Source organism: Sarcophilus harrisii, chromosome X (assembly GCF_902635505.1).
Source record: "Sarcophilus harrisii chromosome X, mSarHar1.11, whole genome shotgun sequence".
Lineage (NCBI taxonomy): Eukaryota > Metazoa > Chordata > Mammalia > Dasyuromorphia > Dasyuridae > Sarcophilus > Sarcophilus harrisii.
Window position 1 is genome coordinate 13,639,495 of NC_045432.1, and position 72,089 is coordinate 13,711,583.

Genomic DNA, 72,089 nt, shown 5'->3' on the forward strand with positions numbered 1-72,089 from the left:
GTTCAAGGTTGGAGGAATATTCCTCTGGCTCTATTGGACTGGGTGGAGTGGGGTGACTTTCTTCCAGAGCACACAAGGTCTAGTCTCTTCCTGGAAAGTCGATCTCAGCAGTGGAGGATTGGGGCGGGAGAGGCAGGAGAGGAGGGAGGTGTGAGGCCGTCCTGTCTTGGTGGCTTCTCTCACCAAATTCCCCGACCCTTGGAAAGATCCACAGAGAGAAACCCACAAGAACTTGGAAGCCTCAGAAGGCTTGTGCTTGAAATAAAAATTTCCTTACAGAAAAACAACGACCCAAAGCCCTTGGCAGCCTTCAGTTTCCATCAGGAACTGAGCTAGAGGCGCCGTCCAAACCCCAATGGAAGGAAGTTTTTAGGAAAGAAATCATTATTGGCTTTAAAGTCAGGAAGACTATGGAGAATCTGAGGAGACCAGAACATGTCTAGAACTCTCCTTCTGGGCCTGTGCATCCCTAGCTGGGGCTCAGGAGAGAGGACAGAGCACATTGAGATTGGGGGGGGCACCCCACACCAATTGCCTCACAAATGACCAAAGTCCTGGGCTCCAGAGCGCCTTCAAACACTAACAGACTGTGGCCAGTCACTGAATCTCCCCAGGCTTCAACTGTTTTGTCTCCAGGAGGATTTTGCCTACTCAGGGGCTGGGAGTCAGACCTCATGACCTGAAGACCCCTTCGGTGTCCAAGACCTGGAGGGCATGAACTCGGAGGTGAGAAGAAGAGCGCCTCCTTGAGGGCAGGGACCGTTTTTGTCCTTTTGGTCCTTGCATCCCCAGCTCAGAGCAGAGTGCCCAGTTCTTCCTAAGTACTCAAAAGGAATGCAAATGCTTGTTGAACTGGCCCAGGTACCTGCAGAGGCCAGCCTTGGAGGAAGCTGTGAAGGATTTTAAACGCCAAACTTTGGGGAAGTGGGGCACTATGGGGATTTCCACTTGATTCTGGAGTAAGGACCTCCTGAAGCTGTTTGGGTGGGGAAGGCCCAGAGACAGGTCTGCTTTGCAGGATTGTCACCTTGACCACTTTGGGGGAAAATAAGCTGGAGAGAGGAGAGAGCTCAGGCCTGGACAACCCTGATGGGGGCTTAATGGAATGGTCCAGCTAAGAGGGGATGGGGGCCAGAACCTGGCTGTGGGGAGAGACAAGGGGATAAAAGGGAGGCATGTGATCTCTCTCTATATATTTCTAAAAGAAACAAGCCTTAGTGATTGAGTGGGTGGTATGTGGGCTAAGAGAGTGCATAGCCAGTGATGATAATAAAGTTCAGGCAAACCTGATACAAAGAGCTGCCCCAGCCTCAGGCTCCCTACGAGCAGGAAGTCCACAACTCACAGCTGGGCACACTTAACAAAACTGAGAAACTTCCTTCTAGCTGGGTCAGGCCTTCTTATGGTCACCTTCATCCATCCGTTTCATGGGGAAGTCACTACTCAGAATTTGCATCTATTCATTCTGGAGTCACTATGATTCCTCATACTTCATGAAGCCCATGAAGCATCATCTTCCATCTGTGGAACACTGTACCCATTGTTTCTTCCTCAAAGGGACCAAAGCCATGCTCTGCTTCTCTCCCTCTTCCCCCCTCCCCCCTCCCTCACCTTCTCTCCTCTCGCTCTCTGTCTCTCTCTGTCTCTCTGTCTCTCTGTCTCTCTCTTTCTCTCTTCTCTCTCTCTCTCTCTCTCTCTCTCTCTCTCTCTCTCTCTCTCTCTCTCTTCTCTCTCTCTCTCTCTCTCTCTCTCTCTCTCTCTCTCTCTCTCTCTCTCTCTCTCTCTCTCTCTCTGTCTCTAAAAGGCTGCAACGAATAGTACAGGGAGAGCAATGCCCTAAGAATGGGATAGACCAATAGTATCATCTGTTAGGGCAAGTCTGCAGTAGGCTGGGAGGAAAGGGCCTCACCTTTTTTTCTGGCTGGATCAAGGGGTTCCTAACAAAATGAGAAATACGAGCAGAAAGCCAAGAAGGAAAATTCCCAGAAATTATGGTAGCAATTTGAAATAAGGGACAAGGGACTGGGAATGGAAAAATGTCACTTAGAAGAAAGAAAGAAGAGAGAGAAGAAGAGAGGAAGGGAGTTGGGAACAAAAGATGGAAAAGAAAAGGAGAGGAGAAGAGAGGAGAGAAGAGACGGGAGGAGAGGAGGGGTAGGGGATAGAGGAAAGGAGAAAAAAAGGACGGGAGAGAAGGAAGGAGTTGAAAGTAAAGGAATTTCATCCAGGATGTGACAGAGAACCTGTTGAAACTATCAAACTCATAATGTACCTCTCATTTTTTAAAAATAATATTTTGTTGATTTTTTCTAACATTTTACTTTTCAGATAGTTTTCTTCTATCTGTCCCAGAGAGCCAGCTCTTGAACCACAGAATACAGAAGAAAGGCAAACAAAGAGTATTTCGGTAAATCTAACCAATCTCCAAGTTATGTTCTGTTTATTACTCCATGTAGTAGAGTAATTCCTCTACATTCCTCTACAAAGAGGAGATGCATTTTCTTTCTTCATGAAATGGTTCTTATATCATATGATATATATATATATATATATATACATATATAGTGAATGAATAAATACTTTAATGAGTACTTAATATGGGCTAAGTAGTGGGGAAACAGAGAAATGTCAGACAGTTCCTGATTTCCAGGAGCTCACAGTCTTTATAAATGGGGAGATGACACATATGGAAGGTTTCAGCTGCAATGAATAGATTCAGATGGAGCGATTCTCTGGTCTTCAGGGTTGTTGTTGTTCATTTTTCACAGAGGCAAAGCAGATGGGGATGTCTCTTGTTTAATGCCATTTCCATGGATAAAAACACATCAATTCCTGATGTGGAGCCACTGAAACTGCCAATAACTGATATCTAGTACTTTCTTTTCTGGGTATTTACTAGATGTGGCCACTGGCCTTGCAGTTTCATTTGCTTGACTGCATCTCTATAGGAACTGCTTCCTGGAATGATGGATGAACACACTGGGACAGAAGCATTGTCATTTCAAAGGCCCTCGGGTTTGTAATCCTGGGCTGTTTTTTTCAGAGTCCAAGGGGAGATGGCCAAGATGGTTGTGGTGTTCTGACTTATCTGGCACATACTACTTCCTCAGGGTTTGCCATTGCTTTAACAAGGCTGGTCTACCTGTCCTGCAGATGGCAATTGATAGGGATAGCTGGCTCCTTCCCACAGGATTTGCTTTCCTGGATGATGGCTATGAGGTTTGAGCTGGGAAAAAGGAATGGTGGTCTGGAGTAGGAGTGGGGAAACTGGTGCTCCTGGCTCTTTGCTTATCTTTCTGTAAGAAGAAGTTGGTCAACAGCTGTTGCTAGTGATAATGAAGACGGTAGGTCCCTGCCACCACAATGATGATGAAACTAATTTCCTTCACTCCTTAATTTGTCTGTCCGAGAACCTGTGAACAATGTTACCATTTAGCTGAAACTTCTTTAAGTCCTTTACATTCATTTGTGATGAGAGAACCAACTTATACATTATTCAACTTTTCTGGTAGTATATCAACTTGGTCATTAGACAAAGCTTGTCTATCAAGAATTTCATGGTTTGCCATGGCGAAATAATTCATCAGCAAGTTATCAGCCTACTTGTTTTTAATCTTTGGATGTATACATTTCCATTAATACTCATTTATTTCATCTTTCATGACCCCCTCCAATTAAAAAAAATAAAACCCTTGCAACAAATATTTGTAGTTAAGCAAAACTAACTCCCCAGTTGGCCATATTCAAATATGCTTGTCTAATTCTGTACCTTCAGTCCTTCATCTATGTCAGAAGATGAGTAGCATGTTTTGTTACTGGTCCCCTAAAATCATAGTTTATCACTTTATTGATAAGAGCTCTTAAGTATTTCAAAGTTATTTGTCTTTATGATGTTTGTATCATGGTATATAAATTGTTCTCCTGGTTCTGTTTGCTTCACTCTGCATCAGTTCATGTAAGTCTTCCCAGCTTTCTCTGAAATGATTTCACAGTCTTTTATGATACAATAACATTCCATTAAATTCATATGCTATAACTTGTTCAACTATTCCCCAATAGAATGGGCACTATTTTAATTTCCATTTCTTGGCCTCTACACAAAGAGCCTGCTATACTTTTGTACTTTTTTGGGGGGGTCTTTTTGGGCTGTAGTAATTTTATCGTTAGGTCAAAGGGGATGTGCAGTTTACGGACTTTTTGGAGATAATTCCAAATGAACCTCCAGAATGGTCAAGCCAATTCACAACTCCACCAATGATGAATTAATGTACCTGTTTTCCTAAAACTCCTCCAACATATTATTTCCATTTTTCATCATCTTTCCCAATCTGATAGGTATGAGATGGAAACACAGTTGTATTAATTTGCACTGATTTGATTAATAATGATTTGGGGAATTAATCCAAATTATCCATTTTTCCTCCTATAATCCTCTATGTCCCTTATATTTGTCATGAACTCTTACACTTCCATAGATATCAAAGGTAATTTGTTCTTTACTCTTCTAACTTCTTTATGATGTAACTGTTTATGAACAAATCTTATATACATTTGGAATTTATCTTGGTATATGGAGTGTGGTGTAAGTCTAAAATTAATTTCTACTATATTACTAGTTTTCTTGGCAGCATTTGTAGGACATTGAGTCCCTAACTCAGTATCTGGAGTTATGTTTATCAAAAGCTAACCTGCTGAGTTCTTTAGTTTCTGTATGTTGTGTTCTGTATGCTGTCCCATTGATCAGCTTTTTACTCTTTAATCAATATTAAATAGTTTGAGTGATTACTGCTTTGTAGTATAGTTTGAGACAGAGGAATTCCAGGTCCTTTTACACCGACTCTTTTTCATTATTTTTGTAGAGATTCTTGACTTTTTTCTGGATAGTCCAATGATCCCCAAATATCTTTTTCCTTGTTTTCTTATCAGATCAGCTTTTTTATATGAAATATTTTATATTTTCTTTTTTCTAGACTTTTGACTTGGTTTTAAATATTTTTTGTTGTCTCATGGAGACATTAACTTCGTTCAGTTCAATTTAATTCTCAGGAGGTCTGTTATTTAGGAAAAGTTTTGTATTTCTTGTAGTAAGCTGTTAATTCTCTTTCCAAGTCTTTCCTCTAGTATTCTAGTATCCCCTGCCTCCTGAGAGAGCTAAACTGTCAGTGGAAAGGCACTAGATCTGGATAATCAAAGTTCCCCAGCACTCCTGTGACCTGTCCCATTCCTAGCTTTGTCATCTATATTAGGTAAGCATTATGCATTTCTTCCATTTGTCCCCAACTGAAGCTGCCCCTCTTTTCTTCACCCCAGTGCTCTTCACCATGATTTCCCCTCATGGGTTCTGAGATCTGCATGTTTCCTCTTGGCACACACTTCTTTGTCTATATTCCCATCAGACTACATATTTTTATTTCTGTTAAGCAAAGACTAGTGTTCGATTAGAGTTCCCTCTCAGTGATACCTATGAGGTGAAAGTATATTTTTCTGTTCAAAATGCTGAGGTCTATTTGTGGTCTATTTTTCAGTTCTTTGAAACCCTAATCCTATTACAGATATGATTTTTAAATTCTTGCTTCATTTTTCCCCAGGAGTTCTAGTTGATATTGTTTTAATTTGGGAGATTTGCTTGCAAATATTGTGTGCAGTTATTCTCTTACTTTTTCTTTTATGTCTCATGTGTCAATAATAGTTCTTCATCTTGAATGTCTTTTAAAATTTACTCATTTTCCCAATCTTACTTTCTGAACTGAACTTTTGTATTTGGGCCAGGTTCTATACATTTTTAGAGGACTGTAAATCAATTGTTTGGTCCTCATTTCTATTCTGGAGCTCTGCTACTTTCTCTGAGTATTAAGTACTGTGTTCTTCAAGAATTTCTCAAGAGAAGTAACTGCAAATTTTAGCTCATCCTAAGCAGTGTAATCCAGGATGAAATCTGATCACTAGTCTTTTGCCTGTCCTTGAAGCTTGTGAGCTTCTGACCATAGTTTGAATCTGGCAATACATGACTGCAAGCTTACCTCTGGTTGAAGCTATAACACTTTTAAGGTGTAGAAATGACAGAGCTGCAGGTTTAATAACTGTTCATTTGCAGGCTCCAGGTCAGTACTGGAGCTGGGAAGTATTGTATAAGTCTTCCTGGCTGAACCACTTCCTCCTTACCCTACGGTCCCTAGAAGTCTCCCTATGCTGACATGGGCTAGAAAAATAATGATTACTTCTTGGATAATTTGATCACAACAAATTCTAGTTCTCTTTCTTGGTCTCTGTTAATGTAGTTTAGAGAAAGAGCTGAGCTATATTGCTTCCTCTTTTTCTGTATTTTCTGTCAGTCTTCTCTACCTCTTACCCTTACTTTTCATGAGTGATGTGGAGATGAATGACAGCATTAGAGGAAACCTGGAAAGGATTTCTAAGAACTATGGAATCCTTATCAGGAAACTAAAATAATTTGGAGGCATATATGTTGCTTATCTCTTCTAAATGATGGTTGGAACTTTAGAGAGAAAGGAAGATATGAGAAGTAAATAGCTGGATATCCAGATGGTATCAAGAGGACATACCATCAGAAGAAATTGGGAATGTTATCCTTAATAATAATAGCTGGTATGAATGTTTGTGGCAGCCCTCTTTGTAGTGGCCAGAAACTGGAAACTGAGTGGATGCCCATCAGTTGGAGAATGGCTGAATAAATTGTGGCATATGAATATTATGGAATATTATTGTTCTGTAAGAAATGACCAACAGGATGATTTCAGACAGTCCTGGAGAGACTTACACGAACTGGTGCTGAGTGAAACGAGCAGGGCCAGGAGATCATCATATACTTCAACAACAATACTATATGATGACCAGTTCTGATGGATCTGGCCATCCTCAGCAATGACATCAACCAAATCATTTCCAATGGAGCAGTAATGAACTGAACCAGCTACGCCCAGAGAAAGAACTCTGGGTGATGACTAAAAACCATTACATTGAATTCCCAATCCCTATATTTATGCCCACCTGCATTTTTGATTTCTTTCACAAGCTAATTGTACAATATTTCAGGTGAAAAATTGGAACAAGAGGTTTGGCAATTGTTAATGCTGTAAAGTTACCCATGCATATAACCTGTAAATAAAAGGCTATTAAAATTAAAAAAAAAGAAATATTACACATTATATTCAAAAAATAATAATAACAGCTAGTGCTTCTCTAGCATTTTAAGGTTTGCAAAGCACTTGACAAACATTATCTCATTTGAGGTAAATACTATGATTACCTTTATTTTCTAGATGAGAATACTGAAGATTAAAGAGGCAAACTGACAACTTCATGGTCTTGTAAGTAGCAAGTATAAGAGCCAGAGGGTCAACCCAGCTCTCCCTCATGCCAGGAGTACAGTTTCCATTTGACCGGGCTTCCTGTGGAGAGTCTTTGAAGTACTGGATAGGAAATTGAAAGACTGGGGATACATGTGGTACTTGCATTTTCTCCTGTAGTTGAAGGTAATAGCTTTGGGAGAGAAAGTTTTTGGACTATGGCTTTAGATATGGGAAAAATAGACTCTTGGAAAGGGCCTGGCAAGTCACATCTCATGAGGACTAAGTGGAACATGTTTGGCAGGAGGCTCACTGACTTCACTAGAAAAGGTTTAAACTGAAATTTGAGGAGCAAAGAGGCAGATGCCCAGATAGGGCTGGAAAACCCAATGTTAGGGAGAACTAGAAAAAAAGTAATATTGTGGAGGAGGAGCTAAGTAATGCTGAGGAGAAAATAACATACTTCTAAAACAGTGCATAGAATTTGGGCAACACACACAAATAGACCTCAGCATTTTGAACAGAAAAATATACTTTCACCTCATAGGTATCACTGAGAGGGAACTCTAATCGAACACTAGTCTTTGCTTAACAGAAATAAAAATATGTAGTCTGATGGGAATATAGACAAAGAAGTGTGTGCCAAGAGGAAACATGCAGATGTCAGAACCCATGGGGGGAAATCATGGTGAAGAGCACTGGGGTGAAGAAAAGAGGGGCAGCTGCAGTTGCGGACAAATGGAAGAAATGCATAATGCTTACCTAATATAGATGACAAAGCTAGGAATGGGACAGGTCACAGGAGTGCTGGGGAACTTTGATTATCCAGATCTAGTGCCTTTCCACTGACAGTTTAGCTCTCTCAAGAGGCAGGGAATCAGGAGGTGAACAATTACTCCAGATCTGACTTTGACCAACAATGAGGGACCAGATGATGAGGGGGGAATGACTGGAGACTTGGGAATGGTGGGGGAAAATATAATGTCATTTTAGAGATTGAAATAGCCAAGAAGAAGGATATGTGAGATACATATCCTGGATTCTGGGAAAGCAGATTTCAATATTCTCATTGGCCCAATAAATAAAATCTTGGTTGCAGGAGATTCTGACGAGCAAGCCAACGGAGATTCCTCTCTTGTCTAAAGGGAGACCATGGTATCTGTCTTTAAATATTTGAAGAAAGATTCAATTTGTTCCTCACTCCAGAGGGCTGAGCCAGAAGCAGATGGCTCAGAATAATGGATTCCATTCTATGGAGGAAAACTTTCTAACAATTAGAGTTCTGTAACAATGGAGTGGATGTTGTGAGTTACTGGTTAGTTAAGCAGAAGTGGAATGGATGACTCCTATGAGAAGCTGCAGATGGAGACAGGAAGGTAAAGACTTTGGTCCAGGACATGTGGATTCAAATCCCAGCTCTGTTTCTTACTCTCTAGAGGTCACAGGGGTCCTCAAACTAAGACCCGTGGACTAGATGCAGCAGGTGAGGACATTTATCCCCCTCACCCAGAGCTATGAAGTTTCTTTATTTAAAGGCCCACAAAACAAAGTTTTTGTTTTTGTTATAGTGCTGTCCTCCAACAGTCTGAGGGACAGTGAACTGGCCTCCTATTTATGTTTTTTTTTTAATAATTATAACTTTTTATTGCCAGAACCCATGCCTGGGTAATTTTTTACAACATTATCCCTTGCACTCACTTCTGTTCTGACTTTTCCCTCTCTCCCTCCACCCCCTCCCCCAGATGGCAAGCAGTCCTATACGTGTTAAATAGGTTACAGTAGATCTTGGATACAATCTATGTGTGCAGAACCAGTTTTCTTGTTGCACAGGGAGAATTGGATTCAGAAGGTAAAAATAACCCGTGGCCCCCTATTTAAAAAGTTTGAGGACCCAGTCTGGAGATACTGAGCTACCTTTTTTTTTTCCTGGCGGGGATGGGACTAAAGAGCTCTCAAGGTCCCTTCCAGCCTTAAACTTGTGATTTGGGGAATGCCAATTCTAGGACTGAAGTCTAGTCTCAGCAACTATTGTTGTGACCTTCCACAAATCCCTTGTCCGGGCCTCGAGTTTTTTTTCTCTCCCTGCCTCTCCTCCCCCAAATGCAAGGTCTGAACAGAAGCTTTTGGAAGGGTCCTGGTAGCTTTAAAGTCTGTCTAAACCTGCAAACTTTTGGCATTTGTGGGCCTCAGTTTCTCTGTCTGTAAAAGGGTGTGAGAGGGGCTCATTTCCAGGGACCTTTTCAGGGCAGCCCATAATTCTAAGAGGGTGTTAAGTCCCTTCTCTTCTCAGAAGGAGGGAGGCTGAGGGGGAGATCGGCCCCAGACAGCCGCCCCAGCTTGGGCACTAGGAGCTGTGTGTAGCCTGAAAAGAGTAGTTTTATCCAAACTTCCGGGGGTGCTGCTTGCCTGTGGTGGTTTGGGAAGGAGAGACGGAGCAGGGGGTGTGGGAGGGAGGCTCTTCCTAGAGATAATGAGGAAGGGGGGGGGCTGGGATGATGCCCACCATAGCCCCCACAAGTTCATTATTTGGGCAAGACACCCTTTCTCTGAGCCTCTTGGTTTCACAAATGGTGGTGGTGGTGGTGGTGAGGGGGCGCTGCACGTGGTGCAGACTTTCCCTTCTTGCTCTTCCCGGGCTCCAGTCTCCCTCTGACTAAAATGCTTTGCACGACTGTGCACGGTGGGAGGGGGGAAGTTGTCGTTGAGGACGCTTCTCTCCTACGGAGAGGCTCCTGGGTCACTCGTCCCGCCCCTCCCCCCGAAGGTTTCTCCTTCGCTTCCAGAGACCCGTTTAAGCGGCTCCAATTGTCCCCATCTCCACTGCTCTAGAAAAAAGAAGACGGAAATGGGTAGGGCCCTCTTCCTGAGTCCCAGCCAATGGGAAGACGAGAGCGGGTTGGGGGCGGAGTTAAGGTCAGGGAGGACGGGAACGGACGTCGTGGGGCCATGGGAACGGCGGGGGCGCGAGTCCGCGTTACGTCATTGGCTCTGCCCAATGACAAGGCGCGTTCTACGAGCGCGCGGATATTGGGCAGTGTCAGTTCTGATTCTCGAGAGGCGGAGGGACAATGGCTGAACGTTGGGAAGGGCTCGAGGACCGCGACAACAATCAGGAAGCGGCGCAGGCCACGAAGAAAAAATGGGAAGAGGAGTGGGAGGAGGACGACGAGGACGAGGAGAACGACGAGGACGAGGAGGACGAAGAGGACGCCCAGCTCTCTCTGGAGGCTCTGAGAGTGCTGGACAGACTAAAGGTGCGGACGGAAGGGGCGGGGCCCAACTTGGGTCAGGGGTCACGGGTCACGCGGGGAAAGGGAGGGGTCGTTGGAGGCTTTCCTGCCGGAGACACGATAGAAGGCTGAGGACCGGCCCAGGGTGGGGTGGCAGTTAGTGCGCGAGTAAGCTTGGAATCTCGCGCTCTCCTGGACCTCCCGACTCTGGGTCTGCCCCTCCCCAGTCCTTCTCCTTCGAAGTTACCCGCCAGTCCCAGGCCACGGCCACGGTACCTTCTCTGAGGCTGACCCCAGGACTGGGCCCCCCAGCAGAGGCGTCCAGTCTCACTCGCCCCTCCCCGATCCATCCCTCCATCACAGCGTATAGTTGGAACGATTGCTTTGTACCTTATATCTGCCATATAGCCCAGAACCTTAAGTCAGTGCCCTCCTCAATAGTGCCTCAGTGCAGATAGAGCGACTCCTAACCCAGCTTTGCAGACACTACATTAATCCCGCCTCATCTCCCCCTGGGTTCCCTTCACATACCCTGTACTTCATTGAAACTGGACCATTTGGCCTCGGGGAATACTTCCACATCCTTCTGAAGTTCTTTTCCAGGAAGCCTTTTCTGCGCACTGTAGCCAGAAATGATTCTCACTCCCCTAAGCCTTTTTTGTTTTTAATCGTATATCGTATATGATGTTTGACCTTATGTTCGTCACATTCACACTTAATTGTCTTGTGCTGAACTGCTTCTAATTTTTTTTGTTTTTGTCCCCTATCTAGAGTGATACCTCTCAAGTAATAGCAAATAAATGTGAAAAGTAGATTTCAGTTAAACGTAAACCTTTTAAACAGCATCATTGCACCTTGCATAGTCCATCACTGAAAGACTTGGTCATACAGAACCTGAATAACCAAATTTTAGAGATGCTGTAGATGGACTCCTGAAGGGTAGGAAACTGGCCTGTGTAGCCTCTTTTAAGATCTCTGGCACTCTGTAATATTTTAAATGTATCTGATTTTTTTCCCTCTCAGGATATAGACTGCCCCTTCCTTGAAGGTCTGTATATTACTGGACTGAGGACAATAAAACAGTTCCTGTGTAGGCCCTCAATTTACCGTTTGGTTATTCTGGAATGGTTGTTTTCAAGGTAATGCCCCTGCCTCCTTCTCTTCTTTGTCTTGAGGAATTTTCTTCTTCTTCATACAGAGATGATGCCAAACGCATTTTAAAACAGCTTTCAGCAATGAGGGCTCCATCCTTTGGTCTCCAGATCATCTTAAAAGAAATCAGTTAAAAACACTAATTAGTCCAGAGTCAGGCACAGAAGGAATCATTAAATCAACAAGTATTTGTTAAGTGCCAAGCACCCTATTAAGCACTGGAGCCAGAAAAACAAAAATGAAGCAGTGAGGAGCTACTGAAGTTTGTCAGAAAGGGGCTTGATCATTTTGGAACCTGGATTGGAGATGAGAGAGACTTGAGGGAGACCAGTGTGGAGGCCATTGTAGTACTCCGGGCACAAGGTGATGAGGGCCTGCATCTCTGGGAGTAATGAAAAAAGGGCTAAAATTACACTGGAGGAGAAAATGTGTGTGTACACATGTATGTGCATAATGCGTATGCATGTATGTATATACATACAGACAGACACACACTTTCTCAGAAGAAGGTAGGTAGGAGAGCACTAAGAGTTGGGGGTATCAGGAAATGAAAGGTATCATACTGTAGAATGTGATTTAAGTTGAGTCTTGAGCAAAGTAAAAAGAGATGAAAGTACATTCTGGCATGAGGTATGTATGGAGTGCAAAGGTATGGAAATAGAGATTGTGTGTGTGAAATGGGAAAAGGAGCAGTTGGACTACACCATAGAGCAGAGTCCTCAAACTACGGCCAGTGGGCCAGATGCGGCAGCTGAGGACGTTTATCCCTCTCACCCAGGGCTATGAATTTTATTTAAAGGCCCACAAAACAAAGGTTTTGTTTTTACTATGCTCCGGCCCTCCAACAGTCTGAGGGACAGTGAACTGGGTCCCAGTTAAAAAGTTTGAGGACCCCTGCCTGTGGGAAGGGGAATAATAAATATATGATGAGACTAGTGAGATAGGGTGTGGTCAAGTTGTAGTACTAAACCGGAGTTTAGATTTGATCTTAGAAATAGTAGGGGTGGGGCAGCTAGGTGGTGCTGTGGATAGAGCACCAGCCCTGAATTGGGGAGGACTTGAGTTCAAATCTGATCCCAGATACTTAACACTACCTAGTTGTGTGACCCTGGGCAAGTCACTTAACCCCAATTACCTCAGGGGGGGAAAAAGAAAAATAGTAGAAAGCACTAGAGTTTGTCACAAAGAGGCCTGATTGTTTTGGAATCTGTGGACTTGAGGAAGGCTAATGTGGAGGCCATTGTAGTACTCCAGGCACAAGGTGATGAAGGCCTGCACCTGTAGGGAGTAATGAGAAAAGGATGGCTGCAACAGTTCAAAGGCCACAGTATTCATTATTATATAGACTGTGGTTTAAGATTTTTAAAGTGGTTTTCTTACAGCCACTCTGGAGGATAGATAATAGAAGTATCATTCCCATTTTACAGATGAGGAATCACAGGCGCTGAGAAGAATCCATGAACACTCAGCTAGCAGGTGTTTTGAGTTAGGATCAAACCTGGGTCTTTTGAATCTAATTACATCACTCTTTTTGCTGAACCTTGTTATCTCCCTGTGAACCCCACTGGCTAAGAAGAAACAAACAGATTTTCCACTCCCCTCTATTCAAATAAAGCTGGGCAAAGTCTTTGGGTGTTCACTTTGGTTTGTGGTTGTGTTTATGAGTAATTTGGGAGAATCCTTAGAATTCTACAATGGCTGAACTGGAAGTGGAAAGGTCTTTTGAGATAAGGTTAGGCCAGGCTCCTTCATTTCACAGCTAGCGACACTAAGGCTTAGAAGGGAGAAGTGATGTCCAGCCTCACACACAGATGCTGCTGGAACTTGGCTCTCAGTTCAGTGTCCTTTGAGGAGTCTAAGCACATCAGGTACCAAAAGACTGCATTCAAGCCATTCTCCTTGAGACAAGAACTGGAGTTAGTATTGTCCTGGCTCGGCGACATCATTACTTTTTGTACTAAAATGGAGCAGTTACTCTACAGGGTAGAGGGAGGGGTAGGAGGCTCCCCAAAGCAAAACCAGTATGCACTGAAGTCTTTGGCCAAATAGCCTCCTTAAAGAGGCATGGAAGCCTTTCTGATATAGCAAGTCCCATGCTTATCTCTTTAGGACCAATTTGCCCAGATGTTCTCTTCCTTGCATATTGAATCCTAGAGATAAGTAGTTTAGAAGCTTGAGACTTGTCAGGTCCATGTGACCGTGTGCAGTCAGCTCTGTAGAACCAGACTTCCATGTGAGGGGGAACAGAGTTCTGAGACTTAGTAGCTTACTTTTATAGGGGGCTAATGATGCCAGAATTCTGGGTTCTGCCTAGTAGGACAGTTAAAAGTCATTATTTTTACCAATGTCTGCCTGGCTTTCTTATGAATTCATGCTGTTGCTTCCATGTGAACCTGGGCAGAATGTAGAGATCCCTCCCTACTCATAACAACCCAAAGTAAGTGGCACCCCCTTTCCCCATGATGCATCTGTCTACATGCCACTGTCTTGCCTGCTTGAAGCATGGGGAGGCCACTTGGTGCATTTCCACTGGTCAGGTTCCTTAGTACCTTAGTTCCTTAGTAGCAGAAAGGCCTGGGAGAATTGGCAACTTACTGAAGAAATGGGGTAAATTCTGGGAATTACCTGTCAGCATAAAGTGCTGGCATGTGAAAACAGCCCTACCCCAGTGGATCTCTGAGGAAATGGAGGTGGATGCTCATTAGGGAGCTGGGAAGGTTGAGGTTTTAGGGAAGAAACTAATGCAAGAGAGGAGAGCCTTGAAGTCTTTCTGCAGGAAGGAAGTGAGAAATTAGGGTGGAGACTTGGAGTTTGGTTTCGTTTGGCTTGTTTTCTTTAGAGAGGAGCTTCCAGGTAAAAAGGAGTGGTAGATTTGCCCAGCCCAGGCTGGAAATACTTTGTATAGCAGGAAAAGATGTCTGCTGACCAAAACTCTGAAGCCTTGGCAACATTTCAAAAACCCCCAAAACACTTTCCAATTCTGATTTAAAAACAAATCAACAAACATAAAACACCTTTTTGCCAGCTTTTCCTGTTCTAGGTTGTGCTGGTCTCTAGAATGCACACCAAAGGAAACTAAGGGAGGCCTTTGCTCTGTTGGGTTGATGCTCTCAGAAGTTACCTGATGGATGACCACTTGTCAGGATATTTTAGCAAGGATTCTTTTGGGCTTGGTTGAACTAAGTGGTCACAGATTCCTCTGCCAGCTCTCAGCTTCTGGGTCGCGGGGCAAGAAATGCCTAGCATGAGGAGATGGCTGGATGGCAGAGTTGCCCACAGCAGAGATGGTGTGGCTCTGACAGGCTTTCACCCCCCCCAAATGTAGGAAATGGAATGTTTTTATAGCAAAATTATATATATTTTCGCAGAGTCCAGGAAATCTAACTGCATTTCTTAATATTAATCAAACTTTCCAAAATTTCAGGGTTTTAAAAGCTTTTCTCCCCTCGACTTCAAAATTCCCTGAGATTTTTTACCATCTGCTGTGCAGTACGTCATTGTGCAGCCCCAGGATGGGAACCCTTCCTCAGTTAGGCAGGTAGCTAAGGGGACCTTCTGGAAGGGTAATAAACCTTGCCACAGGAAGCAGAAGCTTTTGGTCAGGGGTCCCTGTTTTGTACAGGTAGGGGCCATATGGATTCCCTTCACCCCTTGAGAGCCCTGTTCTCTTTTGGAAGACCTTAGCTATTGTTGATCGATTCTTTTCCTGGTGCCTTGCCCATCCAATAAAGTAAACTTTGATTAACCAGTTTTCCAAATAAGGTTATTTGGGTTTTTTGTTTGGGGGTGTTGGAATGAATTGTTGTTTTTAAAGAACTTTCAAGATAGCAAGGCTATGTGTATTCTCCATTATGTTTGTGCCTGCTAATTGAGAATGTTTCCTTAGCAACCAAGACTAGGCATAAGTGTGCACAGCTGTTGAACAAAGCAGTGTTCATAACATTGTAAATGACACAGGCTTCTTCTTCCCTTCCAATTTGTGGATAATGATTGGATTAATAAATACCAAGTTGTACAGTTGAGGTGCAAAAAATGTGCATTAAATTTCGATCTCAGCCTGCAAGCCCATTGTATCCGGGGCCAGGCTTTTTGTGTCTGAGACCCAGATTGTGGATTTTGGTCACTTTGGGCTTTCCAAAGCTTGTGGTGCTGCAGAACCATTGGGCTTTTCTTTGGAACAATTTCTCAATAGGGGTCAGAAAGGATTTGATTAATTCCCTTTTCCTCTTGGAGCTTCAGTTCCATCTCTTTAAAAAGGTGAACACCAGGGAAATTTGGTATTATTCATGAAAAAGGGTTTAAGTGTTGAATGATTACATTTAGCCCATGTTCTGCCACACTAAAAGACTAAAGCTCTTAGCGTACGTGTGTTCATGTATAGAAAGACAGCTATGCACAATTGGCTAAATCTTGGCCTTCTGCGTGTAAGCTATCTCCTTGCTATCCTGATGCCTTGTTTTAGGGATGCCCAGCAATAAGTCAGTGTCAGTTACGCTCAGGGGAAGCCATCGATTACAAATGGAACATCAGGCCATTGGCTTTGAGGGTGGATGCCTGATGTGCCCCTTGCTCAAACTGCACAGGTTTGAGTTTGCAACTATAGGTGATGCCATAGCTTTCAAGAGGGAAAAGGCCAACTGAATATGTATTGACTACTTTGGTGAGAGATGTTTGGGGCCATTGGTAGAACCATAGCAGGAAGGAATAAAGAGAGGGGAGATGTGACACTTAGAAAGGTGTCTGCCAAGCAACCTGAAACTCTAATTGGCAAAAAACCAATCTGGCCTACTTGTGCTTGGGCAGTTGATTATTTCTTGCTGCATCCTTGGTCTCCACTGAGGGTGAGCTGCCACCAACTGGGGCTACCTTGCTTTCTGAAAGTTCATATAACTTAGCAGGTTTTCCACCTGCATGAACTGAGAGAAGGGGATTGGCATGTTTTTCCCGAGTCATGCTCTTGTAAAGATATAACACTGTTTTAATAACTGACAATTATATATGCTTTAAGTATTATAAAGAACTTTAAATTCCTTTTCATGTGGTTCTCACAGCAACTCACAGCAACTCACAGCAAGCTGTAAGTACTGTTGCGCGTGGTTTCCCATGTTTATAAATGTCCCAGCCAGAGAGGAAACATCCAAGGTGAGATTAGAACGCCCGGTGTCTCTCCACTATTTGTCATTCTTGCTACCACCTCATGCTGCCGATATACCAAGTTGTTATTTACTGTTACAGAGTGTGTTGATATTATGATATTTAATAGAGTCATGAAAGTAAGATTTGAGTAAAGATATTGATCTAGGTGAATTAAAAATGGTTTTCCTTTGTCTAGCACTTGACAGTTTAGAAAACGTTATTATGTCCATGATTCTGTATGATAGGTGAGAAGTGATTGTCCTCATTTGAAAGATGAAACTGAGTATCAGATTACAGGATGTTACTAGTACTAAGGGAGGGAGCTGGGACACCGGTCTGCATCTCCCCAGTTCTAATCCAGGATTATTTTCATTGCACCAAAATTCCTCTTGCCAATGTTGTAATAATGCCTTTATGTGTAATAAAGACAGCATGGCCTCTGGCAATGGGCTTGTAGTCAGGAATATGAGTAGGCAAGGCAATTAATTTCAGTGTTTTAAGTAACCCTCTAGGATTTATCTCCTAAATCATAGATGGATAGAATTCTCCTGCTTCTGGATAGGCTAACCCTAACTGGGTAGCTAGCTGGTGCTGCAGTGGATAGAGTACTGAGTGTGGAATCAGGAAGACTCCTCTTCCTGAATTCAAATCCGGCCTCAGACACTTCCTAGCTGTGTGATCCTGGCAAGTCACTTTATCCTCTGCCTCAGTTTCCTCATCTGTGAAATGAACTGGAAAAGGATTCTGAAATCTTTGTTAAGAAAACCCCAAATGGGGCCACAAACAGTCGGACATGACTGAGATGACTGAATAACAACAACTGGACACAAAAACTGTAAACTGAGTGACAAGGAGCAAAATTTTATCCAGATGCCCTACCCTTTAATAAGGTAAAGTAATTCAATATGCAAATGGGATGCTTTGGGGCCATGTCCCCTTCCAGGCCCCGATACTGCCGTCAATGGCCCTTTTTCTTAAAACAAGATAGCTTGCCTTCTATTCACAAATGTAGAAATTTTCTATGTATCTCAGAGATGCCAAATGAAGCCAGACCCGAAAGGGGCTGTGAAACTCATTGTTCCTTGCAGTCTGTCATATCATGGCACTGACGGTTTGTTCTTTCCCTTTAGACTGTATCCTTCTTTGGAGGATTCATTTGCCACTGGCCTGGACTCTGGGGCTAAAGAGAAAATAACAGGTATAACTTTATTACATCAGGGGCTTCATTTGATATTATAGCCTGGAAAACTCCGAACTTGGCCAAAGCCTGCTTAGCAAGCAGACTTATTTAATTGCTCCCCTTGGTAGCTATACTTTCTTTCCATCGGAGCAACTCAAAAGTCTGTGAATGTTTACACAGCTTCTTAGAATTAGGCCTCGCATGAGAGGCTTGGAAAGGAGGACCTGCCAAAGCAGAGAATCCAAGAAGCAGACAAAGCCCACCTTCTTGGCTAGGCCAGGGTGAGGCTTCTGGGGAGACTTTTCTGGGTGTGGGCAAGGAAGAGTCAATCATGATCTGTCTCTTCCAGGAGTCCAGTTTGGGTTTTGGGAAAAGGTATTGGGCTTGGGCCAAGGTATTAACGTGGTGTTTTGGAATGGAACCGGGGCGAGGTTTCCAGAGAATTGTTTGTAACCCTTTTTGTTTTTGGCGGAAACGTTTTAGTTAGGAATTTCGGAGGAAAAATTTTGGCTTTGGTTGCGGCTAATTTTTCGTTTAAAATGGTTGGAGGTTTAAGGCGACGGGCCAGATGGAAAAAGGGTTTGTTTGTTTTATTTGGGGGCCGGTGGAAAACGGGCGGATGTTTCCGTGGTTATTTTTTGGGCCGGGGAAGGAATTAAAGAGCCCGGGCCGGGGTGACCGGGAGGGTTTGGTGGTTACTGTGGCGTGCCTTGGGGATGTGTTTCCAAGTGGAGTTTAAAGGATGACGGGAGGAGAAAATGGTGTTTTTTTTTAGAAAAAGGGTTTTTGTTTTGTGGTTAGATTGGGCGGAAATTAAAGGGGCAAGCTAAACCGTTTTCCCCATTTTTGGGATTGGGGTTGGATGAGAGAGGAGTTAGGGGGCCCGGTTTGGTGTTTAAATTTTTCCTTTCCCGGTGTGGGGAGGGGTTGGTTTAAAGGAAGTTTTTGATGTTTGTTTTTCCCCTTGGAGTTTTCCCTTTTGTTTTTTATTTGGGAACTGGAAAAGGGTGGGGTTTTTAGGGAGGGAATTGGAAGAAAGCCCCCTTTTCCTTTAAAATGGTGTTGGCCGTGGGGTTTTGGTCCCCAAGAGGTTTGTTTTGGGAAAGTTGTGAGCCCAAGGGGTGGTGGTTGGGTTTTTTTTTGTTAGGTTTTGGGTGATGTTTTTAGTTTTTGGCCCTTGCCCCAGAAAGTGATTTTTCCAAGTTTTTTCCAGATGGTGAATTGTACCTTTTGACGAAGGAATTTTCCAGAACGGATTTTGTTTCCCCGGTTGGGAGGGTCGGGGTTTTCCCTTTGGGGGAAGGGGAGAGTGGAGGAAAGGTCCCGGGGTTGGTTTTAAGTGGGATGGAAACTTAAAGTGGGTTTGGGGGGGAAGTTTTGTTCCCTGGGACCTTTTGGGGTGGGGGAGTTGGTTGTTTTACCTTTTGATGAGGGAGTTGGCCGGGGAGGGGGAGATTGGCTTGGCCCCGGTTGGGGGTTAGTTGGTGGGTGAGGGATTAGAATTGCCATTAATATTTCGGGTTTGGTTTTTGGGGGTTTATTTTGTTGGTTGGCCCTTGATGTTTTTTCCTTGCTTTTCCCTTGGAGTTTTGGCTTTTTGGGTTTTAATTTCTGCTTTTGTTTTGCTTTTAAATTTTTGTGCATTTGAGAAGTGAGGTTTGGGGACAGGTTGTGGAATGGGGGGGACCAGTGTGGGTTGTTTTGGGAAGGAGGGAGGTTTGATGCCCGGGTTGGTGTGAGTGGTTTTCTTTCCCTTTGGGCTAAGAATCCTTTTATTATTTTGGAGATTAATGTTGGTTACGAATGTTGGGGTGGGTTGGAGACAAATTTTATTAAGGAGAGGGATTTCCAATTGTTTTTCCCTTTTTCCTTTTATTGTTTTCCTTTTTTCTTTCCCTTTCCTTCCCTTTTCCCTTTCCTTTCCCTTTCCTTCCCTTGCCATTTTTTTTCCTTTTTCCTTTCTTTTCCTTTTTCCCTTTTTTTGTTTTTGTAAAGGTTTATTGGTTTTGTTTGTTTTTTTTTTTTTCAGCATTGGGAGGGTAAAGCTTTGTTTTTCCTGCTTTGTGTGTAGATGGGGAAATTGAGAAAGGGAAGTTAAGGGATTGAAGGTTACAATAGTTAATTGTGGGGAGGGATTTGGGCCTTAGTTTTCCTTGCCTTAAGTTTTTTTCCTGAGGGTATTTTCAATAAAACGTGGTTTTGGCCTTGTTTTTGTTTTTGCTTAAAAATTATTGTAGTTTTTTGACAGAAGGTTGTGTTGCTTGAAATAATAATTTCCCTGAATTTCCCTTATCCTTTTCTTAGATTGCTGTGTTTTTTTTGGGTTTTGGGAAGCGGAAGTTTTAGGGGAAGTTTGGTTTTATTGGACCTGATTGGTTGGTTTGTTATAATTTAATTTATGAGAAAAAATTTTATGGTTTTTTTGGGAAGTTGATTTTGTTTAAAGATTCCAAGGAATAAAGAAAGGTTTTCTTATTTAAAGTTCCAGACTTTTCCAATGTTCCCAGTTCCTTCCTTCAGTATTTTTTTAAGAAGGAAAAGAATTGGCCTTTTCTTAAAGTTCCTGTTGGAGTTTTGTTTTAAAAATTGGCTGGTTTTTTAAAGTTTGGAGTTTCCCAGTTGTTTAAATTTTTTTTTTAATTTGTTTTGCCTTTTTTGTTTTTATGGCAATTTAAGACCCTTTTAATTTTTAATTAGGTATTGGGTTTTAAATGGACAAGAATTGAAAATAGTGTTGGTTTTAGAAGGTTTTTGTTGGGAGGGATGTTCCCGAGCCAAATTTAGTAAATTTGGAGGATGTGACAGTAGGAGAATTAAGCATGTTTAAGTTGGGCCGGCCCGCATTCTGGATGAGGGTGGTTTGCATTGCAGGGGGAACCCAGGAGGAAAGTGGTTGGGGGGGGGTTTGGTGTTTTCTTATTCCCAGAGGAATTGGTTTTCATTCATTTCCCAGTATAGGTAATTTGACAAAATAATGTTTTTTTAATTTTTTTGTTAAAAGAATATTCTTTTAATGTATTCTTGAGTGGTGCTGGGTTAGAGGGAGGGACTTTTAGAATGGAAGGCTTCTCTTGAGCCTGATGGCTGCATTTCCTGGCCTTTGTAGGCTGAGTTTGCTTAGGCTTTGAAGGGGTTGATGGCTGTGGGGCTAAATGCAAAAGATATCAACCCTGCCAGCCTCCTGAACCTGGGGACAAGCCTGAAAATTGCCTGAATGCTTTCCTCAAGCCCGTTATCCCGGGTGCTAGGAAGATCTCAATTTGGGCACAGGCTAAGTAGGAGGAATAGGATGTGAAACGCTCCTCTGCATCGCACCATGATGCCCTTTTTGGGAAGGAAGGGTTGAGATGTCTCCATCAGAGACTGCACTCATTTGCCTTCTTGGTCTTTCTTGTAAATGTCAGTATTGGAAATGGTAACACCTCGCTATGAATTCAGTTACAGTGAGTTTCTTTTGTGAGAGATAGGAGGGAACATAGGTGGGTCAGCATTGGCATTGGGAAAGAGAAATTGAAAGCAGTGAAAGGATCATCTCCAGGTCTGTCTTCTTAGATTACTTTGAAGAGCAGGTCCTCTTAGAAGCCTCCATTTACCCTCCTGTAAAATGAAAAGGGGTTGGACTAAGTACCTTCTAACTCTAAACAAAAATAGTTCAGGGTCGAGCAAAGACCCCTGGACCTTCCATGGTAGGCCTTCTTCTAAGCTGACCTGGAACTAGTAATCATTACTCTATGGTTTTGGCTATTCAACCAGCTCCAGATTCCCCAAATGGTACTGTTGTCTACCTCAGATCTCTTCATGTTGTCTACAGGAATAGAATGAGATCATCTTTGTAAAATGATGTCACCCACTCTTTCAAGAGGCCTTCTTTAATGGCTTTCTCTTAGGTCGGATCTATCCGAGGTTTTGTCCAGCTTGCCATGCTTTTAAGAAGCCATTGTCACTTCAGTGCTAAATATCATGAGGCATTCAGAGCAGAGCTTCTTGGAGCCCTTATGATAATCAATTATTGTACTAATTTGTATATTATTATACTATCTAGAAGATCAAACATAGAGTAGAAGAAGGAACTTCTAGTCCATAGCTAGAGGATCTGTTAGAATCCCACCTGTTACTGTGTGACTCTTTTCAAATAAGTCATGTCATCTGTTTGGGCCTCAGTTTCCTCATCTGTAAAATAGACTACGGGACTTTTAAAAGTCCCCCCAACTCTAAATTGATGATCCGATTTCTGTAGCATTCCAGTATAATGACCCTATCAAAGACAGGGGGAAGGGAAAGAATCATTTATGCTAAAAGTTCTACAAAATAAAGGCATGCATAGAACTTTTATTTCTTTTTTACCATAGGAAAAAGTATTTCTCTCAAACCACAAGGTAGCTTTCTGTGCAGTTGGAAAATACTAGAAGCTTCCCTAAATACATAAATAAAGCAATTATTACCCCTTCCCCTTCTCATTTGATAGACTTCTAAAAACATTGGCACTAATAATAAGCAATAGAAATAATCAAAAGGAATTATGATAGCTTAAGAGGAGACAAAACACTTTATTTTCAGATGAAACAGTGGTTTACCTATAAAATATGAGGGAACCAGCAAAGAAATTTGAGTTAATAGCTTAGTAAAATAGTAGCTTTCAAAAGAAAGCTCCAAAAATCAAGGATGCCACTCAATAGCAATATCCAGAAGACCACAATAGAAAGGGGAGTCCTCCCATTCAAAATCACTTCAAAAAGCATAAAAAATCAGGGAACCAATTCTGCTAAAGCAGTGGTGTCAAACTAAAATAGAAATGGCTTCCTGAGGAATATATATTGACTTAGAAAACCACAAATGAATATTATCTATGTTTTATTGTATTCTTATTTGTTGTTAAGTATTTCCCAGTGACATTTGAATCAGGTTCTGTCTGTACATTTAATATATTTATGGGTTCAACTACTAACTAGGCCGTAAATAATGGACAGTTTCAATAATTGAAGATGATTCTATGCTCATTTGTGGTAAAGCTGTGCCAAGATAATAAAAAGGACAATAATGCCAGAATTAGTTGACAAGATTTAGTGTTATACCAATCAAACTGCCAAGAGAATACTTTACAGAGCTACAAGAAATGATACCAAAATTCATTTGGAAGAATAAAAGCTCTTACGAATCAAAATACCAAGAGGATACTTTACAGAGCTACAATTTATTTGGAAGAATAAAAACTAGAATATAAAGGGAAATAATGAAAAAATAGGAGTGAAGGGGAAAATAGCTCCTCCACACTTCAAACTCTATTATAAAAGCAATATCGTCCAAACTACTTGGTAGTAGAACTTCCTATTTGACAAGTATCCCAGGGAAAACTGGAAATTAGAGCTGCGGAAGTAATATGTAGACTAGGAACTTACATTGTATAGTATAAAAACCTCACTGAATATTGAAAATCATACCACTAAATAAATTGGAATTAAACCATATGAGGTACCTTTCACCGCTGTGAGTAAGGAGGATTAAGTGCTTAATCAAATGAGGGTGTAGTAAAATAGATACTTTCAACTACTTCAACTTGAAAAGCTTTTTCATGAATAAAGTACCTGGGATAAGAAGAGAAATGGTTAACTTGAGAAACAGTCTTTGTGTTAGATATCTCTGATTAGAGGGTAATTACCAAGAGAAATATGTAAGATTATAAACCACTATCAGTAGATAAGTGCTCAGAGGTTATGAACAAGCAGTTCTCAAAAGAAGAGTAGGAAACTATTAGCAAATATGTGAAAGAATGCTCTAAATCCCAGTTTCTTAAACTGTGATTCCCAACCCTGTATGTGGGGGTTGCAAAATTATTATTTGCAATAAATGTTTGATTTGTATACCTATTTTATATACCTGTACACCTGAGGTAATGTAAAGCTTTAATTCTTGGGCTAAAAGGGGTTGCTGGTGGGAAAAAATTTAAGATTTAAAAAAATTAAGATGCTCTACATCACTAATAAGAGAATGTACATATCAAAACAATTTTTGAGGTTGCAGATCACCTCCAGGAAATGAATAAAGATGGCTTTAGTTAGTATTAGAGGAGTTGTGAAGTCACTAATCCATTACTAGTGGAACTGTGAATTGGGCTAATTGTTCTGGAAAACAGTTTGAAATTATGTAAACTAGTGATTAGAACCTTTGACCTAGAGATTGCTGTGCTAGGTAGGCATGAGGTTACTGAAAAAAGAAAGACTCCATACACAACAAAATATCGAAGCACTTTTTGTGATCGCAAAGAACTGGAAATAAATTAGATGCTCATCAGTTGAAGAATGACTAAACAAAATGTGGTATGTAAAGGGAATGGATATTATTGTGCTCTAGAAACAATGTGATGAATATAGAGAAGCTTGGAAAGACATGAACTGATGTAGAGTGAAGTAAGCAGAGCCAAGGAAACAATATCTACAGTGACTACAGCAATGTAAATGGAAAGAACAACAACCATTAAACAGTGGAAGAATGAATGTTGTAAAATTAAAAAGAACAAAGTTGGTTACAAAGAAGAAAAATGAGAAGACATTTCAAAACTTGAAATCAAACTTATTGGCTTTGTTTACGGAATGGAAGGGGCTTTTTTGGGAATAGGCTACCTCAAGAGGTGGGGGGTTCTCACTCATTAGAGTCTTCAGGAAAAGATGTTGGATGATTTCTTGGGGATCTGATGAAAGGGATTTTTAGCTTAGGTACCTGTTAGAGTAGCTGGTTTTCTATTTGCTTATCTATACCTGTATACATAAGCACTATCCTCATCAAGGACTTTGTGATCTCCCTTTCCCTGAGGTAAGGCAAATAGTGTTATCCCCGAGGCCCCCAAAGCTAATGTGTCTTAAGGTTTCATAGAGTTAACAGGTCTAGACCCGGGTTCTCTGACTTCCCATCCAGAATTCTTTCCAGCACACCACAGAACACGAGGCAGTGAGTTTGAAGAATAAGAAATGGTGGGGAAAGCTGGGCCTCTTTGTGGTCTTATATTTGACTTTCTTTTTCTAGGGTTCTGCTGGTGTGAAGGAACAGCTTTATTTCTTTAATCAGTTATTGGATCTGGTCACAAGTCTGGGTCCTGAATATGCCATCAGTTTCTTCAGGTAAAAAGCCAGGGGATGCTCTCCCAGGAGATCCTGGAGAGAACTGGTAGAGGGGGTGGGGGTGAAGAGATCCACTTACACCCTTTTATTTTGGTTCTGTTCTCTCAGGCTGAGATGTATAGATTCCCACAGTTGGAAAGGATTGTAGAGGTCATACAATAAAACTTCCCACCCAATGCAGGAATCCAGGCCTGACTTCAGAGGGCGACTCCCCTTCTGTCACATCAGGGCTTATAGGTGATGAAACTACTGGAATAAACAGATACTTAGTGAGCAACAACTGTGGGCCAAGCCCTGTGCTCTGGGGGAGACAAAGAACATGACTCCATGGCCCCTGGTTGGTTTCAAAGTTCATTGATAGAGAGAAAATATGTTCGTGAAAAATTAAGTAGCACTCTGGAAGGAGAGGAAAAAGGATAGAAGAGAAGGGAAAATAATGCTGGGCAATCTGGGATTGCTCCATGAAGGGCCCGGCCAGTGAAGCTCTTAAGGGCTTGGAGTTTGGAGGAAGGCTCTTGTCACTGAAGGGAAGGGTCAGGATGGTTTGGGGTCCAATGGGAGCTGGATCTGAGAGGCTGGGGTTTTGAATGAAGGCATTTCCTCCATGAAACCCAGGGTTGTCCAAAGTTTGGGTGCAGCACTCAGATGAGGTTGAAGCCTGGTATGGGGAAGGGTGTGGTCCACAGTTACCCCACCTCTGACTCTGGGGAACTCCCTGTGATTTATGATGTTTGCAGTGTGGAAGAGAATTTCTGCAGCTTAGTGGAAGACAACGAGATGCTGCTGAACAAGGTCTTCACTTCCCATATTGAAGAGGAGATCTTAGATCCCAAGTTGAATCCCTTGCCTCTGGACATAGAGAACTCCTGTGGGGCAAAGGAAAACCTGCATAGAATGTATGTACTTGGGGTCTGAGAAAGAAAGCCCTGTAACGAGAGCCATAGAATGACCTGTAGGTTCAGACTGTGCCTAACTGGCCCTTTTCTCTCACTCCTTTTTGGAAAAGCCTCATCCTAAAAGCTAAGGTGGAAGAAATCCTTCCCAGCTGATGAATTTTAGACTTCCAACATAACTAAAAATTAAGCCCACCTAAAATCTCCTCCCTACCCTCCTTCCTTCCCTGACTTCCCTGTCTTATCTATCCTCAATTTCTTCCTCTCTCAACACCATCCACTCTCTGCTTTGCATTGCGAAAACCTTCCAGAAACAGGCCTGCCCAGTGAGAATAGCTGCCCCTGTAAAGAAGGGTGACCCGAGGTCCATTGGCTCAGGCTTGGGCCTTAGACCACCGGTGCATTCCAAATCAGGGCCGTAGTGCGGAACATAAATCCCATGAGCTAAGATAGGCTGGTGAGGGGAAGAAGGCTGAGCAGGGGAGGAGTCAGGGTAGGAGAGAACAGAGCTTTCCTTTCAGGGCTCTTGATAAAAATTTCACCCAGTCATGGGTGATTGAGAGACCTGGTACCTGCTCACTACTCTTAGTGTGAGCTCGGGCCAAGAAACCAGAGATAGCTGGGCCATCTCCCATCATCTTGATGTATATCTGGCCACTGCACCCAGATGGCTCTGGAGGGGAAGGTGAAGCGGGTGACCTTGTCTGGCCCGGCCTCTCAAGTCCAGCTCACTTGCATGTCACGGCATCTCCTCCCTGATGTCACAGTCCTCTTCAAGAACGAAGGGCAAGCGACAGCAGCAACAGCGATGACGGCTACAACTACCACCACCTCTGGTAGGCTGGGCCACTGTGCCAAGTGACAAGGCTCGATTTTTCTCTGGCCCGCCTCAGGCACATAGAAAAGGAGAGCCACCGTAATGCAGGTGACCGGCTTGTTTCATGTATCAGGATTTACAAAGGACATGTTCTTTTGGTGCTTTAAAGTAAGAGATGTGCAGGTTATTTGTACTTTTTAGATGGGAAAACTTGAGGGTGACATAGAGGGAAGAACTTGCTCAGGGTCACCGAGCCAGTAAAGTGGCGGGGCCAGTTCCCTCTTCACAACTCTCCAGCAAGGATCCCGGGGACCATCTGGCTGGAGTCACTGCCTGGTCCTCAACTCTTTAGCAAGCAACAGCCACGTTTCTGGGGCCTAGTGCCTAGGAAGTGCTTCACACGTACTTGTGGATTGAATGGTTGGCCTCCTTCCACACCACATTTGGGAGCCATCTTCCTGGCCTTGTGCTTTAAGGAGCCCTGAAGTATAGACTGGCAGTGACTGACAGGGCCTAGGGAGAAGCTTTTGTGAGAGGGTGCCCCTTTCCAGAGTCCTAAGCCGCCCCTGCCCCCAGCCTAAGATTTTCCTACACACAGAGCATCCCTCAGCCCTGCCAAGCATCCTCTGTAGAGCATCCCTCAGGCTTCATGTTGCCCTTTGGGAGACGTAGGAAGGAACAAAGAGCTCTGTTGCTGCTTTGCTTCCCTCACCCTCCCATCCCCAACAGCACTGGTTTTGTGAACTCTTTCTGTCCCTTGCTTGATATTCTCGTGCTCCCTCCCCGGGGGCCTAATGCATTGCCCATGGTAGCATGGTGATTCCTCTTCCTACCCTGGAGAGCCCTTCAGAGAAGGGGGCCCTCCCAAGGTATCATTGTTTTGTGGCATGGATTCTGCTCCCGGGAAGATCTGTTCCCCATCCTGTCCCGAGAAGGAGATCTGTTCCCCGTCCTGTCCCGAAAAGGAGATCTGTTCCCCATCCTGTCCTGAGAAAGTTTTCCTTCCCACCCCTGTGGCCCTTGTACCTGCCATCACTCTCACCTGACGTCTGCCACGTCCCTGGCCCCATCTCTTTGTGGGGAGGGTTATGCTTAGGAAGCTGACTTGGTTCTCCTTCCAGGCCACTGGGGGCAAAGACCAAGGTGGAAGAGCTTTCTGAAAAACTGAATAAACTCACTGAAATGCTACAGGCACACAAGGAAGAGGTGAGAGAAGGAGGCGAGCACGGGGTCCTGAGTGCTCTGCCAAGTGCTTGCCCTCCCCCCGCCCCCCGGGAATGTGGGATGGCAGGGATGAATTGGGAGAAGATGAGGGACTAGGATAATCGAATTTAACACTGCTGGCTGTCTCCCCAAGGCCCTCTGTTATCAGGAGAGCGCCAGTAGGCTGTTTTTACCAAATCCCCCTGGACTTCCCAAGCAGGTGAGTAGCCCCCCCCAAGCTAGGGGAGCTAAAGAGGTGGTTCCATAGAAGCTGGACGGCGCGATCCCTTTCAGATCTTGGGAGAGATTTTCACTCTTTAAACACTTCTTTGTGCCAGACATTGGGGACATAATGACAAGCAGTTCCTGCCCTCAAGGAGCTTATGTTCTGCTGAAGGAATCCAGAGTTCCTCCAGCCATTGACCTGTATTGCTTGCCAACCCTGTGTGTTCCTTACTTGATTACCTCTCCTATGGGGAAATGGGTTAGCTTGCCTCCCCAGCTGAGTAAAAGGTCATCGAGGACAAGCATTATCTGGTGTTTGTCTTTGTAGCCTGGTGCCTTGTCCTCAGCTGCTGCATCAGGGTGTCCTTCTGTGGCCCCCACAGCACAGCCCCAAGAGCCCAGGAAGTATTCAGTCAATACCTGTTGGTTCCACTGGAGCTTGCATGCATGGATTCATGCCCATTTGTTACACTGAGGGAGAAACTGAGGTACACGTGCTGCCCATTGTATCAGTGTGATCCAAGGCAGTGGGGGAGCCCCCAAAAAGGTTCTTGGAAGTTCACAGAATGAAGGCCTTGATCTCTTGTGTCTGGTTTTGCAGTGTTCTTCCCACTGTGGGAAAATCTCCAGCCAAGGTAGTAGCACCTTGAGCTTGACTCTCTCAGATTTCCATCAACTGGTGATTGCTTTTATACACGTTTTTGAGGATGAGCTTCGTGAGTTCTGTAATCGCCCAAACCCCAACATCCACCCTTGTGGTCCATTATTTCAATCTATAAATGAGACTCTAACGTTCTTCAACCAGGTAAGCCTCATGTGACTTCCCTCCTGGCCCATCCTTGATGAGCTTCAATCTGAACTTAGACTTGTCATTAGGTCCCGTAGATAGTAACCTCTGTGGGGTCAGGATGATGTTCTCAGGGCCAGGAGACTCCCCTCCCCTCCCCTTTTGTCCAGAGTATGTCCTAAAGGAGATTTTTCCCACTGAATAATGCAAAATCTTGGCAGGGACTCTTACACCTTTGACAGAGCTGCTTGGTTATTTGCAGTGGTGTGCTGGGAAATGTTTAAATTGACTCTGAGGGAAAAAATGTATACATGACGCTCTTCTGTGTTTAGTCTTTCTTAAATTTTCTCCATCACTGAAGTCTAGACAATCAACAAAACAAATCAGTCAAGCCCTGCCTTGTAGCATTTGTTGATTTCGGAGGTGTGGGTAAAGGCATTGAAAATTAAACAGTCAGCTCTTGTGAGCTCCTTTTTACTGTCCCAGCATCACAGAAGCACAGTATCCAAAGCATCATGGAAACTTAAGGAGAATATAGGGACAGTGGGGGGGGGGGGGGTGTGGGGCGGACAGTGCAGGGGTGCTGCAACACATTGCAGATGTTTAGAGCTTTAGCAGGAATTCATAAGTAAGGAGGATGTCCTCCTTGGGCATTCTGGGATTGATGTGTGGCAAGCTTGGAGTAAAAGAATTAACCTTTGATGTTAAGTGACTTATTGTGGATAAAAGTTGGAATGTGTCCCAGCGTATGGGATGGGATGCAGTGCAGGGCATTTTCAGAGGTGACATTTCCAGCATAAAGGACCTGATTTTTGTACTTCTTCCCCAGGAGCTGAAAACTATCAGTCAAGTCACAGATACCTCTGTGAAGGTGGCTCACGTAGCCGAGGAGTCACAGAGGGAGAAAGCCTATTTGCATGGGGGTAACTGCATGGTGACCTTAGGTACGTAGCCTCTGCTCCCAGAGTACATTGCTTGGCATTCCTCACTTGGACAGTGAATTTAGGGACTTCTCCATAATGGTCCATGAATTGACAGTCCTGACCTACCACTCCTTCCTTAACAGAAACAACAATAAACATAATAGTTGTCATCTATGTAGCACTTGAAGGTTTGCCAAGCGCTTTGTTAGTTTTATCTTATTTGAAGGAAAGTGCTTTGAAAACCTCCTGGGAGTTGTGTTTTGTGTCTTTGGGGGCAGTGGGTTTGGGGCTGCCTTATTCATTCAACAAAGGGGGTGGGTCTCGTGCTAAGTGCTGGGAATGCCAGTATTGTCAAGGACTCAGACTACCAACAAGGAGCAGCTGTTTTACTAGCCTGGGATGGGGACAAGAAGGGCCAGCGTGTTCCCAGATACTTGCCCATTTTAAGGTGGCATTCAAGAAGAGAGCAAGACAAAACGAGGATCCCTAAAGGGAGAGCTTGTAGCACGGCTAGGGTCGGGGTGGCAGAGCGGGAGATGGCATGGGGACAGTTGGGAAAGACTGGGCCCAAGATTTGGCACCTGAACAAAAAGAGGGTTCAAAGGCCGAGGGCTGGGGTGAGGGGAGGACATGCCAAGTGTGTGGGAGGCAGGGACAAGCTAGGCAAATAGCTAAGAGGCTGGAGAGGGGCTGCTGAATTTAGAGGGCAACTAAGGATCCAGTTTGCTGGAATTTCACACTGGACAGAGGATGGAGAGATCATAGAGGACCTTCAAAGCCAGGCTGAGAGTCCCCCGTCCATCTTGCAAGTGGAAGGGAACCCCGGGAGGATGCTGAGCAGTGGCATGCCCCGATCAAAACCATGCCTTAGGAAGCTTTTTTGGGTAGCTGATGAGTAAGGCATCGGATTAGGGCAGACACCGGAGGCACGACCTCCCTGGGGACATGACATCGGGACGTCCAAGGCACATCTAGGCCACGTTTCCTCCATACTTGTTGAATGAATGGGAAGCCACGAGAGCCTGACTCGGGGTGGGGACTTTGGGAATACAAAGAAGAGCAGGCAGGTGTGCAGGGAGAGGAGAGGGGAGGGTTGCTACCACTTTGATTTTTATTGGATAATGGGGGTGGAGAGAAGGAAGAGTCAAAGACCGGATCAAAGCGGCTGGAGGTTGGTGGTGCCCTCGAGAGGAAAGGGCGAGTGAGGAGGGTGTGTGTTTAGGGAGGAAGATGAGGATGCACTCGGCCTTGACTTCAGTAAGTCTGAGGTGCCCACAAGGCCTCCCTGGTGGTGGTGGCCCAGGGGTAGAGCTGGAGGCGAGAGAGGGAAGGAGAAACATCAGGCCAGGCTGTGCAGGGTCACCTGCATAGAGATGAGGGAACCTCTGGAAGTGAAGAAGCTCACCGAGGGGGAGAGAGAGAGGAGAAGAGGGCTCAGAACATCCCCAATTTTAGGGAAACCCCCAGTTAGAGAGCAAGGAGGAAGACAATGAAGGCAACTGAGAGACTGGCCATACAGGTAGAACCTGTAGGGGTAAAGCCATGGAAACCTCACTGGGGAGAGACCAGCCTGGGGTGGGGTGGGGTAGCTTTGGTATCGGCTCAGGGACAGATGTTACAGTGGTTTTCAGGGAGAGGGAGACTTGACAAAAGCCCTTAGAGGGCCCTCAGTGGCCTTGAGAGAGAGGGGAGTCAAGAGAGTGGTGGCTCTGGGAGCAGTCAGTGGGGGCTTGGGAATCACTTAAGGTCTTTCTCCAATTCGGCAGGTTGGTGTCAGGGTCCAGGGCAGAGCTAGTTTTCTTTGCCTGGGGCTTGGTTTCTCAAGCTGGGAAGCTCTGAGTGTGTTTTAGCCACTGGGAAAAGAGCCCATCTTGGGGCAGTTAGGGGGCAATGCACGATGGGACAGGTTCCTGATGGGAACAAGAATCCCGTACTCCTGCAACTTCTTAATATTCTTCTCTCTTCTCCCCCTTCCCAGCTGAGAAAATGAAGGCACTAATACAGAAATATGAATTCTTCCAAGACGGTCCTCAGACATCCAATGAAAGTATGAACCAAAGCTAAGCATCTATTCCTCAGTGCTCAGTCCTTGGGACTTGTGTTTGGGAAACAAGGGGGAAGAAGCTGGTCATGAGGCAACTTTCTGTTTACTATCAAAAAATAGTTATTTTTTGTTAATGTGAACTTGACAAGCACCAGTGAGGGACAAATAGAAAAAATGATTGTACATGAAAACACAAATCAAATTATGTTCACCTTACTTTTTAAGAATTACATAATAAAATCATCATCTTAATATGTATACATATATTGTATTTAACATATACTTTTAACATATTTAACAGGTATTGGTCAACTTGCCATCTGGGGGAGGAGATGGGGGGAAGGAGGGGAAAAGTTGGAACAGAAGGTTTTGCAACTGTCAATGCTGAAAAATTACCCATGCATATATCTTGTAAATAAAAAGCTACAATTATTAAAAAAAAAAAATCACCACCTTAACCTATCTTTGTCTCCTTCTAAACTGCCTTCTGTTTTTGTGCATATTTTTAAAAAGTGATCCTGTTACCTTTTTTCTTTCTTCTGCTTTTTTTTTTTGGCAGTGCCCCCGCTTCCTTCCAGAAAAAAGAAAAAAAACAAACTTAGTACAAAGTAAGAAAACAAATCTACACATAGGTTGGTTATGTCACAAAGCGTCATTCTTCCTGCATCATGATATCATCACCTCTATCAGGAAGTATGTGGCAAGCTTTATCACCTGTTATCTGCACTTAATTGCATTATTTGAATTTCTTAAATATTTCTAAATTGTTTTGCATTGCAGTATCAATTGCTGTATGACTTGTTCTCCTGGTTTTGCCCATTTCATTCTGCATCAGTTCATATACGACTTCCTAAGTTTTTCTGAATCACTCGGTACAATAATATTCCATTACATTCATATACCATGATTTGTTCAGCCATTCCCCAATTCATGGGCACCACCATTGTTCCAATGCTCCAATGCAAAGAGCTGCTCTTTGACCTTTGTTATATCACTGGATTGAAGGGTGTGTACCTTAATGACTTTTTGCCCATAGTTTTTCAGAGTAGCTTGAAGTCCACTCTTGCCATCAGCATAGCATTAGGGTGCCCGTCCTTCCACAGACCTTCGAACTATTACAATTTTTCTTTCCGTCATCTTTGCCAGGCTGATGGATGTGATGTGTGCATATCCCCTCACCTTTCCTGGAAGCTCTGTCCTTCCTAACACACCAAAATTGCATGAACTTTTTGGTTTCCATGTTGTACTCAGAAATGTTGCATTCCACTAAGTTCTGACCCTTTCAGAACAACTGCCCCTTATTCCTGCCTCTCCCCCCTGTATATTTGTGGTGTTTACTTTTTGTACCTGAGTGCAATATTTGTCTCCATTTTCTTTTATTAGCTTCAGCATAATGATGTAGTCTTTCCAGTTTCTTTTGGATCCTGATCATCATCCAGTGTGTTAACTCTTTCTTCCAAATTACAAATTTGAGACAGCGAGGCAGTCCAGTAGCGAGAGCTCTGGCCCTGGAGTCAGGAAGACCCTGAGAATAGTGTTAAGCAGTACAAGACCAAGCACAAATCTCTAGGATATTCCACTAGACGCTTCTTGTCCTGACCTCATTACCAGTCACTTTTTGAGTCCAGACATTCATCCCATTCTGAACTGATCTGATAGTGTCATCTAGTCCACATCTCTCCATTTTTTCCACGAAACTATCAGACACTATCAGAAGCTTTGTTTTAAAAAATCTAGGCAAACTATTCCCAGTTTCTTAGTTTGTGAAACCTGTCAAAAAAGGAAATGAGTCTGGTATGACTTGTTCTGGATGAAACCATATTGACCCCTGGTGATTACATGCCTCTTCTTTTCCTTTTCCTTTTTTTTCCCTGAGGCAGTTGGGGTTAAGTGACTTGCCCAGGGACACACAGCCAGGAAGTGTTAAGTGTCTGAGGCCAGATTTGAACTCGGGTCCTCCTGACTTCAGGGCTATTGTTCCATCCACTACACCAACTAGCTGCCCCTCTTTTTTAAAAAAATAAGTTTTTATTGACATCTTTTTCTTTAACCACCATTTTTATTTCAAGTATCCCTTCCTTTCCCCCTCCCAGAGTGTCATTCTGTATGATAAATAGTATGTTTATAGAGAGGCCTCACAGATATATGGATTTCATTTGAGCTAAATGACTTGAATTCATCAAGGGAAGAAGCTGGGTGCAAGTTAGGCTAATTTTTTCCTTAAAGGCTATCTATCCTCTAGTTTTTGTTGCCTCAGAGGAATTCACTGTTGATATCGGGTCCTTATCACCTGAGTACAAAGCAGCAGGAGAAGCTCTTGGGAGCTCCCTGACACTTGGTTGGTGAATCATGATAGACACAAACAAGGAAACTTAGCTTAGCTGAATCAACTCCGGGTGTCCTCATCACCTATCCTTGTTGACCCTCCTAAAAAAACTAAAGAAATCTCTTTTTATTAACTGTTGAGTGGCCTATGAATGAATCATTTTTTTTTCTGTTGTCACACCTAAAATGTCCCAGGGGATTGATCCGGCCAGTCTTGATCACTTTTGTTCTGTCTTAAGTAATTTTATATTTATCTTGTATTATTCCTCAACTCAATTTTATGGACCTTCTAAGACAGCAGTGTGTCTCTTCCTCCTCCTGCTCCTCCACTTCCACCGAGCCTAAGACTTAATAAGTTTTCATAATTTAAACGAATTTAGAGTTAGGGGCCTGCCTCCCCTCAACCCCCATCTGCTCAAGGTGGCTAACTTAACATAAAGATCTTAGCTTCCCGGGGTACTATTTGAGGATCAGGGTGACACATGTCTATGGAGATAAAATTAGTCAAACCATGGCCACTTCAAGGGGTGAAAGCAAAAGAGAAAAACATGCAATTAGAGCAATGTGCACAGTGGCCATGATACTACTATGGACATAAGTCTTCCCAAGAAGTTCCACCTCTAACTCACATGGCCATTACCAAGAGGATGGCCTTGGGCCGCTCTGAAGGCAGGATCAAAAGTCCTCCCATGGAAGTGATTGTAGCTTTCCCCCTTGGGATTCTTCTACGTAGCAATGCACAGGAGGGAGAATAAGCATCCAGTACACAAAGATGGTGATGTGGGGGAGCTGTAGCCTCCATTATAACTATCGCTATGTATGAATGGGCGTCTGCAGGTGTGTATTCTCTAGTAAGCAAGATTGATTCATTTGCTGCATCCCTCAGAGAGAGGAGGGTACTCGCATTTATAAAATTTTCAGGAGCAAACTTGCAGTATCTTGGACACACCCTGAAAAAAAGGTTATGGCAAGCACAGGCACTTTGAGATGAGTAGCAACAATCATAGTTTGAATAGTCCTTCCCCCCAAATGAGGCCAGTTATTTGCACCTAGTAGACACTCAAATATTTGATGGATTGATTAGTTACAGTTCCTGAATGAAATAAAAACTATCTGGATCTTATGGAAAGTTGGGAATAATGCAAAGAGAGTAGACATGTTTGTACCCGCAGAGTGGAAGACAGGGACCATGCTTACCCAGTAGTCTAATCCCAACTGCTCCTCTGCCAAATCTCACACAAAAATGCTTTGACCTAGTTCAAATTCTGCCTTTGACACTTGATCCAGTGTGTGAAGCTGGGCAAGTCAAAGGCAAGTACTCAGCCTTGGGCAAGTCAAAACTTAAGTCTAATGAATAGATGGGTTGTGACATGCATAGATAGGAAGAGTTCCCATCACATTAAAATTATAGATGTTCAGTATCCAGTATCTTAGTATCTTGAAATGATATGGATGTTCTCTGTACTGAGTCAATGTGTAAGCCATCTGTCCCTAAGTATGTGATTTTATGAAGTAGTGTAGACAAAAATATTCCCCACCTATTGATGAGGCTCTCAAAAATGCAAGACTGCAGATGGTCAGGGGATAGGGGTCTGCGCGTGAAACCTTTCCAGTCAGATTGGGCTTTCCAGAGCTGGGGGTCTTCTCCCCTAGCCTTCAAGGCTCCAGGGTTGAATTGTAACCCTTTAAAAAGAGGCAAGAGAATCCCTCTTCCCCCTTTTGGGTGAGAAGTGGGAAGCAATGGGCTCAATAGGTTACATTCATTGTCAGTAAATAGTTTGGCTGTTCTTGTTCTTGTTTCCCCTGTTCAAATGCCGTTTCGTCATAGATCTCACTGCCGTGATGCTTCTCTTAAGCCAATTCTGAGTACTTGTTTTATATTAACACTGGTTGAGAAGCAGTTCAATAATTGGGTAGAGAGAAACCAGGAAGTCCTGCCTCTGACACTTTCTAGCTGTGTGATCCTGGGCAGGTCATTTAGCCTTTGAACTGCTTGAGGCCAGTGGTGTCACACTCAAATAGAAATGGGGACCACTAACACAGTATGTAAAGATCTCTATGGACTCCATTTGGGCTGCAATTTAAAAATATAATGTTATCTCTGGTTTATTGTATTTTTATTTGTTTTCTTAAACTTCCCAATTACATTTAAGTGTAGTCCAGACACACTCAGGAGGATGGCTTTTGTGTTTGATACCTCTGTTCTATGGCTCAACTCGCTAAGGCTCTAAGTTGCAGAAAAGGTGCTGATCTGCATTAATAGAGAGAGTTTCCTTCCTTGGGAGGTCTCCATACCAATGAAATCAGCCTCAATCCCCACACAAGGCCCGTGTGTAGCAGATATTTTCATCAAGGACCATTTTTTCTACCCAAGAGAGGCTTTCCTTGGTCTTCCAGGACAGGGTTTCTTAAACTTTTTTCCACTTATAACCTCTATATATTGGAATTTTTACAGGACCCTAACTATATATGTATATAAAATGGATGTACAAATCAAACATTTGCTAATTACTAGGACATGGAAAATCGTCCTGACTTTTGTCTTGCCATTGGATTTCAGCAACTCTGGAAGAAGGGAGCTGATGACTTTGGGAAACTCTGCCTTACTTAATGATATCATTGGTCCCCTATGAAAATGAAAATGAAAATGGAAAATGACCATCACCACCACTGACAACAACAATCTGTATCTGTGTCTAGTTGTATGTTGTCTTCCTCCCCTTAAAATGTAAGCTACTTGAAGGCAGAGGTTGTTTCAATTTTTTCTGCATCTCCAGGACTTGGTAGAATGCCTGGCCCCTAGTAGATGCTTAATAAATGCTTGTTGATTGATTGAGTGATTAACAAATGGGGAACCAAGTCTAGGAAGTAATGGTTTTAAGATCCATCCAGGAAAGAAGAAAAATAGCTTAGGTTTGCCTAATGTCTTAGGATGGACGATGTGCTTGGATATGAGGGGGGGAACCCTGAAACTGCCCTGACTTTGGAGAAGGGAGAAATTCTCTCTGGGAGAGGCCCTCCTCAGGGAATCAAGATAGTGATTTCCTTCTGTTATCTTGGGGGGACTAACTGCACCCTCTATTGAGTTGAAAATTGGCTCAGGACCACTCCCAATAAGTGGTCTCTTTCAACCAGAAATCTAGGCCTGGGGGCAATGACAACATTGAAGGAATCTCATTCAATTGAAACCTCAGTCTCAGATTCCTTCTAAAAACACACAATTTTAAATTCATAATTTGCAGAGGCCTAAAAGCAGCACCATGGCATGCCAAGGAACCTCTCTGTCTCCTTGGCATAGGTGCCTGTCAGGACCCCTGCCGGCTGAGAAGACATTCTCTTCTCAGTGTTAACACCTCTGTTTATCTCTCTGCCAGGATTTCTCTGCTAGGGCCTTTATCTCTCTGCCAGGACTTTGTCACTGGAAAGTCAGTCTTCCTAGCAAAAGCTGCCTTCTGCAGTGCCAACAATAAACTTCCTTTTTGCCAGTCTAATATTTCAGGTTCGTGAATTCTTTCACGATGAATCTGCATCGACCAAAGAGGGGTTCCCACAACTCTCTGTACTGCCACTAACCGCATCAGATAGACTAATGCCCCCATTTTACAGATGAGCGAACAAACTTGTCCAAAGCCATAAAGCTGGTGGCAAAGCTCTGGGTCTCAAACCGGGGATTTTATTTTATTATTTTATAAATTTTTTTAGTTTATTTTTAATACGCATTGTTTTATGAATTATGTTGGAAGAAAAAAATCAGAGCAAATGGGAAAAAACATGGGAGAGAGAAAAAAACAGAAAAAAGAAGTGAACATAGCATATGTTGATTTACATTCAGTCTCCTTGGTTCTTTCTCTGGTTGCAGACGGCATTTTTTGTCCAAAGTCTATTGGGATTGCCTTGGATCACTGAGCCACTGAGAAGAACCAAGGCTTTCATAACTGATCATCACACATTCTTGCTGTGTACAATGTTTTCCTGGTTCTACTTGTTTGGCTCAGCATCAGATCATGTAAATCTTTCCAGGCCCTTCTATAATGAGCTTGTTCATCATCAAAGCAAGGATTTTAAATGGGGACTCTCAATCCCATATTCTTCCCAAGGAACCACTCTGCTTTTCTGGCTGAGGTGTGACCCCCAGTCACATACCTAGGCCCTCTACAGGAAATTACTTCCTCCCCCCTGCCCCCAGTCTCTTCTGTATTTTGATTTTAAAGATTATTGACTGAATTGCCTTTGTGATACCTTTCTGGAGTCAAATAGAACGTAGCCTTTTTTTTTTGGGAGCTGGCAGCGACCCTTAAGAACTCATTTCAGATGAGCACACTGGAGGCCATGCCCTCTGACAACAACTGGCTGAAGGAATTGGGGATGTTTAGCATGGAGAAGAGAAGACTTGGGGCTATGAGAAGAGTCACCAAACATTATGGAAGAGCTGTTGGAGTTTGGATTAGACTTGTTCTGCTTGCCCCAAAACTAAGACTAAGAATAGAAGTCATAAAGAGGCAGAAAGTGAAGAAAAAACATTATCAAGGAGAAATGGGCAACCTTAAAGAGAAGCAATTTGCTCATCCCTGGAGTTCTGTTGAAGACTGGACGGCCATGGCCTCTTGCCATGGCCTCAGAGATCTCCTCTGACTCTGATATTCTCTGGTTCCTTCAATCCTTTCATTTGACAGTTAATCCAACTCAGGCTCAGAGAGTAAAAAAGACTTATACAAGGTCACATGGCTAGTCATTGCCACAGTTAGACCTCATTCATGAGGACTTTTAATATTTCATCATTTGCAACATGTAAGGCCATACTTGATTTTTCATCTGATAACAAGGCATGTTCCTTTCCAATCCATATTAGCATTTCCTGCATATCCTACTTGAGAGTCAGAAAGAGCTTATTTAAATAAAAACAAAGGGGTGGCCCAGCTGTCATTCCTGAAGCACTGGTATTCATAATGTCTTTTAAAGACGAAATTTCCCAAGAGATTCTGCCCGTGATGACACATGGGGTGTGGCCAAGCAGCCAATCGCTATAAGACTTCCCTGAACTTGTCCCTATAAACCAATTCCAAGAAGTGCTTTAGAAGGACAAAGAGTCAGCAGAATATTCTTCCATTGGTAAGTCCTTCTCCACTTTAGAAAACATGTGGGTGACGAATTTATCTCTGTCTTAGTTGCTGATTAGACCCCAGGGTTTTAAATCTCTCCTTCTTCAAGGGAAGATTTCTGAGGAGCCACTTTCTGTAAGTAGGAGTAGCCTTCAATGAGAAATAGATGTTTCCTTCTTAATATTCCTTTGGAACTTGGGATGTCATCAGTTCTAGAGTTAGAAGGGTGCTCAGAAGCTATCTACTCCAGTCTTTTCATTTTACAAGGGAGGAAACTGAGGCCTAGAAGGGGTTTTCATGTGAGTAGGAAGTTGCAGGTCTGTTTGAATACAGGACTTCTTACTAGAGCTTGAAGGCTAATGTAGTGGAGAGAACACAGGATTAGGAGTCAGGAGACCGGTTTCACCTCCCAGCTCTGCTACTTGTGTGGTCTTTGCCAAATCATTTTTTATAGCTGAGCCTTGACTTCCTTCTATTCTCGAATTCTGTGATCCTAATCGGGCTGTATTCGCTAGCTGGGTGTGAAATGTTTGGGGATGCTTTAAAAGAAAACTACTACTTCCACTTCCCTCAAACCTCCCCTCCTGGGGAAGTGAGGAGTCTGCAATTCCCCTTTTTTCCAACTGGCTTTCAGTTCATCTCCTTGCCCATGTCCATATTTGGGATAGATTTAATTTAGTGTTGGCATCGATCAATTTGTAACATGTATTTAAAGGAAATAGTTCTTAGATTTTGAGAACTTTTACTTTGATACCTTGGATAAGTCAATTGCTTTTTTTTTTTCTGTGCCTCAACGTCCTTTCTTGCAAAATGAGGGATTTGTTGCTAAAGTCCCTGTCAGGTCTATGATGTGATGAGAAACCGTCACTCAGTCATCTTGAGGGATTGGACTAGACTACTTCTAAGGTCCCTTCCAGCTTTGTGAATTTATAACTCTTACACCTAGCACTAAAAGTATCTTAAATATTAGAACTCCTCAGGGGATTTGAAATGTTCATTTTTTTGTGTGGCTTCTCCTGAGCCTTTTACCATCCTCTTTCCTCCAGCCATTTGATCATGTGCATTTTGAGCAAGTCAAATGTATCTGTATTCTCAGCTATTCCAATTCAACTGCCATAGGGACTTAAGCCAGTGGAAGGATTTGGATTCAGAGATTCCAGTTTTTCTAATAAACACTCACACAACGTCTCTTTGATGGTGAGCCATTGACTGTCTTAGGGATCCTTTTTCTTCTGGGCCTTTCATTTCTGGAGCCATACTCTTTGTGGGTGAAACTTGGCCACAGTCCCAGGTGGGCAAACCATTTATTCGCCTGGGGCATTGCAGTGAGTCAGCAGTAGAATCTGAAGTTTCCTCTTGAGACTTCCCTTGACACACTAGGCCCCGTTTTCAGCCTTGGCTTCTGGGAACACCTGTTCTATCTTCAATGAGGAAAACAGAGTTTATGTACTGCAGTGTGTTGCGTATTGCAGTCTTTCTCCCCAAGGGATACAGATGGTCAAGTGCAGGAGGTTGGTACGTTTTCATTGGCTCTTCAATGATGAATGGTCTACTATGTGGCTGGTTTTTTTGTTTGTTTTTAAGTGTTTAAGGAAGTGAAGGGGAAGAAGAAGGGAGGCTGAGAAATAGAGAATTGAAGCTCAAGTTGTGTAATCTTTTCACTTCACTGGAAATTGTAACTTGTCTCCACTTTGGCAGTGATAGCGGCATATGTCGTGCATTAGTGCCGATTCTAGAATCAAGTGAAGGAATTCTTCTTAAGCCATTTTCCATCTCTATTCTCTCCCTTCCAGACTTGGTGGTAGCTCTTTATCACTGGTAGGATAGAAGACAACCATGGGCAATGAGAACTTGTGATCTATCTGGTGAGAAAGAGTTAGAGTTACTCTTCCCTTCCAAAGAAGCCTCCGTTTGAGTAAACTTCCAGAGGTCAGTTATAGGCGTCTCTAAACCAGTTGAGTCATGGGAAAGACTGATCCACTCCCACTTATCCCAAGTGGAGTGTCCCATATTTTATACCCACTCAGGAGCCAGAGTCAACTCAATGGCCAGCTCAGACACGGGGAAACAAGTTCTGAAGGCATTCAGTTTCTTTCTCAAGGCCCAAGTTCCTTGCATATGACAAAGGGTTGAGTGGTAGTTCTCACAGTGTGATCCAGGGACCACTGATGTTGTATGAGTGTCTTTTTGGTTGGTCTGTGTGGTATTAATGGGCATGATGCAAAAGTACCGGAGGACTCCAGTAGCTGCTAAAGACCTCCTTGTGGAGGTGGGATTTGAGCTGAGTCCTGAAGAATAAATAGGATTCTGAGGATTCTGAAAAAAAAAAGAGAAGGAGAATCAGAGCATTCAAGGGGAAAATACAGGGAGCAAAAGGGAAAAGGTGAACACTGAGAAATTTTATTTTTTTGCGACTGGAAGAGATCACTCAATAAGCACAGGTATCAAACCCAGGTCTCTTAATTGAGATTTCAATTAATTTCAAATGAATTTTTAATAAGCTTTTTTTATCTACTCTAGCTGTGCTGTATTCCTCCCAATGGCTGAACCAAGGTGTGAAACCTTCATCTTCCTAGACTTGGAGGCCACTGGCCTTCCCAATGTCCATCCCGAAATTGCTGAGATCTCTCTGTTTGCCATCCATCGCTTTTCTCTAGAGAACCCAGAGAAGGATGAGTCGGGTACCCTTCAGCTGCCTCGAGTCCTAGATAAACTGACCCTGTGCATGTGCCCTGAGCGGGACTTTACCCCAAAGGCTTCAGAGATCACAGGCCTGAGTAATCAAAACCTGACCAATAACTGTAAACCAGGCTTTGATAGAACTGTTGTCAAAGCCCTTCAGGAATTCCTTAAGCGGCAGGAAGCGCCAATCTGCCTGGTTGCCCACAATGGTTTTGACTATGACTTTCCCCTCCTTCGGACTGAGCTGCAGCGCCTGGGCGCAGACATGCCTGATGGCACCCTCTGCCTTGACACACTCCCCGCACTGAAGGGCCTGGATAAAGGCCACCACCACAGCACCAGGGCGAGCCACAGCAAGAAGAGCTACAGCCTCAGCAATCTGTACCGCCAATATTTTAATGATGAGCCCAAAGCTGCCCATTCTGCTGAGGGAGATGTTTACACACTAGTCATGGTCTTTCTTCACAGAGCTCAGGAGCTCCTTCAGTGTTTTGCCACTGAAGCCCAGAGCTGGGATGAGATCCAACCCATGTATATCTCTACCCACAGGAGACGGAGTAGTCAAGGCCACAATGACTGAGTTGCCCTCTCCCTACCTTTACATCTAGGGTTTTATAGTCAAGGCTATGTTCTAAGGTGCCTAGGGGAGAAGAGGACCAGCATTACTCTGGACATTACTGAATTGGCAACTCTGAGAGAGAGGAGGGGCTTTCAGAATCTGAGTTGGAAGAGACTTCAGAGATCATTGAGGTCAATAAAAGTCCATATGTGATCAAGAATCTCTTCTACAACATCTTTAACAGGGGGCCCTCCAGGTTTTACTTGAAATTATCTAGTGAAGGAGAACCTACTACCTCCTGACCCCAGCAACTTCTTCCCTATTGATCCTGGTTCTGTTCCTCTTCCGTGGGATATCCCTTCAACAAACTGAGAACCCTTATGTCCATCCTGAGGCTTCTCTAGCTCATCATTCTCAATTCCTTCCATTGATTTTAGTAAATAGAATGATCTCGAGACTCTCTGCTGGACACTCCAAGAACTGGCAAATGAGATTCCAGATGTCTACCCAGGGCTGACTAGGTTCACTGGGGCCAGCACTACTCTCACATTGGACATAATAAACAGAACCTTTCAAAATGAGCGTTTGGGGTTACCATGCCACCTATTGACTCATATTGAGTTTGCAATCCACTGAGACCCCAGATCTTTCTCATATGTATTGCTGGTTCCCAATTCATGCCTCTTCCAACTTATACTGGTGATGCTGACATTTAACCCAAATAAATATATTAGATTTGGCCCAACATTTTAGCATGTTGAGATCTGTTTCCTTCTAGCTCTGTATCATCTGCACATTTTACAAACACACCATTTACAAGTCACCGATGAAACCGTTAAATGGCACCGAGATGAGTACAACTCTGCTGGCCAGAACACTTGACTGTCCTCCATTCTAGTGCAGTTCCATTACAGCTCTCTATGGAAGGGAATGAATTCTCAGTTACAAGAGGGACTCAACCACAGGCAGCAGAAAATATAACTAGTAAATATGGAGCCCACGCGCCTAATTGCGCTCACTTGAGTGGTACAGATTATTGTCGCTATACAGACAATTCTTGATTTACAAGTCCAGTACTGGTCTCTTCCCTGAACTGCACACTCTCATCACCAATCACCTTCTGGACCTCTTGAGCTGGATTTCCTTCCAGTGCACATCTCCAGTGTCATGAGTCTAAAACAGAACTAATTACCTTGTCTTCTGAATACACCATTCTCCTGAACTATTATCGTCAAGGCCATAACCACCCTCCCAATCTCCCAGGTTTGACTTCTATGCAGTCCTCAGTGATTTATCCATCCCCACATATAACAACAACAATAATAAATATAAAAGTACCAACAACAATAACAGCTAACATTTATAACATGCTTATTATTTGCCAGGAACTGTGCTAAATGCTTTATAAACATCATCTCTTTTGATCCTCAAAACTATCCTGAGAGGTAAGTGTTATCTCCATTTTAAAGATGGAGCAACTGAGGCAAACGGAAGTGAGGTGCCTTTGTTGGGATCCCCCAGGTAGACCTCAGGTCTTACTGACTCCGCTTTCAGCTCTCTATCCATTGTATCACATTACTGCCCAATTCATTGCTAAATTATGTTGCTTCTTTCTCCAAAATATTTCTTGGATATGTCCTCTCCTTTTCACTTCCCCAGCCACTACTTTAATTCAGGCCCTTGTGCTTTTTGCCTGGATTATTGCAATACTATCTCTTGGTTCTCCCTGCTTTCAGTGTCTAATCCATCTTTCACACAACTGCTGAAGTGATATTTCTAAAGCAAAGGTCTTACTATCTCATCCTCCCCACTCAAATTTCAATGTTTTCCTTATTACCTTCAAGATCATCTATAAACTCCTCTCTTTGGCATTTAAAGCTCTTTATCACTGCTCTCCCTTCTACCTTTCCAGTGTTCCTATATCTTTTATCCGATCTTAATTTATGATCATTCCACTTCACCCTCTGCCTTTCTGTACACCATGACTTCCAAACTCTTGGCCCCATTACCCTATACTAGCTCCTAGCCCCTTGCTCCATCTTAACCCATTATTAAATGAGTTCAACTCTGCATCACCTGATCAACTATGAAAGACTTTGTTCTTCTCAACGGTTCAGTGATCCAAGGAAATCTCAGTAAATTTTGGATAGAAAACGCCATCTGCATCTAAAAAGAGAACTATGGAGAGTGAATGTAAAATCACCACATACTATGTTTACTTTTTTTCCTCTCTCATGATTTTTCCCTTTTGTTCTGATTTTTCTCTCCCAACATGATTCATAAACAAAACAATTAAAAAAAGAAGAAAAAGTAAATTAGTACTGATAAATAGTCTTAAAAAACCAGTACTGTAAAACACACACACACACACACACACACACACACACACACTCACACCCCTCTACATCACCCTCCTGAATCCTTTATCTCCTTAGCCTAGAAGTGATCTTGCTCTGCCAAATCTCAGTCTTGGATTACTCTAATTGTCTTTTCTTCTCTAATTTGACACATGTACCCTGAAGGAATCTGGAGAGAATCACAAAACCCCATTTATCTGGGTCCCCTACAAATTTATGCTACATAACCTCAACTGGATCTTTGCTGTTGCCCCTCCCTAATTAATTCATTATCCCATTTACCACAGTGGCTCTCCCAAATCTTTTCCTTCTCAAACTTCCCATGTCTTCCCTGGCTCCCACCAAGGTTCTCTCAGCTGAGAACCTTGCCTCATGGTTTACTGAAAAAAAGAGACCATTCTTCAAAGAGATGCCTATTCTCCCCGCCTCCTCAAATCGTATCATTCAGATACCTTCTGCCACTGTCTTCTTCATGTCTCAAAATGAGGTGGCCTTTCTCCTTGCCAAGGCAAAAGCCTCTCCATGCATGAATGATCCCATTCTGTTCTTATCTTCTCTAGCAGATTGCCCCCTTTTAACATTACCATTCTCTCACTTATCACTAACCTTGCTCCATCTATTGTCTGCTTCTTCAACTTCCTACCAACATGACCACAGCGGTCATCCTCAAAACTTCCTTGGGCCATCCATTATCACTAGCTATTATGCCATGTCCTTCTTCACTTTGGGGGATCACTGTTTAAGAAGGCTGTCTAAAGTGGGTGCTTCTATTCCTTTTCCTCATACTCCTAACTACAATCTGGCTTTAGATTTCATTATGCAATCTAAACTGCTCTTTCCAAAGTTACTAATGATTTCTTAATCATCAAATCTCTTGACCTTTTCTCAGTCCTTATGCTTCTTGATCTTTCTGCAACCTTTGACACTGACCAATCATCCATTTCTCTTTGATCCTATTATCCTGGTGCTTCTCATACCTATCTGACTATTTCCTTCTCAGTCTCCATTGCTGAATCTTCACCCAAGAGCGTCCTACAGGACTCTCTCTTAGGCCCTGTTCTCTATTCCCTCTAGAGTATTTCATTTGGTGACCTCATCAGCTTCCATGGATTCAATTAGCATCTCTCTGCTGATGAGGCCCAGATCCGCTTATCAGTCCTAACCTCTCCTGGCCTCCAATCGCCCATCTCCAGCTGCCTACTGGACATCTCAAACTGGATGTCTTTTAGACAACTTAAATTGTCCATAACCTTTCTCCGCTTCCTAAGTTCCCAGTTATTGCTGAGGGTACCAACATCCTCCCAGTCTTTCAGGCTGGAAACCCGGACTCTTCGATCTCTCATCCCCTGCCCCAGATCCAAGCTGTTGACGAGGCCTGTCAAATTCATCTTTTCAATATCTTTCAAATACTCCAGCCCTGCCCTTTCTTGCCATCGACACTGCCCTCATCCTCTCAAGCCTGGTCTGTTGTAATAGCATGCGAGAGGACTACCTACCTCAAAAATCTCCCCATTCTAGTTCATCATCCATTCAGTCATCCCTGTGATTTTCCTAAAGCACAAGTCTGACAATGGTGCCTTTCAACACAATAAACTATTACCTTCAGGAGCAAATATAAACTCCTCTATATCATATTCAAAGCCCTTTATAACCTGCTACTCTTATCTTTCTAGTCTTCCTACATTTTTATTCCTTCCTTTACCCCACCCAGAATTTTTTGGATCCAGTGACTGTCCTGGCTGTTGCATCTTCTGCATTACCTCTGGCTGGCCCCCATACCTGGACGACTCTCCCTCCTCATCTCCACCTCCTGGCTTCCCTGGCTTCTTTCAAGCCCCTCCTTCCCTATCTTGATTTTTTCCAATTTGTTCTGTATATATCATTTATACGTAGTTATTTTTATGCAGTCTCTTCCTTTTTGAATGTGAGCTCTTTGAGAGTAGAGACTGGTTTTTGCCTTTTTGAATCCTCAATTTTTAGCGTATATCCTGACACTTAATAAATGCTTAATAACTCTTCCACACACCCTGTCTACACTGACCTACTTGCTATTCCTTACATGTGATGCTCCATTTGGCTCTATGCCTCTGAATTGCTTTGTCCCACGTGCCTGGGTTGCTCTCCCTTTTCATCTGTGGCCACTGGAATCCCTTGTTGTTATTCAGTCGCTTTTCAGTCCAACTCGTTATGATCTTATTTAAGATTTTCTTGGCAAAGGCACTGGAGTGATTTGCCATGTCTTTCTCCAGTTCACTTTACAGAGGAGGAAATTAAGGCAAATAGGGTTAAGTGACTTTCCCAGGGACACACAGCTAATAAGTGTCTGAGGCAGTATTTGAACTCATGAAGATGAGTCTTCCTGACTCCAGGTATGCTGCTCTGCGCACTCTGGTTCTCTCAGGTGCCCCATCAGAATCCCTAGTTCCCCTCAAGGCTTAGGTCATCTTTTGCCTTTCCTGCTCTCTTCAGGTACCACTGACCTCCTTCCCCAAACTTCCTTATGTTCACTTTCCATAAATTATATTTATATTTATAAATGCACATGTTTCCCCCTCATGAGAATATAGGCTCCTTTTGTCTTTGTATTCTTAATAGGGCACTTTTGTCTTTGTATTCTTAATGTGAAGTGCAGGGCCATTATAAATACGTAATAAGTATAAACTGATTGATGAACACTTAAGGCTCTTTACTCCTGCTGCCCTGGATAAGATATTTGTGGGTTACTGGATGAGAAGAGGCAGCCCTTTCTGTCCTCATGACCTCAGTCTAGTTAAGCAACAATACAAGGTGACACATAAGTAAATACCAAATATACCACCCTCAGTGAATATCAGAGGAAAAGAACGATCAGTGTGGCCTGAGGTTGATGGAAAAAGGCTTCATGGAGGAGGTGGGAGCAGGTAGGCAAGATTTGGATAGAAGAGTAGGGGGCCATTCCAGGCTGTGGCAATGGTTCGAACCAAGGCACTGACTCTTCAGAGGACATTGAGCAGAGTACCTTTTTAAGACCGGAGTATTAGGAGAATAGAGAAGAATAGAGAAGTCAATCAATAAACAATTATTCAAGCAACTTTATTAAGCTTATTGAATATCTGCTATGTACCAGGGACTTTGCTAAGCACTGGAAATACAAAAAGAAAGGGGAAAGACTGTCCCTGCTCTGGAGGAGGCTGGCTAACACTTCTGGTGTCTTCAGGAGCCAGGGACCATTGAACCTCTTTCCTTATAAAAACAATTTCATTGATGTTCTTTTCTATTATTCGTTTTTGAAACAGTCCAGATTGAATGTTTCCTTGTAATAACAGTATAATATCGATTTTTATCAGTTCATGTGATGGTCTAAAATCTGGCCCATAAGAACCGAGGTAAGTCCACATTTCAGGGGTATAGTTCAGTAGAGAAGAGCTAGGAAGCTCCATTCCACATTTCCAAGGAAAATGACGATTTCTGTCTTTGGATGGAGCAGGAGGGAGATGACTGAGATTTCCTTTGTTCTCAACTTCAAGAGCAGTAGTGTGGTTAAAATTATTTCTATTGATTACAATGATATTTAGAGTCTAAAGGTTCAATGTTCTTTTGAGGGGTTCAGAATAAAACCCACTTTGTCCGCTTGTTCTGGAGGGGAAAAGAGTCTATCCCAGGCCCAAATGATAATACCTACTTTGATATTATACATACTTTGGACTCTCTTCAACTCAAGAGAGATTCTCTGTGTCTGTCTCTGTCTCCATTTCTCTGTCACTGGCTCTGTTTTTCTCTGTCGTCTTTTTCTTAGTTCAACCAAGGAGAGAAGGAACTCACCAGAAAAGTCTCTTCTTAGCAATTTTTGTGGCCAATGATGGGTTGGGAGGAGGATCAGCTTTCCCTGTGGGTTCATAGCTATGAGGACTCCCATCTGTCATTCAAAAGTCTGGGCCTTTCTTTAACTTGTTTTCTGAAAACTCTTCCTCTTTTCTCTTCAGTCTCTCACTTGTTCAGGATTCATAGATCTCTCCCCACAGAAGTAACCTCTTCCTCCATGTATTCATACTCAGCATCATAAAATGTCCTTCAGTCAATTGCCAAATCCGCCTTGGGTGGAGTTACAGAATAAAAAATAATTCAAGCAAAATGTTCAGTATAGTCATTGCTTCTGTATACAATATTCTGCCCCAGTAGTTCCCATTTCTCTTTTGTGAGGAGGGAATACCTTCTTAAATCATTTGAGAATATTACTAGCCCCCTAGTCATTTAGGTTTGCAACTTGGAAATCATCCTTAATTATTTCTTTTCCCTTTCCCAAGTCCAATCAGCAGTTATTAAGTCTCCTTGGTTTTACTTCTATATTTCTCCCTTCCTTGTCTCTCTGTGTCTCCACTTCTCTCTCTCTCTCTCTCTCTCTCTCTCTCTCTCTCTCTCTCTCTCTCTCTCTCTCTCTCCCCCTTTCCCTCCTCTCCTTCTCTCTCCTTCTGTTTCTTTTTCTTTCTCTGTGCTTCTCTGTCTTGCTCCCATAGTTCAATTCTCTTACCTAGGCTATTACAGTCCACCTTCCCCAACTACTAAACTGGATTTCCTAAAACATAGATCTGATCCTATCAACCTCCTTACTCAGAAATTTCCAGTGGTTTTCTGTTGCTTCTTTCTGTTGCAAACCCATATGCCAGACAGTAACATTTTCCCACATTCTGGCTCTCACTTATCTTTCCATTGTTTTCTTCATTTTGCTCCTTTTCCCAAACTGTCTCCCATATCTAGAATACTTTCTCTTTTCATCTCTGACTCTTTCAAAACATGGCTCAAGTGCTGCCTTCTCCTTGGGACTGTTCTGTTAGTATTTGCTCCTCCCCTGAAATCCCTTGTAATGCTTTACATTTCCTTCTTTCTTGTACATCCTCCCTCTCTGCAATGTAAGCTCCTTGAGGGGATCAGTGCCTTTTTGCTTTGCACAATGCCCCCTATATGTAGGAGGCATTTAGTAAACGTCTATTGGATTGATTTGAATTTTACATGTAGAGGTGCCCAGCCCCATGAGAGTGGAAGGAAATCAAAGTAAAGGAAGTCAGGCGGGAGGTCGGACTTTGTGTGTGCAGGAATTTCAGGAACTGCAATAGGTCTCCCATGTGGATGTCAAACTCATACAAGACTTTTGAAAGACGCAACAAACCCTTTTCACCTCAGATTATTATCATCTACTTGTTCATAACACAGGGAAGTGCATGCTATCAGATGTTGGCCTTTGTCACTGAGGAGATGCAGTTCAGTCCAACTGGTAGATTCCCTATAAAGGATAAGGTCTTTTAGAAAGGTAGCTAGGTGGCACTGCATTGAACTTAGAATTAGAAAACCTAGTCTCAGACGCTTAGCTGTGTGACCCTGAAAAAGTCACTTCACCCTCTTTGCCTCAGTTTCTTCATCTGTAAAAATGAGCTGGAAAAGGAACTGGCCAACCACTCCAATATATCTGCCAAGAAAACCCCAACATGGGGTCAAGAAGGAATTGGACACAAATGAAATGACTAAACAACTTCTAGATGCTTCTATTTGCAGGTGATATAGGGCTGACTGCACCGAGTCCCAGAACATTTTAGAGCTTCCTAAATAACATCCATCGTTTTTCAAGATTTCACACAGCAAAAACCAAGTAGATGAATTCCTATTGTTTAGACTATGTTATACTTAGGGTGAGCAACCTATTGAGTTCATTCATCAATATTTTTTGCTGTCTCCCTGTCTCATATGTTTGTGTGTATTTGTATATGTGTGTGTGGGTGCCTTCCATTGGAGTGACTTCCTGTGGTGAACTTATGAGAGAACATAGACCAAAATCTCATAGGATGGGGAAGAGAAGAGGGCCAGGGGTGTGGAGGCACTAATGCTAAACACACTCCTCTTTCATCACCCTCTTCTTTGTAAGGAGGAAATGGGGAGGAAAGAAAGGAAAAATAGAACAGTAGGGAGGGAATTATGTAATTCTTGATCATAACTGTAAGTGTGGATGGGATGAGCTTAGACATAAAATGGAAGAATATACAAAATGGATTAGAAATAAAAATCCAACATGTTGAGAAGAAATACACTTGATACATAAATACTCATAGAGTTACAAGGGGTTGGAGTCAAATCTATTATGCCTCAACTAAACTTGAAAAAGCAAGGGTGGCAATCATAATATCAGATAAGGCAATAGCAAAAAAGATAAACAGGAAAACTACATTATACTGAACAATACCACAGACAATAATTAATAGCAATACTTAACAGATATACACCAAATGGTATTGTATCTAGATATATAAAGGTAAAACTAAACAATTTATATGAAGATACAGATAATAAAATTATAATAATGGGAAATGAAAGATATATATATATATATATATATATATATATATTTCAGTTTATGTCACCCTTACAAAAATTGACCACGTATTAGGACATAAAATCCTCAGAAACACATACATAAAAGCAAAAAGTTAAACACATTCCTTATGAAATAAAAATCATATTTAATAAAGTTCCATTAAAGAAAGGAGTAAAAATTAGAGACCAATAAGTTCATCTGAAAGAATTGGTAGGTAAAAGAGCTAATCTTAGAAACAGTAGATAGTTTTATCAAAGAAAATGACAATAATGAGGCAATATAGCAACATTTTAAACATGCAGTCCTTGGGGAAAGTTTACATTTCTAAAGACTTTCATAAACAAAAGAGAGAAAGAGCTGATCAATGAATTGAAGAAAGAAGTGATCATGAATTAAGCATGCAAATTAACAGCAACAACAACACATAGGAAATGAACAAAACTCCAACTAAACAGCAGAAGAAAATCAAAGTTTAACAAGATTAAAAGAAAAAAAAACCCAAACTTGAATAATGGAATCAATACAAAAGTAAGAACTATTTGGGTTGGAAAAGGGAGTCCAATAAAACAAACCATTAGCTAATTTGATCAATCACCATTATCAAAAATGAAAAAGGAGAATTCACAAGAAATGATAAAGAAGTAAATTATTAGAAACTGTTTTGCCCAATTATATGCCCATAAAATTGACGACTGAAACAACATAGATGAATATTAATAAAATATGGGCTGGACAAATTAAAAGAAGAAGAATGACAAAATTTAGGTAGCTCAATTTCAGAAAAGGAAACTGAACAAGCTATAAATGGACCCCCCAAGTTAAAATTAAAAAAAAGGACAAGATGAATTTACTAGTGAATTCTACTAAAAATTCAAAGAATAAATCACTCTATTATTATTTATTTGCAAAAAGGATGAGAAAAGTTCCTATCACATACTTTATATGATATAATTAGATTCATTAAGAACCATATGTTCTCACTTAAATCAAGAAGAATTAAAATGAGAAAGGCCACAACCAACATCGCTAATGAATACTGAGGAAAAATATTAAAGTAAAATGTTAGCAAAGTGAGTACAACAACATATCACAAAGATTATACACTATGTCCAGGTTGGATTTAGGCCAGGAATACAGTGTTCATTCAACATGAGGGAAAATCTAAATATAAGCATAACATATTAATAACAAAATAAAAAAAATTTGATAGTTATATTAGCAGATGCAAAAAGAAGTTTTTGACAAAATGCAAAACTATTTTCTCCTAAAAATATAAGAAAGCATAGGAATTAATGGGCCTTTCTTGAATATGGTAAGTTGAAAACCAAGAGCTAGCAATATATGTGTAGCAAATATTCTTGTCCCTCTTTCAGTGTGAGGCAGGTTACATCTCCTTCTCAGGGGTTTTAGGGATACGCCTGAGGTGTTGGAGTGTCCCTTTTCTAATGCTATATGCTTGAACCCCATTTTTGGTGAGTTTTTCTCCACTATTAACCTTCAGTAATTAGCATCTTAGTTTCATTTAATCAAGTACAGTTATCCCTTCCCCATTGCCGGAATTAGGGACATGTGGCATTCCATGATCTGGAAAGTCCATGTAAATCTTTTTGGTCTTTCCTTTGTGCCAGAAAAGGTCTGATGTTTTTCTTTTTCTTTTATAAGTTATTTACAATACATTATTATAAAATTTGGTATAAGTATTTGGTCCTAGGCTATATTTTACAATATTATATGTATATTTTATGCATTTCTGAGTTTTGAAACTTTGCGTCATCTGCTGGTCTTCTGAAGTCATATGTGGCGTCTACAAAACTCCCCCAAATTCCCTTTTAATTCCTTATGTTGATTAGTGATATATCAAAATCATGATGGGGAAAATCTCTCTCTCCCTTTTTCCCTCTCCCTCCCTCCCTTCCCCAAAATATAAGCTCTGAGTGTAACCAAAACAAGACCGGAGCAGATTCAAAACAAGCACTGGATGGGATGTAAGTATTCTTTATAACCATCTAGGGTCCCTGGAGCATATCTCTGAGGTCAGTCTGACTTCTACAATAAGTTTTTGGGCTAGATAATTCTCTAGCCACATAAAGCTAGATTCAATAGTATTAATAAAGGATAAATAATAACTATCTTCTCCACGATCCCCTCTTTGGGTTTATTAAAGCCTAACATTTTCATACTAGTAAAATCATAATTACAGAAGCAGAAAGCTGAATTTTTACTGCATTTGCTCTATTTCCGTCTATTTACTATTTCTGTCTTTTTACATTTATTGGCAATCTTTTCGATCTGATTCATGATCGGCTTTTGTATAAGTTCTGTGTGGTGCTGACAAATGTGGTTAGTATTCCCATTTAAAGAATGCCAGGAATCTTTTAGATCTAGTTTCTCTAGCAATTTGCTCAATTCGCCATTTCCCCTTTTGTTTATCTTTGTTAGATTTGTTTAGAATTGAGAAGACATTAATGTTTCCTGCCATTATTGTATTTCTGTCTTTGGATTCTTGCAATTTAATTAATATTGGCCCTTGGAGCATTTACATTTAACATTAACCTTAATTTGTTGACTAGTTCCTTTCATCATATTATTTCCTTATTCATGTCCTTTTCTGTTAATACTTTTTGTTTTTGCTTTTTTCTGATAGCATAATTGCAACTTCTGCTTTTTTTCATCCAAAGATGCACAATAAATGCGCCTGATTCACAATAAACTTTGGTCCAGGCCTTCATGTAGGACTTTGCTTTTTAGGTGTTCTTGTAAGCAACAGGTTGTGGAGGTCTGTTTGCTTACCCAATCTTTTATTTTATTGGATTTCTTTATGTATCCACATTTAGAATTATGAGAACTAGATTCATGTTTTCTTCCATTTTTTTCTGAATTAGGGATTTTTATTCCTCTTCTTTAAAGATTGTAGCCTACTTCTGCAGTTATTTTTGTTTAATCTATTTTAAGACAATTCTATTTCCAAAGACTTTTCCCCCCTTAGACTCAAACTCCTCCCTACAGTTTGGCACCTTTTCCCCCAGTTTTGAAGTTTTAGTTAACTTTTTCTTGTTTTCTTTTTTTCTAATTCTTCCCTTCTCTTTTACTTCATACTTTCCTCTAAGGAGAAAGATGGACTTCCCTCTGTGACTGAAGAGAGACTTCTCTCATGTTTCCCTTCTGTTTCCTAGCTTCCTTTTGTGTGTTGCCTTTCCCATTAGATTGAAAGCTCCTTGAAGGCAGAGACTTTCTTTGCTTTATTTGTATCCCTAACACTTGCCACAATGCCTGGCACATTAATAAATGTTTACTGAATTAGTTAAATTGCATATGCTACCCACATTCTGACAGAGAGATGATATATTCAGAGTACAGACTCTATTTCAGACAAACGTTTACATCCAAAGCCACAAAAGAAAAAATATCACTTGTTCTCAGGACATGGAAGCACTCAAAAAAGTTTTAAAAAATTAAGTAAAAGCTATTCTCCAAATGATAAATGGTCAAATGATATGAACAGACAATTCTCAGATGAAGAAATTGAAACTACTTCTAGCCATATGAAAAGATGCTCCAAGTCATTATTAATCAGAGAAATGCAAATTAAGACAATTCTGAGTTGTCACGCCTATGACACCTGTCAGACTGGCTAGAATGACAGGGAAAGATAATGCAGACTGTTGGAGGGGATGTGGGAAAATTGGGACACTGATGCATTGGTGGTGGAATTGTGAATACATCCAGTCATTCTGGAGAGCAATTTGGAACTATGCCCTAAAAGTTATCAAGCTGTGCATACCCTTTGATCCAGCAGTGCTACTACTGGGTTTATACCCCAAAGAGATACTAAAGAAGGGAAAGGGACCTGTATGTGCACGAATGTTTGTGTAGCCCTGTTTGTAGTGGCCAGAAGCTGGAAACTGAGTGGATGCCCATCAGTTGGAGAATGGCTGAATAAATTGTGGCATATGAATATTATGAAATATTATTGTTCTGTAAGAAATGACTGGCAGGATGAATACAGAGAGGCTTGGAGAGACTTACACGAACTGATGTTAAGTGAGATGAGCAGGACCAGGAGATGATTATATACTTCAACAACAATACTATATGATGATCAATTCTGATGGATGTGGCCCTCTTCAGCAATGAGATGAACCAAATCAGTTCCAATGGAGCAGTAATGAACTGAACCAGCTACACCCAGGGAAAGAACGCTGGGAGATGACTGTGAAGCACTACATAGCATTTCCAATCCCTCTGTATTTGTCCACCTGCATTTTTGATTTCCTTCACAGGCTAATAGTACACTATTTCAAAGTCCGATTCTTCTTGTGCAGCAAAATTACTGTATGGACATGTATACATATGTTGTATTTAACTTATACTTTAACATATTTAACATGTATTGGTCAATCTGCCATCGGGGGGAGGGGGTGGGGGGAAGGAGGGGAAAAATTGGACCAAAAGGTTTCACAATTGTCAATGCTGAAAAATTACCCATGCATATATCTTGTAAATAAAAAGCTATAATAATAATAAATAAATAAAAATAAAAAATTAAGTAAGAGAATTGTAGGGAAAGTTTGGAAGAGAAATGATAGTGATGCAAGAAAATCACGAAAAAAGAGCCGACACTTTGGTAAAGGAAACACAAAAAATACTTTAAAAAAATAACACCTTAAAAAACAGCAGAGCTAGAAGGCAGAAACAGACATATCACAACCCAGGAGTCAGGATGATCTGAGTTCAAATCAGGCCTCAGACACTTAACACTTGTTATTTAAATATGGCCAATGAGAAATTTTGATCATATTAGCTTATAACAGAGGTTTTGTTTGTTTTTCTCACTTTCTCAGTGGGAGCATGGAGAAGGAATCAGGAGGGACAGAAGACTGACTTTAGTTTGAAAATAAGATAAAAATTAATCCAAAAGAAGAATCAATGAATCCATATGTATAAAAATATTTTTATTGCTATTTGGTCATTTCAGTTGTGTTTAATCCATCCTGACCTCATTTTGGCTTTTCTTGGCGAAAGACTATAATGTCTATAGGTTTGTCATTTCCATCTCTAAGTTATTTTACAGATGAAGAAACTGAGGCAAACTTGCCCAGAATCACACAGCTGGTAAATGTCTGAGGCTGTATTTGAGCTTAGGTTTTCCTGCCTTCAGATCTGACACTATCCACTATGCCACCTAGCAGCCCATAAAAATATTTATCACAGCTCTTTTTGTGATGGCAAAGAACTGGAAACCAAAGAGGTACACATCGATTGGAGAATGATTAAATAAATCATGGTAAATGAAAGGAGTGTAATACTGTGGTGGCATAATAAATGGCAAAAAGTATGGTTTCTTTTTTTGTGAATTCTTTTTTAAAAAAGTATTGTTCAAAAAAAATCTTCCAAGACTTGTATGTACTGATTCAGAGTGAAATGAGCAGAATCAGGAGAACAATTTATACACTAAGAACACTGCAAAGATAACAAGCTTTGAAGGACAATGATTCTCATCAATTCAATGACCAACTGAGATTCTAGAGCATTTATGATGAACTATACTACCACCTTCTGAAAGACTGGATAGATTCAAGATGCCAAATAAAACATACAGTTGTGGACATGGACAATGTGGGATTATGTTTTGCTTGACTGTGCGCATTTGTTCCAAGAGTTTTTCTTTATTTTCTGATTGGATAGATAAAAAATAAATGATTTTTTCTTAAAGAAAAAAATGAAGTAAAGTTATGAAACAAAAAGCACAAGACAGGGTGAAGATAAATCTGAAAAAATAAAAAACAAACCCAAGAAAATAAAAGATAGTTGATATTAAAAAACAACTACTGATCTGGAAAATAGGTCAAAGAGAGGTAATCTGAGGCAAGAAGGGAATAAACATTTATATAGCACCTACTATGTGTCAGACATTGTGCTAAGCACTTTACAAATAGTATCTTATTTGTTACAACAATCCTAGGAAATAGGTACTATTATTATCCCTGTGTAAAATTGAGGAAACTGAGGCAAACAGAGATTAAGTGACTTATCCATGGTCACATATTTAGTACATGTCTGAGGCTAGATTTGAACTCAGATTGTTTTGTGACTCCAGTTCTAGCACATAACTATGCTAAAAAAGCCTGAATATTCTACTTCAAGAAATCATAAATAAAACTTGCCTAGATATATCAGACACAGTGGGCAAAGTAAAGATAGAGTACATCAATTGTCTCCTCAAAAGGAAAAATATCAAGTAACCATAGTTAGATTGCATAAGACCCAACACTTTCTCTTAAAAAAGAAGCGATCCTGAAATATATGTAGGCTTGCAACCAAAAGTGACCAATCCTGAAAAGCTGAATATAATGCTATGGGCATGGGGTGGGGGGAAAGGATCTTTAATGAAATAGAAGACTTTTAAATCTTTCTGATGAAAAGAGCCAAGTAGGAACTTGAAATGACAACACCACCAAAAGAAATCTGAAAAGGGAAATGGGTTCAAGCAATTAAAAGAGGCTATATGATGATGTAGTGCTAACATTATAACAAGGAGAGAAGAAAAAAGAGTCCCTTCAGAACCTTAATTACCTTTAAAGGATCCTGGGAGTGGATTGATTTTGTTCTCAGTTTGAATAAGGAAAAGAAGAAAAAGAGGGCCAAAAAAAATTGAAATGCAGAAAAGACGAAGAGGTAAGAATGGACATCGGATGAAAATCATTCTAATCTGAAATAGAGAAAGAAGTGTGAAAATGCACACTTCTACATACGGTTTGGTGAAGAAATACAACAAACTTGACAGGGAAGTAATCAGGGATAGTTGTAGTGCTGGAAATACAAAAAAGCTAGACAGCCCCTGATCTCAAGCAGCTCTCAGTCTATTGGGGGAGACAACATGCAAACAGTTATGTACCAGATATATACAGGATAAATTGGAAGTACTCAACAGAGGGAACGTTGGCTTTTGTTTACAAATGTGGTATAGTTACTCTTTTTTCATGATGTGCTGTTTTGCGTCCCACAGTTGATTGAGTTTGACTTGGATAAAAACTTTTGTCTTTTCCTGGAAGAAGGAAGCTCTAGAAATTTTTTGCTAGGTTCTTAGGCATCTTTAGAGACTGGATTTACAAAAAATACTTTTCCACATTTTATATGACTTCAGGGATTATATTCTACTAATAGCAAATGTCTCTCAAAATATATAAATAATTATTTGGTAAGACTCTGATATAAGCTAATTACTTGATCTATATAGCATATACACCATTAAAATATTTCATTATAAATTAAGAGGAAATTCACTTTTCCCCATGCATCTTCTTTCTCTTGTTAAATCCCTTCATCCTGATATTTGGAGTATCTAAGAAAGGTTGCTAATGCTGTAATGATCCCAAAAAACCTTTATTAAGCTCCTCCTGTTTTCGAGGGACTGTTCTAAACCTTAAGGATGAATTCAAAGGCAAAAAAGGAACAGTTTCTCCCTTCCAAGAAGTTGGTTTTTTTTTTGGGGGGGGGGTTCGGGGGTAGAGCAGGGTGGAAATGTATACAAATTTTAATAAATAATTAATTTATATTTATATTTAATAAATAAATAATAAATAAAAAAATTTTAATAAATTTTAATTTATATTGATAAAGGAGATTGTGGAGGGTGAGGAAATCCTCAGATGATGCCATCTGATCATTCCTGAAAGAAATAAGAGATTTTTGAAAGGTAATGATGAAGGACGTGCGTTCCAGGTGTGGGAAAATTTGAGCAAATGTGCTCGGGCAAGAGACTGGTTGTTGAATTTGGGAAATACCTCCCATAGAACGTGTAGCTGGGAATATGCTGAAGAAAGGCTGCTGATACAATGGTCATTGGGAGCAGATTTGGAAATGTAAAAGTAACTTCAGAGCTTCTTTCATATTGATCATCATGATTTCTTTAAAAAAATTCATTATTTGAGGTCTTAACTAATTTTTTTCTTTAACTATTCTAAAAATGTATATCTCATTTTTATATCACATTTGCTTCTGAAAATATCCCTTCTTTACCCTACCCCACAGACCATTTCCCAAAAGAGGGTCTGGAAAGGCAAAATTATCCAATGTAATTATTGTTGTGTATCCATATTCATATACATAGATCCATGAAAAAAACTAAGGCCTCCCACTGCATCCAGGGCCATCTCCAGTCAGCCTGACCTTTATCTTGCCAAGGGACTTAAAAGGCTCCAGAGGAGAGAATGAGGTTGCTGACCTTGTACAGCCCTGCCTTCCTTAAAATCCAATCCATTTTCAAGTCATTGCACCACCTCCCTGATGTCATGATCCTCTTCAAAAACGAAGGACAAACAATAATACCAACAAATGGACCTAACTGCATGTATAGCCTGGTCACATATGTCTCTGTGCATACCCCGGCCACACAAACTTTTGGAATGTTGCCTTTCCCTATAACCTTTGGCTGGATTTATTGCCCACACGCATGCCCTCTACATGTGTTCCCTGGACCAATGTGTCCTCTGCATCTCTGTTATCTCTCACTGATGGTATGATAAGGAACCCGTGCACCCCACTTTATTTACTATGTCTTTTGATTAATGTATCTTTGGGTGGATGATAAAAGAAAACACCTTAGTGGGAGTTTGTGTATTGATTCCGAGAGAGCCTTGAACCTGGGGTAGTTTTTGGGGGGCCCATGGTTGATACATTTATACCCTTATACCAGGAACTCCCTGTATTCATAAATGCCTTCATCTGTGAAGTGAGCATAGAATCTATCTGCCTCACGGGATTATTATGTGCTATAGAAATGGGGGCAATGAATGCATTGGGCCTTTCCCCTTTCAGTGTTTTGAAATAACGGCCTTGCAGCAATGCTGCCATCTTGTGGCCTCTCTTTTTCCCTGTTTGGTTCTCAATTGCCATCAATAGGGTGGCTCAGAGAAATGGAAATCAGCTCCTATCTAGTATTAATTTGGTTTTCCATGTACATTAGTCCTTTCTCTTTTTCTGTTTATTAACATCTTCAACTGGATACCTTGTCCTAATACTATCCCAAACTGAATTCATTCTCTTTGCCTTCAAGGCCTCCCCTCTCCTGAATTTCCCATTATTATCAAGGCTAACCTCATTCTCAGCACCCTCCCCACCCCATACCCAATCTCATAGATATCTCCAGCTCTTCTGTGACACTGGCACTCACCTATTACAATAGTCTTCTGGTTGCTTAGGTTGGTTTCCCCCGTCAAGGCTCTCCTCACTCTGATCCATCTCCTATTCAACTGTCAAATTAATCTTCTTTAAGCATAGGTTGGACCATGCCACTCCCTCCACCACCCTGCGTCTTGTTCCCCCCCCCCCAATTCAATAAACTCCAGTGGCTCCCTATTTCCTTGGGCATCAGATATAAAACTCAATGGCTTTTAAAGACCTTTACAAACTGGGCTTTTTCTACCTTCCTGTCTTCTTACACATTACTCCCCTATATTCTCTGTAATCCCATGGCACTAGCCCCCCTGCAGTTGTTTTTCACACCGGCACTCTGGCACTGGCTGGCCCCTATGTCTGGAATGCTCTTCGTGATTTCCTGATTTTTTTCCTGATTTTTTCCCCCTGATTTCCTTCAAGTTCCAAATCAAATACCCCCTTCCATATTATGCCTTTCCTGATCCCTTTTAATGCTAGTGTCTACCTTTTGTTGGTTATTTCCAATGAATTCTGCAGATTTTGTTTGTGCATACTTGTTTTCATGTTGTCTCCTCAATCATACTGTAAGCTCCTTGAAAGCATGAATTTTTTGCCTTTCTTTTTATTCCTAGAACTTAGCACACTGCCTGGTTACATAGTAGACACTTAATAAATGCTCGTTGACTAACAAAGAGCAAGGCAGATCAGCATTCTGCCCTTGTTAATGCGATCAGAATCAGGTACTTATTACATGGTAATGAAATACATTCTCAAGAGTGTATTGGAACCAGCTTGTACTGATTCAGAGACAATTATTAAATTTTCAGCATGAACCTTGGAAATCAGGACTTCATTTGTTTTATTGTTTTTATTTAGTGGTTGTTTATACTTAAGAAAGTGATAAAGTGCAGATAGAGATAATGCAGATCAGAAAACTGATCAATAAATCAAAAAAGTCTGAAAATATATTCAATGATCCATATTCTTTGACCTTTCACATCTACAAAGGATGGTAGTAAAGATGTCTTCTCATATCTCTTTAGAGCTAAGCTGGTTCTTTTAATTTTACATTGATTTTTTTTATTGTTTTGTGGTTGTTCTTTCAATTTATATTGTTAAAAATCATGTATACTATTTTCTTGGTTCTGCTTAATTCCCTCTCCATCCATAAATATGAATCTTTACATGTTTTTTGGTATTCATTATATTTATTTCTTATAGCACAGTCATTTCTGTACCATAGTTTGTTTAGCAATCTCCCAATTGTTTGTTTCCAGTTTGTTACTGCTACAAAGACTGCTGCTTTAATATTTGGTATGCAAAACAACTTTTTTTTTTTTAACCAATGACCTTTTTGGTCTACTTCTAATGGGAGGATCCCTGGGTCAGAGGGTATAAACATTTTAGTTACTTTATCCATATACTTCCAAATTGCTTTCCAAAATTCTTGGGACTCTTTTTTCTTCTCTCCTTGTTATAATGTTAGCACTACACCATCATATAGCCTCTTTTAATTGCTTGAACCCATTTCCCTTTTCAGATTTCTTTTGGTGGTGGTGTCATTTCAGAGTTCCTACTTAGCTCTTTTCATTAGAAATATTTAAAAGTCTTCTATTCCATTAAAGATCCTTTCCCCCTATGCCCATAGCATTATATTTACACACAAAATAGCACAGCTCAAATGATGTACTATGTGCCTACCTTCCACACTTTCTTTAATGACTGATCCCTTCTTTTGTCATCCTCACCAAATGGTTGGGTGTAAGGTAAAACCTCAGGGATGTTTTGATTTTCATTTCTTCTATTATGAAGAATTTGGAGCATTCACATGGCCTTCAGTTCTTCTGAGAACACTATGTCTTTTGATCATTTATCTATTGGAGAATGGGTTTTGTTTATACACATACACACTCATGAATTGGTGAGTGCATGTACATATATATTGATATCTACCTGTAAAGATAGGTATCTTTTGTTATTACCTTTAGCTCTTATTTGGTTAAGAACACATACATAGAATCACTTGAGATCTACATTAAAAGACCACAGATCTTGGAACACTATAAACCAAAAAGCAAAAGAACTGGGGTTGCAACCAGCAAAGTTTTGCATAATCCTGAATGCTTTCCTGCAAGACTTTCAGGATTTTGTTGCAAAAAGACCTGAACTTAATAGAAAAATTGACATATAATATACAAGGGACTCAATAAGGATAAACTGATTGCGTTTTATATATGGAAAAGTAAACTGTCTAAGATTTTATTAGTAATTGGATAGTTTCAAAGTAAGATTGGGGTGCTGCTGAGTATGATGTAATTCTAAAAAGCAAGATTGTAAAAAATAAAATAGGAATTATCTGATATTAATGAGGTGCGAGAGGAAGAACTAACAGGAATTAGATGGGAGAGGAGGGCTGGTAGTTCTGGAATCCTACTCTCATCAGAAATGGATTGAAGAGGGAATAATACCTATATATCTAAAAGTATAAAAAGCTTCTAAATTAAGAAAGAAATAAGAGGGCAATCGGATAGGGAGAGGGGAGAGGATAAGGGAGGGATTTTTAGAGGGAACCATACTCATATCAGATCTGGATTAAAGAGAGAACAGCATATACATTTAGAAGGGAATAAAAGTCTTCTAAATTTATAAAGAAGTAAGAGGGTGAGGGGAATATAGAAGGGTGTATAGATTAATGCGAATGGGATAAGGTGTGTAGATTAATGAAAATGAAGGGCAACTATATGTTTGGAAAGCTAGGAAAGTCTTCTAAATTCAGACAAAAATAAGAGGGCAAGGGGAAAGTGTTGAGGGGGAGGATTAGAGAGGGACCACTTGAAGGGGTAAGTAGGTTAAATAATAAGTGGGCAAGGTAGTGAGTGGAAATAAAGCAGAAGGGCCGGGAGAGATAGGAAATAGAATATACACACAAGCATAAAATAAAGATCAGGAGAAAAATTTATTATGTTAAAAAAGCAAGCATAGTAATCATAATCCTAGACAAAGTTAAACCTAAAATAGATTTAATCAAAAGAAAAATAGGGAAACTACAGACAGAGACACACAGAGAGAAATTGGAGAGGAAGAGAGAGATAGAGACAGACAGATAGACAGAGACAGGGACACAGAGATTATAGAGGGGGAGAGAGACAGAGACACACACACACACAGACAGAGACAGAAAGAGACTTGGAGAGGGAGAGAGAGATGTGGGAGCAAGAAATGCAAGAGCAAGAGATGTGAGAGTGAGGGCGAGAGCGAGAGTGAGCACTTAATTGTAGCTTTCTGCATAGAGCAGGGATTGGAAGGGGGGGGGGGGGGGGAAGAATAAAGTAAAAAGTGCCCAGCAGGGAACAAAAGAAAATCTACAAGGAAGCAAAGAAAAGATGGACAGCTCTGAACATAACATGTAGTATTTATGTTACAGGCTTTTTTGAAATGTGGAAATTCTTTGCTTTACATTTTGAATCCTCTCATGTTCTGCTGTGCATAGCAATGTTTTTTTTTTTTTTCCTTTCTCTATTTTGTATTGAAGGGTTTTTTTTTTAGAACACATACATTTTAAAATGTATTTGTGCTTCTTTTGGATGGGATTTTCCCTTGAAATACTTCCCCTTAAAAATTTATCTTAATTAGGATCTTTGCTGATTCCCTAGGACTTTCTAAGAAAAACTATCATGTCATTCACAAATAGAGATCATTTTATTTCCTCTTTGCCAGTCTTTGCATTTACTTTCTTTCTTTTGTCTTCTTGTTAGCACTTGTAGAACTCCATCGAACAGGAGTGAAGAAATGAACATCCTTGGCTTATCCCTATACTTACTAGGAGTGTCTAGCATAACTCAATTGCTTATGAAGTTTGTTTCTGATTTTAGATAATGTCTAAATTGTAAAAAAGATCCCTTTATGCTTATACATCGTAATTTTTTTTTAGCATAAATGAATTTTGCACTTTATCAAAGGAATTTTCTACATATATTGAGATCATTACACAATTTCAGATATTTTTGTTTTTAATGTGATTATGGATTGTTTTCCTAACGTACCATCTTTGCCTTCCTGCTATCAATCCAATCTGGTGATAGTAAATTATTTCTTGGATGAATGACTACAGTTTGATAGGATTTTATTTACGTTTTTGAAAAGATATTCATTAATGATACTACTTATACTTTTTATTCTTGCCTGATTTATATGTTAGGACTATCTATGTCTTAAAAATGAATGCAATAGTTATTTCTTAATTTTCTGAGAATAATTTCTGTGGTATTTGTATGATTTTGTTTTTAATATTTGGTAGAAGTCTTAATAGATTCTCGTCATGACCAGCCTCTGTCCCCAACACTTGTTCAGTAGTTTTTTTTTTTTTCACAGTCAGTTATTTTTTTTTTGAGATGGAGTTTTTTGCTTCTGACTTTATTTTATATTTGTGAAAGCATCCTATTTGTTTTGCATCATCAGTTTTGTTAACATAGAACTGTGTAGAGCAAGTTTTGACCATAATAATCTTTTATTTCTTCTAGTTCACTTTGTTCGCCCTGTTCTACTTCACCTGGGTTCATCTTGTTCATTTGCTATAGTGTTGATTTGATTTTCTATTTTCTTCTTTTTCATCAGGTTGCCTAAAATTTTGTTAGTCTTTTCAAAGAATGAATTTATAGTTTTATTTTTAATCACTATAGTCTTTTTGGTTTCCGGTTTATATGTATTGTATATGTATGTAATGTGTACATATATGCATACATTTCTCCTCTAATTTTCAAAATTTTATGTTTTGTGCTTATTTTGGATATATTTATTGGCTTCTAAAATTTTAAAATGCATATTCAGTTCAATAAGTCTCTTATTTTCTATTTTGTTTAAATTCTATTTTGTTAAAATTTCCTATTTAATTTTGATATAATTGATATTGATATAATTTTCCCCCTGAGGACTGTTTTAGCAGCATCCAAGAAATTTCAGTATGTCTTTTTGTCATTATAATTCTCTTTCACACAGTTATTAATTATATCGATGACTTGTTCTTTTAAGAATTATTATTATGTCTCCATTTGGGTTTTTGTTTGTGCTTCAATAAAATGATTACAATTTTTTTTGTTGCATTATGCTCTGAAAAAATGTATTAATCAATTTTGCTTTTTTCATTTATTTGCAATCTCTGTGCGTATTCTTCAGAATTACCATTTAGAAGATGCCATAAGTCTTCAGTTCTAATTTCTCTAGGAATATGTTCAATTCTCTATTTTCCTTTTTGTTTGTCTTCCTATTCGATTTGTCCAGAATTGAGAGGGCATTAAAATCTCTTGCTATTATTGTTACTGATTATGTCCTCTTGTAGTTAATTTTTGCTTAATCAGTTTATATATTTGAGGCATATATATATATAGACCAATGTCTATATATATATATATATATATATATATATATATATATATACTATTGATATTGGTTTGTTGATTGTCATTTTTTATCATGTCATTTACCTATTTACCTCTTTTCATATCATGAATTTTTGTTTTTGCTTTGTCTGATGGCATGATTGCACCTTTTTTGGATTCACCTGATGCATAGTCAATTTTGTTCCAGACTCTCATTTTTATTCTGCTTATGTCTTTGCGTTTTAGTTGTGTTCCTTGTAAGCAACAGATTGCAGGGTTTTTTTGTTTTCTTTCTATCATTATCTTTCATTTTCTTGTATTGCTTTATGTGTCCACATTTAGAGTTAAGGGAACTAGGTTTATATTTTTCTCCATTTTCTCTAATATTAGCCTTTTTCTGAATTGGGGATTTTTGTTCTTCTTTAAAGGCAGTATTTTATTTCTGCAGTTATTTTTGTTTAATATAAAGTATATTATTGACCACATGTCAGGGCACAGAGATTGCAAATATTTCTCCCATGGGCTCTCTTTCCTTTCCCCTCAAGATCCTCTCTACTGTGTGTCTTCTCTTTCCCTAGTTTTGAAGTTTTACTTAATTTTTTTCTTCTAATTGAATATGTTTAATCTACTTAAGATTTCTTGCTGACTTGGGAAGAGAAGAAGAGAGGAGAGAGGGAGACATATTTTGAACACAAAGTTTTGCAAAGGTGAATTTTGAAAACAATCTTTGTATATGTTTGGAAAAATGAAATATTAAAATAAAAACGAAAAATGAAAAATAAAAGAATGTTTTTCTCCTTCTTGTTTAGTTATTTGATTTTTTATTCTTCTTTCCCTCAGTTAAGTAAACAAAATTCTCTTTTCAACTTCTTTTGTTATTTTTTTAACATTCCATGCCTTTTTCAAAAAGTATTTCTTTTTTTTTTTTTTAATTTAATAGCCTTTTATTTACAGGTTATATGTATGGGTAACTTTACAGCATTAACAATTGCCAAACCTCTTGTTCCAATTTTTCACCTCTTACCCCCCACCCCCTCCCCCAGATGGCAGGATGACCAGTAGATGTTAAATACATTAAAATATAAATTAGATACACAATAAGTCTACATGACCAAACTGTTATTTTGCTGTACAAAAAGAATCAGACTCTGAAATATTGTACAATTAGCTTGTGAAGGAAATCAAAAATGCAGGTGGGCATAAATATAGGGATTGGGAATTCAATGTAATGGTTTTTAGTCATCTCCCAGAGTTCTTTCTCTGGGCGTAGCTGGTTCAGTTCATTACTGCTCCATTGGAAATGATTTGGTTGATCTCGTTGCTGAGGATGGCCAGATCCATCAGAACTGGTCATCATCTAGTATTGTTGTTGAAGTATATAATGATCTCCTGGTCCTGCTCATTTCACTCAGCATCAGTTCGTGTAAGTCTCTCCAGGCCTTTCTGAAATCATCCTGTTGGTCATTTCTTACAGAACAATAATATTCCATAATATTCATATACCACAATTTATTCAGCCATTCTCCAACTGATGGGCATCCACTCAGTTTCCAGTTTCTAGCCACTACAAAGAGGGCTGCCACAAACATTCGTGCACATACAGATCCCTTTCCCTTCTTTATGATCTCTTTGGGATATAAGCCCAGTAGTAACACTGCTGGATCAAAGGGTATGCACAGTTTGATAACTTTTTGAGCATAGTTCCAAACTATTCTCCAAAATGGTTGGATTCGTTCACAACTCCACCAACAATGCATCAGCGTCCCAGTTTTCCCGCATCCCCTCCAACAATCATCATTATTTTTTCCTGTCATCTTAGCCAATCTGACAGGTGTGTAGTGGTATCTTAGGGTTGTCTTAATTTGCATTTCTCTGATTAATAATGACTTGGAGCATCTTTTCATATGACTAGAAATAGTTTCAATTTCTTCATCTGAGAATTGTCTGTTCATATCCTTTGACCATTTTTCAATTGGAGAATGGCTTGATTTTTTATAAATTAGAGTTAATTCTCTATATATTTTGGAAATGAGGCCCAAAAAAGTATTTCTTTTATAATTTTTTTCATTAATTTTTTCCCTTCTCATCTATTCTAGACTTCTATTATTGTACCCATGGTCCTTACACCTATTTATTCCTTCATTAGTCTCTATATTCCTCAAGGAATAAAACTTCCAAGGTATCTACTTTAAGTTTCTTCTTCCAGTTTTTATGTTATTGCCTTGTAGATCTTGTTCCCCCTCCCTTTTTTCCTGCCATACCTCATTTTTTTGGAAGTTATCAGTTTCTGCCAGAAATAGGATAGAATTATTTCCCCATGGTAAAATTTTCCTGGGCCTATGATTCTGTAGCCCATTTCTCATTGTGACATTCCCTCCCATTTGCCATGAAATCTCTCTGGATCCATGCCCTGTTACCCTTCTAGACAGCAACTGAGGAGCTTTGATTCATTCCCCTCTTCCTGAGACAGAATGCTGACCCTGGAGGAGGCACGACATCATCTCAGTAGTGGTTTCTCTGAGGACCATTAAGAAATCACCCTGTATTTTATACTCACTGTAATTTCCCCATCTTTCATTACAAATTCATTCTCCCTTCTATGAATATTCTTCAGTGAAACCCCTTCTCATAACTGAATTGAAATTTCCCCTTTTCTTTCCTTATTTCAATCTCTCCCTTTGCTCTCTCTGAGAGATCATAAGAATTTCATTGTTTACAGTCTTTGTTTTCTTCTTGCCCTTTCCCCTTTTACCTGGCCTCTCATTTGGCAGTTTAAATCCACAAAAGAAAATTGATTTATCTGTAAGACAGAGTGTTGTAAGCTTTATTTTATGCTATTTCAAGCTGTATCCTCCACCATTACTTCTATTTACACTACACATTCACCTCTATTTCTGTAATTTTAGAAGGAAATCTTTTAAAATCAATTCTCCTTAGTATTTTGTCATTGAGTTTAAAAAAAAAACAAACAACTCCGTAGGTGTATTTTTCTCTTCAGTTATTTTCTACAGGAATGATTTCATTTCCTCTCTTTCTTTGTAGCTGTATTTATTTAGCATTGTGTTTTTGTTTGGGGTGCTTGCAAATAAATGACTAATCTGATCTGCTCACTTTTTAGTTGGGAAATGACTGAATAAGTTATAGTATACGAAGGTAATGGAATATTATTATTCCATAAGAAATGATGAGCAGATGGATTTCTGAAAGGCCTGGAGAAACTTACATGAACTGATGCTGAGTGAAGTGAGTAGAACCAGGAGAACATTGTACACAATTACAAGATTAAGTGATGATCAACTGTGATGGATTTTTAAAGCAATTACAATAGATTTGTGATGAGAAGTACCATCTGCAACCAAAGAGAACTATAGAGACTGAAGGTGGATTGAAACAGTATTTTTACCTTTTTGTTTGTTTTTCTTTCTTGTGGTTTTTTTGCCCTTTGTGGTCTGATTTTTTCTTGAACAACATGACAAATAGGGGAATATGTTTAAAAGGATTGCACACATATTTAACTTATATCAAATTGCTTACTGCCTTGGGAAGATGGAGGTTAGGAAGGGAGGGAGAAAAATTTAGAAGACAAGGTTTAATTATTAATGTTGAAAGATATTAATTATTAATATCTTTATGTGTATTTGGAAAAATAAAATAGTATTGGAAGAAAGAATGCTTCAAATGACCTTATTACTAACTTTTTATCTTTTTAAAAATTGAAATGGTGTTCACATTTTTTGATTTATGCTCTTCTGGGAGACCTGGGATCCTTAAGTTGTCTCTATATATCCTATGTTAGATATTAGTTGTTTTTACTAGTTTAGGGATCTTGTAGTTTCTGAATGTTATTTCTTTTTGTTTCTCATTTTCCAGGTTGTCCTTCACATATGTGTAACTGTTTTCCTAATCAGTTGTTTTCTCTTTAGATTTACTTGAGATTTGTTTTTGTGGATTCAAGTCTGGAATAGAAAAGGGGATGGAGTTAAGATGGCAGAGAAAAGTAGGAACTCACCTGAGCTCTCTCAAATTCCTCTCTGTATCGGCAGAACCAACAAAAGGATGGGGTGAAACAATTTTCCAGTTCAAGACAACTTAGTCAGCAAGAAAGGTCTGCCATATCAGGGTAAGAATGAAGTACATCCCAGTACAGGCAATACAGCAGGAATACAGGAATACAGCAAGGCAGCAGTGGCTTCTGAACTCTCAGCTCACAGACAGTAAGAGGTCAGACAACTGGTTGGAAGAAAACTATAGGAGTCCCTTTGCTGGCACTGTGTGCAGTACTCTGTTGCATTGCCCATACAAGGATCCCAGTCACAGTCTCAGGGTGAAGAGAAGCACTAGTACACCAGAGCTTACAACCACAGGGGAGCAGGGATCCAATTTCAAGTGGAAAAGAGTGCTTGTGGTTACTCACAGACCAGCACGTAGACCAGGAGAGTAATAAACACCTCTCTCCTTAGATCTTAGCACTTTGAAAAAATTTCTAACTTAAAACTTCAGAAAACTCTGTAACTAGCTCTGAAAATAGCTGCACAAAAACCAGAAGTGAGAACATTGTGCACAGCAATAGCAAGATTATACGATAATCTGTTCTGAAGGACATGGATCTTTTTAAGACTGAGATGATTCAGGACAGTTCCAACGGTCTTGTGATATAGAGAGTCATCTGCACCCAGAGAGAGAGGAACATGGGAACTGAATGTGGACCACAACATAGCATTTTTACTCTTTTTTATTGTTTGCTGTTTGTTTTCTTTCTCATTTTTTTCCTTTTTGATCTGATTTTTCTTATGCAGCATAATTGTAGAAATATGTATAGAAAAATTGCCTATGTTTAACATAGATTACTTGCTGTCTTACAGGAGGGAGTAGGGGGGAGAGACAGAAAAAAATGGAACACAAGGTTTTGCAAGGGCAAATGTTGAAAATTATCTATGCATATGCTTTGGAAATAAAAAGTTTAAAAAAAAACAACCCTGAAGCTTAGGATTGTGCTTCCTCTACCTTGCAACCAGAGCCTAACTTGAACATAAGAGTTAAAAGTCAAGAAACAGACTGGAAAATGAGCAAACAAGAAAAAGAACCTAACCAGAGAGTTATTATGGTGACAGGGAAGCTCAAAACACAAAGATGGAGACAACAAAGTCAAAACGTCTACATCCAAAGCCACAAAAGAAAAAAATATCACTTGGTCTCAGGCCATGGAAAAGCTCAAAAAAGTTTTAAGAAATTAAGTAAGAGAAAGTTTGGAAGAGAAATGATAGTGATGCAAGAAAATCATGAAAAAAGAACCAATAACTTGGTAAAGGAAGCACAAAAAATACTGAAAAAAATAACACTTTAAAAAACAGCAGAGCTAGATGGCAGAGATGGACATATCACAACCCAGGAGCCAGGATGATCTGAGTTCAAATCAGGCCTCAGACACTTCACACTCACTAGTTGTGTGAACCTGTCTCTCAGTCTCGACTGCCCCTCCAAAACCCCTCAACACAGCCACCCCCCAAAATAGGTTAAATGGTAAAAAAGGGGTACAGCAATCCAACAAAGAGAACACTTTAAAATGTAGATTTGACCAAATGGAAAAGGAGATACACAAGCTCACTGAAGAAAATAATACCCTAAAATTAACTAAGTCATTCACAGCAGATCATTCTGCAATACTGCTGTTACTTTGTACACAGCAAATTTCACTCATGGAAGTCTTTCTAGACTTTTCTGAGAGCATCTTGCTCATCATTTCTTTTTTTAATAATAGCTTTTTATATGCAAGGATAGTTTTCAACATTCACCTTTGCAAAACCTTGTGTTCCAAATTTTTTTCTCTCTCACTTCCCCCACCCCTCCCTTAGACAGCAAGTAATCCAATATATGCTAAACGTTTGCAATTTTTCTATACATATTTCCACAGTTATCATGCTGCACAAAAAAATCAGATCAAAAAGGAAAAAAAAGAGAAAAAACAAAAAGCAAGCAAACAACAACAAAAAAGGTGAAAGTACTATGTTGTGATCCACAGTTTCCACAGTCCTCTTCTTGGACACAGATGGCTCTCTCCATCACAAATCTAATGGAATTGGCCCGAATCACCTCACTGTTGAAGAGGGCCACATCCATCAGAATTGATCATCATACAGTATTATTGTTGAAGTGTATAATGATCTCCTGGTTCTGCTCATTTCATTTA

General features: G+C 40.6%; 2 protein-coding genes across 2 annotated transcripts; both read left to right on the top strand.

The window, feature by feature from the left end:
- Nucleotides 1-10,325: 10,325 nt before the first annotated feature.
- On the top strand, nt 10,326-32,333 carry LOC100924345 (HAUS augmin-like complex subunit 7). Its single transcript, XM_031945211.1, has 10 exons — nt 10,326-10,561; nt 11,561-11,676; nt 17,956-18,036; nt 18,651-18,699; nt 25,023-25,117; nt 25,855-26,013; nt 27,949-28,033; nt 28,857-29,060; nt 29,872-29,986; nt 31,944-32,333. The coding sequence occupies exons 1-10, from the start codon at nt 10,376-10,378 to the stop codon at nt 32,027-32,029; spliced, it is 1,176 nt and encodes a 391-aa protein (XP_031801071.1). The 5' UTR covers nt 10,326-10,375; the 3' UTR covers nt 32,030-32,333.
- Nucleotides 32,334-39,373: 7,040 nt separating this feature from the next.
- Nucleotides 39,374-43,571, top strand: TREX2 (three prime repair exonuclease 2). Its single transcript, XM_003775082.4, has 2 exons — nt 39,374-39,443; nt 41,954-43,571. The coding sequence occupies exon 2, from the start codon at nt 41,973-41,975 to the stop codon at nt 42,693-42,695; it is 723 nt and encodes a 240-aa protein (XP_003775130.1). The 5' UTR covers nt 39,374-39,443; nt 41,954-41,972; the 3' UTR covers nt 42,696-43,571.
- Nucleotides 43,572-72,089: the final 28,518 nt, after the last annotated feature.

Excerpts from the sequence above, each read along its gene's own strand:
- LOC100924345 (XM_031945211.1), top strand. The coding sequence starts at position 10,376 with ATGGCTGAACGTTGGGAAGGGCTCGAGGACCGCGACAACAATCAGGAA. Across the intron at positions 25,118-25,854 it reads TATGCCATCAGTTTCTTCAG|TGTGGAAGAGAATTTCTGCA; the intron begins GTAAAAAGCCAG and ends TGATGTTTGCAG. Across the intron at positions 29,061-29,871 it reads CTCTAACGTTCTTCAACCAG|GAGCTGAAAACTATCAGTCA; the intron begins GTAAGCCTCATG and ends CTTCTTCCCCAG.
- TREX2 (XM_003775082.4), top strand. The coding sequence starts at position 41,973 with ATGGCTGAACCAAGGTGTGAAACCTTCATCTTCCTAGACTTGGAGGCC.